Genomic DNA, 60,948 nt, shown 5'->3' with positions numbered 1-60,948 from the left:
ACCGGTGCAGATGTTCTTTTATACAGATGAAACACGGGCTAAGGAATCACACGTCACTTCAAAAGCAATCCAGAAGAGGGACAGGAAAGCAAACCTGTACATTCGCTAGGAATTTGCAGTCATTTCAGATTTCCACTAGGTAAGAAAATACAATTTTGCGTTAGTTTTTCCGTGCTCGGGTGTATGAAAAAAAAACCCAGCCGACATGCAGCAGCGTCTCCTGTGCTTAGGTTTGTAAAAATGGTCTAAGCACAGAAGGACACGTAGAAGAATTCTCTTGTCATTTTGTAAAACAAAGCGTTCTAATATTTTACAGAACAAGATAGGACAGTTTTGTTTTTAATCTTTGAAAGAGGTTGAAGTTTGAGGGTTTGCTTCTTCTCTTTTAATTAGAATTACCAAATCCATTTTACTCCTAACTCAGAAGCCGCTGTTCTCAGCTCTCTGGCTCATCACAAGAGTGACATCAGAGTCTTCTTCGGACAGCGAAGCCCACCACCATCTGTGGAGAGGGAAAGGGGACGGGAGATGGGGAAGATCCCCCGACCAGTGCCAAAATACGCCTTTAGGTTGCTATTTACAAACCAGGGCGCTGGCTGCCTCTAGCAGGCCCAAGAGATGCGGAAATCACGGGAACCAGAACAAGAGGTAAGATGCGGCTGGTGCTCAGCCCCTCCTGGGCTTTGAGAAACCAAACTGAGGCCAGCCATGGCCTTCCAACCAACTCAAGAGACTCGGGAAATACCAGGAAATGTCAGAGATCTCCAAACCGTCCTCTTTGAGGGTAAGGAACAAATGCTCACTTGTGTGTACTCAGCTATCGCAAATTTATCGGGGACAAAACAGACACAAAGAAAAAGTAGGGGAAAAAAATAAAGAGTGGCAGTAAAAATAGTATTTTATTCCACCCCCTCCCCCCTCCCTCCCCCCACAACCCCCAGTACACTTTTCCCCTCTCGTTCCCACAGCAACGTTACAATCAGAAAAAAATAAGTTTCGGGGAGCGGGATTTAGGGGGGTACGGGTAAAAACAGTCAAATCACAATAGGAATTTTTCAAAATAGGTTATTCCACTTAGTCATCGTCTTCTCCCTCATCCTCAGGTTCTCGTTTTCGCTTCTGACCCCTTTCTTCTTCTGGAAGAGTAAGGAAAAGGCATTCAGATTAAACATGGATCTCGCCTCCTACTCAACCCCCCAGCTGGGAAAGCAGGGGACCGTACGTCTAGGACGCTTTGCCAACCCTGGCAAACCGAGGCCAGGTCCTCAGGACCCAGGCCATCTACTGTCAACTGAGGGGGCCAGCCTGCTACCCGCGGAGAGTAAAAACGCTGCCGTACCACCAAGCTCCTCTTCATCTTCCTCATCGTCTACTTCCCCATCGTTATAACCTTCCTCATCCTCCTAGGAGAGAAGATGGACACCGGACATTAGGAATGCCCCGACCGTGGGACACGTGGAGGATGCCACTTTCCCTGACACCGAGCTCAGAAAGGTAAGGGCCGCCCCCAGCCCCTCAGAGCTCCCACGGACCTGCTTCGCACCGGTGAACCTAAAGCAGAGGTTCTTTTGTATCGAGGACCCCCTTTAAGAATCTGTAGAAAGTTTTGAACCCCTTCCCTAGAAAATACCCACATTACACACAATATCTGCAAACAATGTCAGCAGAGGGGGGTGGATTCTATCCCCCGTTAAGAATTCCTGACCTGAAGTCCCTATAACTCAGGCAGCTCCGCAGTGTGCCCTCCTAGGGGAACAAGTTTCCCAGCCGACTCTCCATCGTGTGAAGTAGGCCGAGCTTTCATCTGTCCTCACTCTAGTTTTGGCTTCAAGAGAAGACCCCAGTCCAGACCCCAGTCTGTGGGTGAGTGCAGCCCCTTCACCGTCTTGCAAACTTGGGTCACTTGGAGGGAGGAAAAATACAATTCTCACCCCCTGCCCAGGACATCACTCCCAGCTCCGTGAGATTCAGCAAGGGGTGTGAATTCACCCTCAACACAGGACCACGCTTCATGCTGCTCCGGTAGATCTAGGCTAGTTGAATCTCTGCATGAACACTGTTCCTAAAGTACCAGGCAGCCCATTGTTTAATAAGAACTCGGCAATAGACTTCTTTTTGTCAAGGGAAATATCCTTTCATAATGTCACCAAATAGTTCCTTAATCAGTCTGTTTGCTAAGACTGTGTGTGTGTGTGTGAGCTCTCCTTTACTGGAAGCTGGAAATTTGCAGATAGTCAATGAGATTACCAAAAACAACCACCACAACAAAAAACCAACCCCAAACCAAAAACAACCTCTACATGTTGGCGGCTCCTGACAGGAAGAGCAAGACGAAAAATCCATTAGCCAACATGACTTATTGCCCTGTCCTAGGGGGGCCTATTTTGCTAGGTCTCTATTTTTAAAATACACAATATTCTTCAGAGGTGAGCCTAGCAGCCTACACCTGGGGAGAAGAGACACCCAGCAGCACAACTTGACAGGAACCAAGCCTATCTCACCAGCTTTCTCACTAACCCCGACCTACCTCTCCCTGGCTTGTGAGGGGGTTGGCTGGGAGATCCTGCCTGAGCAGGTCTGTGTGGCAGACAGGTATCTGTGCCCTTGATGGAGAGAGACAGGGAACTGGGGGAGAAGGCAGGTACCTTGTCCATGCTGTCATCATTTTAAACCTCTCTCGGTCTAAGTTTTGCAATTGGCAAGAGCTGATTTAGAAATCTGAAAAGCCAGGGAAAATGACTCTGCTATAGAAAGACTCAGAACATCCAAACACAAAACAGCAGCACACAGAGCCAGGACCTTGGAAAAGGGTGTGAAAGCCTAAAATAGTAAGTGGTCAAACACTCCCTTGTCCTTAAACATTTTACTTACAAATTATTTTATCCTCTTAAGCCAGTGAGTTGATCCCTATTTACAACCCAGCTGTAAAATGACACCTATTGTACAGATGAGGAAATAGGCTCAGAAGGTCAAGGAACTTGTCCAGGGACACACAGCTAGCAAGTGGTAGAAGCTGGGATCCACCCCGTCACAGACACATCCCAGACCTTGTTAAAAAATGATGCCAGCCAGTGTGTTTGGATAATGGCACTATCCGCTGTGTACAGGGGACCCTTGTCACCCTCTGATGTGGAATGCAGCAGTGTCTTATCCTATTACCCACCAGTTCAAGGCAGTCTTTGATTTTCCCTAGCACACTGTAAGTGCTCACTGAATATCTGAATTAACATACTTATGCAAAAAGGTAGAAAAAGGGGATGTGGATTCTACAAGAGCCAGGCTTGCCCCAGCAGATGAATCCCCTCCCTCTTTCTTTTCCAGGGCCAGCTGCAAGGCTTGCCTCTCCCAGACCAACCCCGTAACAGGCCCTGAAGTGGGTTCAATTCCCAGTCAGGGCTCCAGGCTGCCGAGGCGGATCACTGAGGCAGTTAGTGGGACTGACGCAGAGGCAGCAGAGCAAGTAAGGGGGCTCCGAGAGACGGTTCCCTGCCCAGCCCAACCTCTCACCTCTTCCTCTCCACTCACATCCTCCTCTTCACCTTCCTCCTCCTCCTCCTCGTCCTCCTCATCTTCCACTACCTGAGCATCTTCATCGTACTCTTCCTCTGTGCAGTGGGAATGGGGACAAGAACAAACTGGTGGTGAGCTGGCCCTTCCCTCCCGCAGCACAGGCCCAGGGCCTGGCACCAGAGGTGCGCTCCTGTGTGGGGCCCACGACTCTCCCACGCCCGTCCAGGTCCACAGCCTGGATGCTCTAATGTGACTGAACACATCCTAAAGTAACCCAAAAGGTAAGCATCCTAAAATGACCCCAAAGGTAAGCCCTCCTCTCAAGTATTACGAAAACAAAAAAATCTCTCGTGGAGGCTGAGATGGGAGAGAAAATGCCGGATCAGAGAACCAAGTTACAGGCCTGGGACAGCTGAGAAGTCAGTTCATGCACAAAGAGCATCTAGCCAAATGCGCTGCCCTAAAGGTGAGGAAACTGAGTCCCAGAGCGGGAGAAGTGAGTTGTTCAAGGTCACACCTGGAGTTAGCTGCAGATCTGGGCCTAGAAGCCTAGTATCAGGGCTCCAGTCCTGGGACCTTTCTGTCCCATCACAAGATGGAACAAACTAAGGGAAACAGGGTGTCTGAATCCCTTGTAAAATACTCCCACCTAACAAGGGAAAAGCACTCTTACATCTGAATTATTCAGGCAAGGTCTCAACCCTCAACTTTACTCTGGCCACAGAGACCTGCAGGGAAGCCGCGCTGAGCTGGCAGTGTGGGAAGGAAATGCGAAGCTCTCCTTCCTTTTCCTTCTTTCCTTCCTGTGGTCCCTGACTGCTCACCGCACCACCAGGGAGCCCAACGTGCTGCCTGCAGCCTCCTCTGCTTTCTGGGCCCCTGGGGCTTCTGAGTCCTCACCCCCCAGGTCCTACCATGTGGTCCTGTGGGCGGCAGTCAGCTGGGGGCCCCACGACCTCTCCAGCCGTGACCTCATCTCCACTACCGGACCCTAGGTGGAGAGAGGGGACCCTCAGGCCACACCCCACCTTCCTCCATCTGCTCAATCCCTCCCTGGAAGAGTATCTGAGTCCAGCACCACACTACAGAGAGACACTGTAGGATCTCATTTTCAGGGGAACTTTGGAAAAGGGAAAAAAATTGAAGGAAGACTCAGATGGTTTTTAAGGAGTTACTATGCAGTTGGAGAACCTCAGGATGTTTCTCTGGGGCTCAGGCCCTGTTATTTTAGGGGCGTCAATCAATGAGACAGACCAGGGACAACCGTAAACAGAGCAGACAGCCCACTCCCCTCCACAGCTCTAGAAAGAGGTCGATAGCCCTCGGGGGCCGGTGGGGGCCCCCTGACACCCAGCCCGTCCCCCATAAAGCCTGGCCTGGCCTCTCCCTGGCACCACCCACCATCCTCATCCTCCTCGTCATCCTCCAGGCCCTCCACGTAGCCCTCGGCGTCCGAGTCGGGGGCCTCCTTGTCGTCCCGATCGTAGCCATCGAGATACGTGAGCTGAGGAAGGAGCTTGAACACGTTTTCTCGGTAGTCGTTCAGGTTGGTCACCTCGCAATTGAAAAGGTCTAAGCTCTTGAGGTTTTCTAACTTTTTCTGCAAGCAAACGACAAAGTTGACAGTGAGTGGCATGGGAGGCGGGGTGGGGAGACAGATGGGGGTGATGTGAGACGGCGTGCAGAGCTCCAGGATCATAGGTGATGAGCACACTCTGGTTTGGTTCTGCTCGGCCGTGTCAGCTCTGGTTGGGGGGCCTCATGTTCATTCATGTGGAAGATGGGAAGTTGGACTTGAGGATCTTCGAAGCCCCATCCGATACCAACACTTTTATTCTGCAATTATAGCTCTTGCCGTAACAGTGACGCACCTGAAATTAACCTGGGGCTCTCTTGGTGCACGAGCCAGGAACTTCGCTGCCTGCCCCTGTGACTAAGGAGCCAGAGAGGAACTGAAAAGGCCACAGGAACTAACAAACGACCTCCTTCTATGAATAATAATAATAATAATGGCAATTAATATAGCACTTTATGGATTAACTCAATTTATCCTCATGACCCCGATAAGGCAGAAATAATTATTAGTTCATTTTACAGACAAGGAAGTAGAGGGCAAAGAATTGGGATTTGATCAGGCAGCCCAACTTCAGACCTGTGCTCTTTCTCTTTGCCTGTCAAAAAGGACAAGAGAAAAACCAATGAAGCATCCCGATTTTGTCCATAGTACTTAACACAATTTGCTTTATCAAAGCTTTATGTATCGATGGGTTCTAGGCCCAAATTATACCCACTTGGTGGCTGGAATCTGAGGCCCAGGAAGCAAAAGGGTCATACATCTAGCAAGAAACAGCTGCCTCCTGACTTCCTATTTCACACGTCTTTAAGGCGCAGGAACCCCGCCCCAGGCCAAGTCCCTGTTCCAGTGAGGCCAGGCATAACTGGTGATTAAAGCTACTGTCCCTCAGGGTCAATGTCAGGAATGAGGCTGCTCTCTTGAGATTTCGTGACTGAGACCCGGTCATTCTCAGCAGAGGGTCAAGGGCAGGGAAGGAGTCCGAGCTGCAGACTGGGTGGGTGAGGCTAGCATCCCCCAACCAAAGGCATTTTCCCCACCCTCAGAAGTGACATTAATCACACTGAATATCAGGGAAGAAGCTACAAAACCATGTGTGGTCTGGGCAAGGGGGAGAGAGAGAGAGAGAGAGACAGAGAGAGAGAGAGAGACAGAGAGAGAGAGAGAGTGTGTGTGTGTTTTTCTATAATGGTACCCAAATCACAACTAAAACACACATATGCAGAACTTCAAAGATTTTTTCCTTTTATAATGAAATTATGAAATCAAGGCTTCCAGGTAGATCAAAATAGCTTTGCTTTCCCCAAGGAAATTGGTGGAAGACCTGAAAGAAAGTTCTATGGGAAGCATAGTCTAGTAGTTGACCCCATGCCACAGATGAGCAGGTAAAGTCTGAGTTGGGAGGAGAAATGCCAGCTTCCCGTTCTGCCACGCTGGCCCATCAACCTGCCCTTCAAGCATCCACGAAGGGCAAGGAATGCGTTTTGGACAAGAACACAAACTGAGAGATGCCCCAACTGCCACTCTATATACCCAGAAAAGGGAAACGTGGCGCACTTGGCCAAATATCCTCATGGCCTTTCCCTGATTCTAAGGTGCATGGCTTATGAAGTAATTCTTATGTATATATTTACAATAAGTGTTAATTTAATGCGGTAGTTATTTCTACATTTCAAAAAAGCTGTCATGAATCAGTGATACATCTTACAGTTGACTTCCTTGAAGTCAAGGGAATACAGTCATTCAGATCTGGGTAATGTAGAAACTGTTATTCTAACCATGACCTGCCCCTTTCTGGCTAGTGAATCGTGAAGTTTGGGGTGTGCTCAGCTCTATGTGGACCAGCAGAGGAGGAAATGCGGCCCAGATCTCCGAGTCCCTGGTCACCATCACACCCAGGACTGGTGACCAGGGTCCCTCTTCTCTACGCCCCACAGAGGAAGGCCTGCATGGGGCTCCCGTGCCACACAGCTCTCTGTCATCCCAGGGGGCCTGTGTCAGGACCAACCCACCTCCCACGGTTCAGAGGTGCTAGCCTCTGGCCAGTGACCCAAGGAGAAAGCAGGTGACCACCTCCAGGGTCAGCTTAATTCCCAGATGGCTCCTCTCTCCCCAGTGAAGGGCACAAGCCATGCTCTAAGCCTAAAGAAATGACAGCTCAGGTTTCCAAAGCTGAGCAGAAACTGTAAGAGGAAAAGCACTAGACCAGAAATTGAGACCTGGTTCCTACAGCATCCTTCACCCTGATGCCCATTCTAACTGTGCGACCCTGGTCAAGCTCTTTAACTTCTCTAGGCCTCAGTTTCTCTACAGACGAAGCAGAAGTAGGAGCCCTGACTCTATCTCATGGCACGCAATTAGAGTAAAAACAAAAAAGCATGTTATACAAATGCAAAAGTAGTATTCCCTGATATCAATTCCTCCCACCCCAGTGGAGAGGGGAGGACCCCAGTGACTCACCAGTGGCTCTATTGTGCTGAGGTCTTTAATTTTGTTGCCACTTAAATTTAGATGCGTGAGGTTCGGACACTTTTCTGCCAATACTTCCAGGCCCCCTGAGATTCTGTTATCGCTTAGTTCAAGCTAAAGAGGCAGGGAGAGAAAAAGCAGAAACGGCTTTTAAAATGAAGGCTCTGGGCTCAGGCAGCCGGCTCCCTGCAGACAGGCCAGGAAGGGAGTTGGCTCAGGACCTGGCAGGCGTGCTGGGGCTCGCACCTGGCCTCCCCTTCAGTTACGTTCCCTCAATGTGGAACAATGACCCCTTCCTCCTCCCCAGCCCGGCCTCCCAAGCACACACGCTCCTCCTCCGCTCTATTTACCTTCTTAAGTTTGTTTAACTTTGGTAAGTTTGCGACTGAGGTGAGGCCTACGTTGATTGTACTCAAGAACTCCAGTTCTTCAAATTCATCTGTGAGGCCTTCGATTTTGCCTTCATTTGACCGACAGTTGTCCAGGACAAGCTCTTTCACCTGGAAAGGGAAGGAGGGCGTGAACCAACTGGGCGAGGAATCGGGGCTGAGGCCGGGGTAGGGGGAGGGCAGGAGGCAGGCCAGGAAGCATCACAGCACCAGCACCCACCCTGATCTTTCTGCCTTTACCAGTGCTGGGGGGATCGAGGGGAGCGCTGCGGTGAACGGAGCTGCAGAACCAGGGGGCCCCTCCGGACAGGAGCCTTGGCTGGACTGGAGAAGACAAACGCAATAAGCCCCGCTGCTGTCGGCAAGGCTGGGGGCGGTGTCTCGTTCCAACCCTACCGCCACACCTCAGCCCCCAGCTCCCCACTGTACCAGCCATAACACTGTTGGCAACCTCTTGGCCTTGCCATTCCATCAGAACCCCTCTCCCAGCGCCCACCACGGCCCTGCCTGACCGTCTTAACTGAGGTCAGCTACCTACGACTTCGCCTCCTCAGCCCCCACGGGCCTTTCACCTCCATGTGTCCGTGGACGGCTCCCAGGATGTCCCCGTCTGCTTGCACTCATACCTGCCCCTGCCACCACGGTCAGAGCCTGCCCATCCGGCCTGGCATTCACTACTTGGCCCCACTGTAAGGGTCACAGACCAGGGACCCCTCCAACTCTCCATCCTCTAGACCAGTGCTGTCCACCAGAACCAACAGAACTTCCTGTGACGATGGAAACCCATCTAAGAGAAGAGCCACTAGTCACATGTGGCCACCGAGGTGAGACTGAGGAACTAAGTTTTAAATTTTATTTAGTTTTTTTTTTTTTTGGCCACACCGCACAGCATGTGGGATCTTAGTTCCCCAACCAGGGATCAAACCAGTGGAAGCGCAGAGTCTTAACCACTGGACTGCCAGGGAGTCCCAAACTTTATTTAGTTTTAATCCATATAAGTGTAAAGAGACACATGTAAATTACCATATGGCATATCATGGCTCTAGACTTTGCTCTTCAGGGTCCTGGGAGTAGATGTGGAAGGAGAGAATGGATACCCACAAACCTAGGATGGACCCATATAGAAATGCTGAGGTTGGCAAAGTCCAAAAGTTAGTCTTTGGAGGCACCTCTGTGGCCCTGCCTGCCCCCCAACTCCCTGGAGGTGGTTTTACCCTATTAGAGTTCTTCGATTCCCCTCTGTTCTCTTCTTACCCCAAATTTGGGCCCTAAATCCTTATTTCAAATGAGATAGAAAGAACTGATAAAGAGCTACCGTCTCATTGTGTTGTTAAAAGGCACACCTGGCTGCAGGTTCCAGCACAGATGGTAGGGAGACAGGCTGAGGAACAGTCCTCAGGTCTCAGGCCTGAAATGACCGAGGGGAGTCAGCAAGGGACACCAGGCTGCCTGGCCCTCCAGAGAGATGCCCAGAGTTATCCACTCCTGTCCTGAGCTGACAGGGGGCTGCTCCGTGGCCTTCCAGGGCTGGCAGGCACCTTAAAGGTGATCCCTCCTGGCTGCACCTGGTGCTTGACACAGCATCTCCAAGTGCCCCCTCCCTGAAGCCTCCAGGAAACATGTACTGACGTCACCTGGATATGATGCCTCCCTGGGACTTCCACCCACAGGTTCGGATTTCTCACCCATGGGTCACTTGGTACAGGCCCGTCCTTCTCCATAGCAGCCCTGCATTGTCATTCCCTGCTGAGAGGCAGGGAGCAGGCTTTTCTCCTCCTAGATAAGCAGACAGGCCTATTCTAAGCAGTCCCTGTCCAGGGCTGCTCCCTGCCTCTCAGCAGGCCCATTTGCCCAGCTTCTTCCTGCACGGCCCAGGATGACTGTCTGTCTCAGTGGTCCTCCTACTCGGGCATCTCTGGGCCAACATGGGGGAACAGAATCCACAGCAGGCTGCTGTGCCCCTCCTCAGTCCACCCTTGCCAGTGGTCAGACCAGGAGAGCTCGGGGCATGTCTGGGCCACAGCACCCTATAGTTGCCCTGCCTTCTTCTTCCCTGGTGGAGAGAGAGAGCCTGCTCAGTCAAGGACAGCAGCAATTTGCCAGGAGGGGCAAAGCCAGGCAAGGCAGCTCTCAACCAGAGCTAGCAAGCTCTCGGCTCAAGCACCAGCGCCAGGGCCCACCTTTCCCTTGGATCTGGGATGGGGGAAGTTAAGTTCTTTCCCACTCTCTCAGTCCCCAGGGGAGGGGATGTCCAGGTCAAGCCACCTTTCTCAAGGTCACTGCAAGTGTGCCTGGGAATAAATCCCATGAGGCCTTCTGCCCTAGGGCAGGAAGTCAGTGTAGAGCCAGGAAACCAGGCCTGAGGGGAGCAGTGGAGGGAGATCAACTTTCCTGTGGGAGGGAGAGTCACCTCCCCTTCGTTTGCAGTTACTGCTGGGGTCACACAGCCACTGGAGTGGCTTCTCTAGTCACTCCTTTCCTTGGAAGGCCCTGGGAATTCTTTAAGCTCCACCAAAGAAAGACAAATATGAGAAGGGTTTCCAGTCCACCCCAAAGATTTCAGACATGTGGTTTTTCTAGATGGGTCAAGGGCTTCTCCTCTCACGGCCATCAGCCAAGGAGGAGGCCTCAGTAACACGGGGAGGCGGTGCTGTGGAGTCGAGGGAATTCCTCCTGGAAGTCGGCCTCTGTCCTGGAGAGGCACAATGCTGCCTGGGGAGTTCTACAGACAGACCCAAATTTCCAGCCCCAGCTCCCAGCACCAAACCGGTGGCCATTCCTCTTGGGGACAATATGCAAGCCACCACTACTAATGCTTTTATTAACAACAATCATGGGCTCTTTCCAGAGCCCTTAGCAGGCACACTCTTCACAGGCACTGTCTCATTTAATCCTCACAATCGCTCCACGGGGTGTTCCTGGGGTATTCTCCCATTTTACAACCACATCTGAACCACAGATCCTAAAGCCCCAGGAATGGGCATAGGAGGGTATCTAATGGACCCCGATGGTCAGTGTTGCCGCAAGATAAGGGGGGTTTCCCTGCTATTCCCAAGTGCAGGGCGCAGGCTCTTGCAGACCCCCAACTGATCCTACAAGCTACCCTGACGGCACCTACACCCCCTTCGGCCCCTCTTCTAACTGTTCCACTGGCCGGGTCGGGGCCAATCCCAGCAGTCCCACCCTGGTTACACTTCCTCGGTAACCAAAGCACAAAACTTAACCCAGCCCCCGTTCCAATGACACTGCAGTCAGTGGGGGAGGATCTGGAGAGGGGCCCAGGGGCTTGAGACCCTGCTCTTCCCCAAGGAGAAAGAGGCTGCTTCCCATCACTCGGGAGGGAAAGCCTGTGGTGTCTGGAAGGCCAGGTGGCTGCTCCAGGTCTGTGGGGCCTCCGGGATCCCCATGGTTTCTGCATTTCCTTCCTGGCGGGGTTTCAGCACAGTTTGGGGAGAGATCAAAGAGGGGAGGAGTGGGCTGAGGCTTACACCAGAGAGGCCAAACCACATCGGGGGAAACCCACTGCCTCTCTGTGGGGTGATGAGTCACATCGGGGATGGCAAGTAAGCAGCCCGTGAAGTGTCTGTAATGCACCAAACAGGAAAAAACAAAAACTGCAGCCCAAGAGCTGACCTGTGGAAGGTATTCCGTCCACCCGCTGTTCCACCCGCTTCCACACAGGGCCACACTTTCTTACAGCTCCAGGGCAGGCTAACGTGTTTCAAAACGTCAAACCCACCCCAACCTTCCTTAAACTGACTTTGAAACCCTGCTGCAGTTCCAGCCCGCTTCCTCCCATCTCTGCTCGCTGCTGCTGCAAACCCTTCCATGTGAAGAGAACATCCCTTTTACATCCAGGGTGTATTCTGCTTAAAAAAGAAAAAAAAAAAGTGAGGCCCATTCTCCCCGCCAAACCATGGGTGTGAGCTAAGTGCAAAGTTAAAATTAAACTGAAAATTTGTACTTTGGGTTTAGACTCTCTCCCAACTCCACTGGCCGTTTAAAAATATCCGAATGCGGTTACTCTCTCTAGAACCCAAAACTGGAATTACTCTGCTTGTATCGGGAACCTTTCAATCACCCCAAAAACCCTCCACAGGATCCTCTGCTTCATTCCTCCAGCGTTAACACCCAGGAGGTGTCTGCATATTCATACTCAGCGTCCCCCCCCACCGGAGATATTAGTGGGGAGGCACTGAAGGTTCCCAAGAAATCAGACTGCGCGGCTCCGGCATTTCCTGAAAAACTTGTCCCCAAAGCAAGGACGCAGCAGTCATTTCTCACCAAGGGGAGCTGAACTGTCCGTGATAAACACGAACACATTATTACTCTAAGGAACAACCCGTTGCTTGTTTCAAAACTGTGAAATCTTGTCTTTAGAGATCTCTCACATTTGACCATTCCTCTCTACTGCCGGCACTGCAGTCCTGGTCACGGTCATCTAAGTCACTCTAAGTCTGCTCCTGCTTCCAAATGGGGTCCATGTAACAGTGGGAATGCTGGGCTACTGGGAATAGGCCCCCACCCAGAGGCCAAGGCCTGGCTGGCTGAATGACTCTGACTTGATCCCTGAGGTCTCAGGCTCTGCCTCGAAGAAAGGGGAGGATGATATCTGTTTAACCTATAAAGTGCAAACTCTGGCCTAGAAAACATTCCTGGCTTCCCGCCGCCTCTGGGAAAAAATTCAAGGCCCTAAACTGACCCAAGGAGGCCCTCCACTCTCGACCTCTCCCCACTTCCTCCAGTCTCATCGTCCCCGCCCACCTCTCACACTCACCTACAGATCTAGTTAAGCCCGCCTCCCCAGGAAGCCTTCTGCACCCAGCTCTGAGCATCCCGGGGCACCGAGGGCAGCTGCCGCATGAATCATTTAATCGTGTATTAAGCATCCGATCCTCCTAGAGGTCAGGAACTGTCCTTCTCCGTAATCAGCCTAGCAGGGAGCGGACACCAGAGCAACTGCTTAACAAATGCTCCTGTTTATCGTGCCAGCCACAGCACTAGGTGCTGGGGCATACAGAGGGAGACAAAGCATCGTGACACAGTGCAACCAGTCTGATACACGTTGAACAAGCCCTCCCTTATTATAAACAATAACAACAACGTGTTCTCGTGTGTTTTGTGCCCCCCCAGGTACGCATAAGCCCCAAGAGGAGGTAGGTCAATGGTGCACCCTCCTCTTGACCGGACCCAGTGGTCTGCACTCAGGTCTCTTGCCCGTAAGAAACCCCTCTCTCCACCCAGCAAGCTCCTGTGACGCTGTCCATCTGAGCAGCCAAGGGGACACGGAGGTGACAGAGAGCCACAGCTGGGGTCCCTGCCAGCAAGAGGTGTGGTGGCGGGCTAGGAGGAGACAGACCCCTGGTAATCAACTATAGTCCACTGTGCCACGCAGCAGGCCCGAGGCTGGGAACAGGGTGCATGCTTCACATGCCTCCACTCCGAGAGGACAGGCACACTAAGGACAGGCAGGAGGGACCCAGAAAGTCCAAGAAAGGGGATGCACTATAGCAAAGCCAGGGCTGGCCAGAAAATTTGCAGGGCCCAGTGTAAAATGAAAATGGGAGACCCCTTGCTCAAAAATTGTTAAGAATTCCCAGACAGTGACAGGAGCGCATTAAACCCAAGAGCAGGGAGGGACCTTCTAAGCATGGAGCCTGTGTGACCACACAGGTCACATGCCCATGAAGTTGGCCCTGATTTAAATGGACAGCTTGGGCCTAAAGCAGAGCCCTCTGAAGGCCAGAACCAGAGAGAAGGAAGCTCGAGAGGGCACTGCTCTTTATTTTTTCAGCACTTCCTGAGGCAATGTGGAGAGGTGGACAGAAGGCAGGCTCTGGAGTCGGACGCACCTGGCTCAAGTTCAAATTCCCCATTGCAAGCTCATCATCTCACCTCTCCTGAGCTTGTTTCCTCCAATGACAATAGTGCCCACCACTTAGGGTTGGATTAGATGAAATAATGCACTTAGAGCATCCCCAGCTTGGAAAAAGCCACCTGCCTATTCCTCAATCCACGGCCTGTGGATTGAGTCAAGGCACGAGAACGGGAATCAAGGCAGGCCCGCAGCTCTGAGTCACCCCTGCTGCCCGCAAGGCTTCTTCATGGAACAGAAGCCTCTCCACGTTCTGGAGAGCTAAGATGGTGTGCCCAGAAGACATCCCCTGCTGGATTTTATACCTACACCTTGTTTTGTTTAGTTTTTCCCACTAAACTCGAAGCCTGATCTTCTTTTCTTTCACCAAACAAGAATGTAATAAATATTTGTAGCTTTGGTTTCAACCTTGTCAGTCCCTGACCAATTTAGTTTCCAGGTCCCAGCCTTCCAACAGAAGACTTAAATCAGATTGACCCCGTGTTTTTTTGGTGCTCATGGGTTTTAAATAGGTCAGCTTTTAAATGGGCCATCCCCTGTTGCAGATCCCATTTCTAGCTCGAAGACCAACTGTTTGAGACACCGAGGCTGAGGGGAAATGGGCTTCTTCTCAGAGGTGCTCGATAGGAGTGATAGACACTTGTGGTCTGTCCCTAAAAATCTCTACTTCTGCTTAACAGTCAGTGTGGCAAAAGCTGCAAAAATCAGTCGGGTTCCACGGGGGAAAAGTCAGGCTCTGGGGGAAAAGTTGGACATTTCGAAAGCTTAGAAAGGCCTTCAGGATCATCTAGGTCAGTGGCTTTCTGACCACAACCCACAGTAAAAAATACATTAATACCTTGGCTCAGCACACATATGTTTTTGTGTGTGTATAGGCATACACACTGAAACAAAACTTACCCTGTTACAATTACTCTTTTTCCATTACATTAAAAAATAATTTTAAAAAATGTGACCCACAGTTTGCAAAATGCTGGTCTAGTTTAACTCTCTTTTTTCTAGAGGAAGAAGCAAGGTCCAGAGTTGGCCACAAGCCCAGGAACCCCAAGCTGGGTGATTCTCCTGCCACACCACACCACACCACACCGCTGTTCTCATCGGAAATCACAGTCCCCAGTGGAAGACCGGGGAATCAACCACGTAGCTTTCGTGTTTCTGCTAATAGGAGGCTGTTCTGCAGCCTCGGTGGTAGCTAAGACTCAGGTCTCCATACCTCTTAAAGATCTTTTAAAATCTTAACTAAGGGGCAGGGTCCCACCTTACTTTAAAACAAACAAACAAAAACAAACAAAAAATCTCTCTAAGAAAAAAGCATCTGGGTCTCTGGATTTTGTTTGTTTCCTACAATAGAGCTCTGAAGGCACGGGTGGGAGCACATGGCGCGGGAAGTCGGTGACGCCATCCTTATTATTTTAGGGAACGATGGAAGGCAGGCCGAGGCTCGCTGCGGCGGTAATTAAGCTGTCGGCAGGGCCTGGGTAATAGGCTAAGCGCCGGCTGGGGGAGGGCCCACATTAACATAAACCCTGTGACTGGCTCCCTCTCGGGCCTGGAACCGGCTTCCTACCTCCTGCCCCAAGCATGCGGAGGACTTGGTTTCTGCCTCGCCAAAGACAGAGGAGCTGGTGCCACTGCAGATGTTTCTCCGGCCAGAAGATCAGACTCAGGGCAGTAACCCCAGGACTGGCACAATTGGTATAGGAGCTGGGCTTTGGGCTTATCAGATGGACCTGTTTAGCTAGTGAAGCCTGGTAGAGCTGGAAAGCAAATGTTATGCCCTTGCTTTCCTCCCCTTGAACCTCACTCCTCTCTTCCAGCCAGTGTAGATTCTACTCCACGTCAAGGACTTGTCAGTTCCATCTCCTGCAGGAAGCCTTCCCTGATTGCTCAGCCCTGCCCTAGCCCTGCCTGACTTAACAGCAGGTGAACAATTCCCAGAGCCGGAGAAAATAGGCCCGGAAGGCTGTCTGCGGGAAAGGAAGTGGGGAGGAGCCAGGCTGGGTCTGACTTTACCGTGCGTGTGTGTGTGCGTGTGTGTGTGTGCGTGTGTGTGTGTGTGTGTGTGTGTGTTGGGGTGACAGTGCAGTGGGGACAGGGAGAGATGAGGGTTTTGGAACTGGTGAATGACATGATCAAGCGAAAATCTAGCAGGCTGCATCTTCTAACTGGCTGTCCCTTGCTACCTTCAGCAGGTACTGGAAGGTGAGAAGCAGGAGTTGGAAGCAGAGCCCAGTGAAGGTGCAGTCCCAGCAGGCAGTGTTTGAATGGTGACCAGGGGAAGGAAGAGGGACAAGAAGCACGGAGGTTTGGTGCAAAGGATGCTCATCAGGCAGTCTGATGACCTGGACTCTGGGCCCACTTTGCCACTAACTTGCGATGTGCCCCGGGGGAGTCACATCCACACTCTCTGGGCTTCTACAGTCCCCGAATCCGCACACTGGACAGACAGACACGAGATCCCTTCTAGTCTCAAAATTCTGTGGGTCCACCCACTTTTAGTCCTGCCCCACATCCAAACTCAATCATTGTTCCCCAAAAGGAGGTGGGAGACTTTATGGGCCAGAGGAGCCCAGGATTCATCGCATTGAGGGACGCCAAAAAGGAAATCTGGGCCGCCGGGCAATTATCCCGGATAATTACTGAAATGCGAAAGTCAATCATGTAGTCTCTTAAAACACACCGGGATCATAAAAACAGCCTCCAGGGCTCAAGGTTTTGGGTTCCAAATGTTGGAGTCTGGCATCTGATGCCTGCCACCTTACAGGACAGCTTGGAGCAGGTATCTCAACACATGTGGTCCTACTGCCTGCTGTGCAATCCTGTGGTTCATAAAAAACCACACCATCCATGATGATCCAAGAGCCACAGCACTGGCCCCATGCAACAGAAGAGCCCTGAGGAGAGTGAAGAGGAAGGCCCAGAGAGCAGAGGGGGTACATCCTGGGCAACCTTCCCAAAATGCTGTTTTGATCATGCCATGTCATGGCCCATCACTCCTTGTCCAAAAGCCTCTAATGGCCAAGGGAGTCAAGTGCCAAATCCAGGGGAGAATTCCCAGCCCCCCGACCATCAATGTCCCCTAAAACCCTGTGCCTCTTTTCAAGTTTGTCCCTGCCTCACCCCTCTGCCAGCCTCCCTGATTGGCAGCAAACACAGTGACACCACCTGGCATTTCTTCCCCACGTTACAGTTTACAAAGTGCTTCCCCAGGCATCACCTCATTGAATCCACAGACAACTGGATCCCACCCCCTGGAAACTGTCCCTGTCCACCTACCAGGGCCCTCAGAGAACCATGGCTCAGTCACAGGATGCCTGGCAGTCTTTCATCCTGTGGTCTCCCCTCCAAACACAGCCTTGCTATGGTCTGAGGTCTTGGTGTCCCCTGCTGGTGCCCTGCCCAGAGGGGCTGGCTAAGTGGTCAAACTGGACCAGGTCACTCAAGAGGAAAGAATGGAGCAGGGGAGGGCAATGGCTCTGACCCCTTAATCACTTTTGGAAGCAAAGCACTCCACTAATTCCACTCTCGGGCAAATCAACAAAACGATACAAAAATGGCTCCCTGGGCCCCCTGTCCCAGCTGCCCTGATACGGCTGATTTGGGTTCCTGAAATCAATTTCAGGGATTTGAGCCCAGCTGGGCTGGGACCACTTGTGGAAATCCCACCAGAGTCCTCGAGTCAGCAGGGTCTAAAAATAGGACACAGCCCAGGGTCTCTGCCGTGGGTCTGGTGTGGATGGTGACAGCTACCCACTCGCCAGGGACCAAGTGGAAGAATGGTCTGCAAAACAGAAGTTAATTCATTTCCTCAGCTTCACCACACAGAGATCCATAGGCCAGCAGTTCACAGCCCCTACCCAGCCCAGGCGAACAGCACAGCCCATCTAAGACACCATGCCTTCAGACTCGGGCTGAGACACTTCCCACAGCTCTCGTATGGGCCCCTGCCAAATTTCCAGTTGGCTTTAGAAAAGCGCTTCAGAGAACTAAAGGATCCCTCATCGCACCTCTAGGGAACCACTGGATCCAGTCCAGCTCCTCAGGCAACTAACAAAGCCAGGTGGAAACCAACACCGTGACTCACCCAAGGTCACACAGTTAGCCCTTTATGGAACCAAACCTTGGGCCATTTCTTAAGCCTCTTAACTTAGGGCCCACACCCCAAAGACACAGGCCTCTCCATGGTGAACTCCTTGAAGCAAGAGGAAACGGAGTAGGAGAAAGAAAACAGCTGTTAGGAAAAGAGCCCCAGGCCTGAACCCAGCCCTCCTCCCCGACCCCTGCCTGCCTCTCCATGCATCCCGGAGGGCTGGCAGGGCAGAAGAGGCCAGGGAGGGCTAAGTGGTCTCAGAGAAGAAACCCTCGACCTTGGCCTCCTTCCCTGCCACCTCTACCAAAATGACAGCCACACTGGCAATGACAGAAGCCGAGCAAACACCATGGCACTGAAGCCCTCGTGTCCAACCACCAATCGGAAACCGCTGATTTGGGCAGAAAAGGGAACCAATCATGCAAAAGAACCTAAAGCTGGGGACTGAAAGTTTTTTCTATCCAAGACCACAAAACAAATTAGCCAAGGGTCACACATAAGAAGGAATTTAATCTCTTGCTCCCTTAGAGAAATGTGACATGTGCAGCTTGCCTTAGTCTGGAAATTAAGTGCTTATGGTAAAAGTATTGGTGATGGAAGCACAGGAAATGCTAAGGAGTAATGTTAGTTCCATATGCTACTAGCTAGAAGGGGGAAAACAGGAGGCAATGGAATGAGAGCAAGGAAGAAAGGGGAGGCGAGGGGCTGCTGGAAGGAGGGGAGAGGGATGGGACATGGAGGGCGGGGGGGACAGATGGACACTGGGAAAAGGACACAGGCAGTCAAAAAGAGGGCAGAAAGGAGAACGTTAAAGGCTCTGTGGGTTTTTCATTACTTCCATAGTTCCACCCTCTTCACCTAGATCTTGGTGATAGAATTTTACCTATATTTACTGTTTTTTAAAATATAGTACACGTGGGCCTCCCTGGTGGCGCAAGTGGTTGAGAGTCCGCCTGCCGATGCAGGGGATACGGGTTCGTGCCCCGGTCTGGGAGGATCCCATATGCCGCGGAGCGGCTGGGCCCGTGAGCCATGGCCGCTGAGCCTGCGCGTCCGGAGCCTGCGCGTCCGGAGCCTGTGCTCCGCAACGGGGGAGGCCACAACAGTGAGAGGCCCGCATACCGCAAAAAAAAAAAATAATAAATAAAATAAAATAAAATATAGTACACGTTGAATTCATTGCTGTTCACAGATTTACAGCTGCTTTAATCTTAAAATGCTAAAAAAAAAAAGACAAAACAAAAACCTTCATGATTCTTGAAGAGTCAGGGAGGGGCTAGATAAATAGAGACGATGTAAAAAAAAAAAGAGCCTAGAGATTTTAGTCTTCATCAGAAGCTCATAAAGGAGGTCCCCGCCAAGGTGGCCAACACACCTCTGGGACAAGGCCGTCCCAGAACACTCTGCTCTGACGGGACCAAACCAGAAACTCCAACACCTGAAGCAGAACAAACCTGAAGAAGGTGACAAGGGTGGGAAGGCTTCTGAAAACCGTGACACTAGAAGAACAATGGAAGGAACTAGTAATGTTTAGGCCAGAGGCGGCAGTGACTCATGATAGCTCTCTCTCTCCAACTATTTGAAGGAGAGTCGTATGCAAATAAAAGTACATTTATTCTGTGTTCTCCAGCAGCTCAAGGAGCTAAGATCAGTGTGCAGGAATTACAAATAGGTAGTTTTCGGCCCAACGTAAAACATAAGAGGATGCTTAAATCTTTACAGCTGTCCCACGAAAGAATGGGCTGTTCTAAGAAAATCTGTGATCCCCCTGTCCCAGTAAGCATACACATTGGAGACTGCTCAGTGACTGTCTGCAAAGAACCGTACATATAAACAGCACTGAACAATTATTAAATGAATTAATAATATTGTATGATGAAGTCCTGCAGAAGAGATGAGCCTTGGGTCTTTTCACCTCTTAAAACGCTATGATTGATTCTTTCCTCTTTAAAGAAGCATTACGTGTTCAGGCCACAGGCCTGATTTACTCATTCAACAATATCAACAGAGTATCTGTCAGATGCTGGGCACCTGTGCTAGGCAGTGACCAAACAGCAGAGACCAAAACTGGGTGCCTAGCCCCCGGGTTTACAATCTAGTGGAGGAGTGAGATAATAAGCCAATAAGTGTATATGTCTATAAACAACATATATAAATGCTACAAAGGGAAAAAGGGCAAAGAACAGAGATCATGACGAGAGAGGACTTTACAAAGCGTACCACGGAAGGCCGATCCAAGCTGAGCTTTCAGTGGGAACTTGAAGCCATGTGAAGAGGGCAGAGGGAACAGCCAGGGCAAAGACCCTGAGCAGGGAACATGCTTGGTCCTTTTGGGGAACAGCTAGGATGACAGGTGGTGGTAATGGAATTTGTGGAAGGGAAGGAAAGGAAGTGGTGGAGTGAGAAAGGGGTGGGGAGAAGGCTCTGTCACACACACTCGTGCACACCCATGGGACGTTCTGCACCTAACTGGTGGCAGAGTGATGGGTTTCCCAAGCAGTGTAAGTCAGAATTGTTTGGACCACAGCAAAGGGGGTAAGACCCAAGACCTGACCACAAGCCTGAGATTTCTCTTGCCTTTCCTTAGAGGAAAAAAGGAGCTTTACTCAGGACTGTGTTCACCCAATGTTTCCCAGTAGAAACGGGCCTCGGCTACACCCCTGGGGAATATCCTATGGCAGAAGGTTTTGCTTATGAGTGTTTGGGTGCATGAGAAATAGACAGAAAATGTGATTTGGTTCCAGGCTTTACCACTTAGGAACTGTGTGGCTTTGGGCAAGACTTCACTGAGACTTAATTTCCTCATCTGTAAAATGAAGAGAAGAATCCCTACCAATCCCACAAAATCTCTGTGGGACCGGACGAGGTAAACCGTGCTGTCCTGGAGGGTACCAGGAGGAATTTTATGAGCAAGTTTCATACCCAAAACTTGGACCCCAGAGAGCAGAGAGGAGGTGTTATGTAGCTGATTCCCCCATACTGCCTTGCACTTAGCTCACAATAAGTGTTTGCTGAACTGAAAAGCATTAAAAATAACCTGGGAAAACATGCTGCCATTTTTCTTTCTTCCTATTAAATTGGAGCACTTTGCCAGAATGCTCCAGAACAGTCTCTCTTTTCTGTAATCCTTCATTAAGGGGAAGAACCAACTGAGTCACATCAGGGCAGGGTGTTCAGAGGATAAAGTCCCAGGAATGGGGACAGGAACTAGGTCCGACCCCGCTGCAGAAGGCTCCTGGCTCTCTGCCTCACCCCAGTCTTTCTCCAACAGCCTGAGCTGATCCAAGTCCAGGCCACCAATGAAAGAAGGGTCTGCAGATCATCCTAGGACAGGGTCAGCAGCTCCTGGAAAAGCCCATGAAAGCCAGAGATACACAATATACACAATATATACACCATGCCATCCACGTGAAGCCTTGATCTAATCCAATCACCTCACTACAGATGGGGAGACTGAAGCCCAGATACATAGACTAGCTAGTCCAAAGCCACTTCTGTTTTCTTTTTAATTTTTTGAATAAGTAACACAATCATTCTCAACATATACAGTTAATTCTCCTTCTCATCCTCTCCAGTAACTATTCCACCCATTAAAAATCCTTCCAGAGTTTGTTTATACATACACAAACAAATTCAGAATCTTATTTTTCGGGATTCCCTGGTGGCGCAGTGGTTAAGAATCCGCCTGCCAATGCAGGGGACACGGGTTCGAGCCCTGGTCTGGGAAGATCCCACATGCCACAGAGCAACTAAGCCCGTGTGCCACAACTACTGAGCCTGTGCTCTAGAGCCTGCGAGCCACAACTACTGAAGCCCACGCGCCTTAGAGCCCCTGCTCTGCAACAAGAGAAGCCACCGCAATGAGAAGTCTGCGCACTGCAAGGAAGAGTAGCCCCCGCTCACTGCAACCAGAGAAAGCCCGCACACAGCAGCAAAGACCCAACACACAGCAAAAAAAAAAAAAAAAAAAAAAAAGAAGAATCTTGTTTTTCTTTTATACCAAATTAACATATTATATATTGATCTTTGCCTTGCCTTTTTTCATGAAGTTTGTATAATATACAGTATGCAAAAACCGTCCTTGTTTCTTATTTGCATTGTGTTCCGTTGTGTGGATGTGCCATCATTTTTCTTAACCAGTCCCTTATTTGATGAGTATTTGAGTTACTTCCAATCTTTTGCTATAACGTTGCAATATAGATAAGCTGGCACATATGTCATTTTGCATTCACCCAGCTTATTAACCAAAGAGCTGGAATCAGACCCCACTTCTGACCTGCAGGGCAGCAGTCATAGACTGGGAGTTCTAGAATCTAATGGGCTCACCACTGTACCTGTGTGAACAAGTTACCTCGCCTCCATCCGTTCACTACTACTACTTAGAACCTACCAAATGCTAGGCACTGCTCCAGGCTCCAAAGATAAAGGTATCCTTGCCTTCTGCCCCCAGAGTGTTCAGTCTGGGATAGACAAGCAGTAGGGACTGCTACAGCACACGGGCAAGTTCAGTGTGCCTTGAAGGCCACCTGACCTCTGTGGGCTTGTTTCCCTGTCTGGTAACAGGGTGGCCAGACCTGCACTGTAGGGGGCGTTCTAAGGGATCAAAACGTAATGCTTGCTAAGTACCTAACACGAAGCAAGGCTCGGAGCAGGTGCTCAACAAGGGATAAGCCTAACTCCTGTCCCAGAAGGGGTCTTACTGATGGCAAGGGCAGCGAGGTGTTCTAGGCAAAACACATGGCACTCACTGCCATGCCCGTTCACAACACTCTGCTTACAGAAGGTTGGAATGCACTATTCATTTCTGAGGCAGCACCCAAGCCCCTAATTACGTCTTAGCCCACTTGTATTGGAGAATGATTTGGCCTTCTCCCATCTTCCAAACCCTCTTTCGTACTGTGAGGTATCCTGGGTACATTTCTCATTTGTGTGCACAAGCCCTCATGTCTGAAGTACATCTGAGCTGTCAGTGGAAACCCAGACATATTTATTAAGACCCTGGCACAGAAAGGCAAGGATAGGCACATGGAAAGTTGATTTTGTTGGGATTTCCCTGACAGTGTAAAATAATCATTTAAAGGAAAAATAAAAAATCTAAAGGAGAAAAATCACTGAACCTCACATTTGTTTACTTTTAAATGTGTTCTATTTCACAATAATACACTTTTAAAAATCTGAAATTCTGGCATCATCTGTTTTGCTTTCCTGGGGGAACAGAGGCAGCAGAGAAAAGAAAGAAATGGAAGTCAGGAGTGTAGAGTATTTCCATATTAACAGCAGCCCTAAAAGTAGCTGAGAGGAGGCAAGAGGTCAAAGTTAAGATGCAAGGTTCCATGCATTGCTCTGAAGCCAATGACCTGGCTTTGCAGCCAGCACAGCTCCTCAGTACTGTGTGACCTTGAGCTAGTTCACTAGCTTTCTGAGCCTCACTTCCCTCATCTGCTAAAGTGGGAATAATCCCATGCATTTTGTAGTGTTTCTGTATAGAATAAATAAGAACAAATGAGTACGTATGTGCCAGACACCACAACAGTTAAAAACAAACAAAACACATACAGAAGATACTACTTTCTCTCCATACTTAGCAAAAAGATGAAAATCTAGTGCCTTTCCTTTAGAAGCTCAAAGCAGAACAGGAGGCATCAAATTACCCAGCCCCCATAATACTGGGAAGCCAGGCTCCTAGCAGGCTGATTAATGAAGTCTTACTTCACCAGAAGCTCCTTTCATATTCATGCAGGACGCCTGCTTCTAGATGAAAACTATCAGCCAATTAAGGCTCATCCCGGTCCTTGGGAGAGGGTGGGTCATGGCTGGATTTGTGATCTGACTTAACTGTGGGTTTCTCTCCCTAAAATAAGCTCCGGGGCCTCTGAGTTCTGCCTTACTATCCTTCATCAGAGGCTCTGGCAGGGTCCCCCTTGCCCACTCAAAGGCACTTGGCCCCCCAAACCAGGTGGGGAGGGCCTGAAAAATCCAGATGGAATCCGAAGAGTACCAATAGGGGTCCTTCAAGAAATTCTGCTATTTCAGAAGGATTGATAGAAATCCCACCGTGAAAGGAAGCGAGAGCCTGTGGTTACCCAAACCGGGCCTCATCTCTGCCGAGACAGGAGCATAACCAGCTCCCGGTGGTGAGGCCGTGCCTGGGGGGCTGACTGGCAGTTACAGATGTGTTCCTGCTCCCCACCCCCCAACACACCAGCCACAAATGAGAAGATAAATCTACTATTGTTGAAGAACGCAATTTGGAAGTACCAATCTTTTAAAGTGCGAGCCTCAAGAGGATGATAAAAGACGTTATGGGACGAAAAGGCAGAGGGTCAGCTGGTCTGGGGAAAGGCATAAGGTTGAGAGCAGAGAGTACTGGCCATTTATAGTTTGTCACTCTTTTGTATCATGTCATTAGCTCATGAATTCTCATCTTAACCTCGCTGGGCCTCAGCTTGCTCCTCAGCAAGATGATTTGTAGGTGCTTCCAAATCAGACATTCTAAGTTGCTAGCTCGGGGGGCCAGAAGTCCAGTGTAGGTTACTTGAGCCTCTGCTCAAATGCCACTGTGTCGGAGAAGCCTTCCTGGATCACCTATCCCCTTTAACACAGCTTTATCTGTCTTCATGGGACCTATCACACCAGCAGTCGTGCCTTTGCTTAACTTATTGATGGTCTCCCTCGACAGAATGGAAGCCCCACATGGGCAGCCCAGATACTGTCCTTGTCCTGTTCACTGCTGTATCCGGAATGTTCAGGAAAGAACCTGACACAGGGCCGGCATTCAATCCATATGTGGAAATGAACGACCCTCCACAGTATTTTCTATCTTCAGAAATCACCCTCACAACTCTGGCTAACATCAGGCACGAGCTGGCCAGCGCTGCTCATCATCAGGGACGTCTATGGCCATAATAAGCCTCCTGGGGCTGGCAAGCCATGCGCCCAATACAAGTCTGGTTTCCAGCACAGTGGGCACCTCAAACCGGGATTCAGACCTCGCTGGAGTCTAAGGCCACAGGTCAAGTTCGGAGGTGCTTTTTCACTCTCACATCTGACCCTCCTGGGTGACCAGTCCTGACAATGACCACACTGGCCACGGGATATGAGGGAAGATTCCTGAGTGTCTACAGAGGCCAGCTGTCTGCCCTGAACCGAGTCCCCCTCGCTTTTAAGAAGCCAGCATTCCATTTCTCCTCCTAGATTGGCTGCTCTACCTCACCCCACACAGCAGCCCCCGGAGGGCCCTACCCTAGAAGCCTCCCCAGACTCCCAGACCACACCTCAACGTACAGACACACCAGCTCTCTTAACCGAGACTCACAAAGGCATGTCTGCAACGGAATCGCAAACTAGATGGGGGCTCAGAGGAGAACCACTCATTATGGCAACAGGCCAACCTCCGCAGAGGCTTCTTCAGGCCTCCCAGACAGCTGGGGAGCTTTACTCAAGTCCACGCCTGCCCACTCTCCCTGGGCTGCACCGGCATACACCCGAATCTCCATGGGGAAAGGGAGACGTGCAGCAGTGCAAGTAACGCCCCGAGTGACTGCAATGGCCTGTTCCTGGCCCTCCATATGGAACAGGCCCCTGTGCCAGAACAGACAGATCCTTCCCACTGGCAGCCAGGCGGGAGGCTGGAGGCCACATGACATCATCACAGCGCCTTCCTGATGCACCCAGCTACAGGGGAGCTGTGCTGGGCTCTGCAAACCGTCAGCGCTGCCCTCCAGCAGTGGGGAATAAAGGGACACTGACTAATCCAAGGAGAGACGGGCCACCATGCACACCCTAAGGAGGTGATCCAAGAATTAGTGGAAAGAGGAACACTGCTGCATGACCTAGAAATCCTGGGGACTTTACATCTCGACATCACCTGGGATGGACATAATTTGCTCCCCTTCCTCCAGTGAGTCAAGGAAGACTTCCTGGAGGAGACCTCTCAGGAGCTGTTTGGATGAAAGATAAAGGCCTGAGCGGGGCAGACCCAGAATTCTGTAACCAGGAGGGGAGTTGAGAGGCAGGAGGGGCTGCTGGCACAGAGCATGCCAGGTAGAGAGCCTCTAACCCCTACCCCACGATGGGAAGGGAGACCCTGGGGCAGGGGATGTCTGCAGCTTGGCTGATGTAGCTCCAGCCCCACCTCAACAAGAAACTGGGGGCTCTGTCCCTTGCTTGGGACGCCTCCTGCCCTCGCCCACCTGCTTGAGCAGCTCCAAGTGAGGCTTCCTTCTGAGGCAGGCAAAGACAGCTCTCCCAAGAAGTATTCCCACCACACACAAGCTCAGACACCGAGCAAGGGCCTTCTTTAGCCGGGCTGGCTCCCCCTCATTCCAACAGCTCAATCAAGCCCAGGCTGGTTAGAATCTACTAATCTTCAGGGGCTGTCCACAACACACACCTGGCATGAACCTTATTTCTTTCAGTCCTGACAACAGCCCCTGGGAAGCAGGTGTTAGTGTTAGTCACCATTTTACAGATGAGGCAACTGAGGCTTAAAAACATAACCTACTAGATATCCTCCACCCACAGGGCTCAGCAGTCCCTGGCACAGCCCAGTACATCTGACTGCTTGGCCCTTTGGTCCCCTCCTTTTCACAAAATGCCCACTGGCCTCAGTCCCCTGGAGATCAACGATGGGCCAAGTCCAGCCTTGCTCAATAAATCCCACTTAGCACTCAGCAGCCTCATGAGATACAAGTAAATGAAAACTCACAAGTGTGATGAGCAGGAATCTGGGCACGTGTGAAATGTGTGTGGCCATGGTGGGTGGGGCTGGTGGGGGGAAACAGTGAGCAGGCCAAGGACGGGGTCCCAGCACCTCAGCAGCTTAAATCCTGCATCCTTTCCAATCTCCTGTTTTCCATGCTCCATTTTCCTCTCTCTTACATCCGCTTAGCTTACTTCTTCCTACCCACTGTGAAGTTCTGCACCCTGCCTCAATGTGGCAGCTTCCAACTTTGCTTTAGAGAACCCCTTTAGAGCATCCTAAAAATACACAGACTGGGCACCACCCTGGGAGACTGACTCGGGAGTTGGGTAGAGCCTGGGAATTTCTCAAAATGCTCCCCTGGTGGTTCTGATACACAGCTGGGGTTGAAATCTGCCTTACCAACCACACACCTTTCCTCCTGCCTATGTGCTGTGTTTATATATATATATATATATATATATATATATATATATATATATATATATATATATATATATGCCTCCCCAGCTCCACCACAGAAACGGGCAGTAAGTACCAGCTTTCTGTAACCCGCTCCCCCATGTTCATATCCCTTGCCCCCCCAGCCCAGGACATAAGTAACTAGATTCAATGAACTCTACCTGCTACAAGGATACTTACGGAGCGTTCCTAAAGCCCCGTGCATCATCCTGGAGGCTGCGCACGCAGCCCATGTCAGTGAAAGTGGGCTCCCCTCACCCTCCCCTCCACAGCCACATCATCTGGGCCTGTTGGTGAGGCCAACAGCTCAGGGGAAAGCTGGTTACATTATGTGGGATGGGTCTCTCCTCAGGATGCATGCCCCTGAAGAAATCTACAATTAATCCCTTTAAATTTACTATAAGGGCTGTGCTTCCCCCCAGCCTCCACTCACTCAGGACTCTCTCTCACTCACTCACGCCTTCTGCAAGAGGCAGCAGAATCCACCGATCCAGACCTTCTGGGCACTTCTGACTGCAGAGTCCTGGCACAACCTTGCTGATGGTGCCCCACAAAAACACACAGGAACACCGGCAGGCTTCTCTCCTCCAGGTTTCCCTCTGGCCCGCACAGATCCTGCCTTTGACTTACTTCCAGCCTGAGGGATAAGCAGGAGAAAGCCTCCTCCCCCCGCTGCAATGACCAGCTGAAGTCTATGGCTGATGGAATCCTCTCATCTCAGGCGCTTCTGGGCTATTCCAAGCATCTTCAGGAGCAGCCCAGGTGTTGGCTTTACTGGACTCCAAGGGACGACCTGAGGGAACTTGGGAGGGTCTGTGCACACAGCCTGACCAGGCAGCACCCAGCTGACATGGGGCAATTTACTGGGGAGCTCAGGCAGACCACTGGGTCTTCCCTGCTTATCAAAGAAGGGCTAAGAATGCTCTCCACTCCTACCCATCAACACCAGGGCGAGGAGGATCTTAATAAGGAAAGGGCAGTTAATAAGGCACAGGCATTTCTTGTATGCCGTGAACTTTTGCAAACAAATTGAAAATAAAATAAGCAACTGACTGGCTCAATCTTAAAAAAACAAACAACCCAATCAAAAAATGGGCATAAGACCTAAAGAGACATTTCTCCAAAGAAGACACACAGATGGCCAAGAAGCACATGAAAAGCTGCTCAACATCAATAATTATTAGAGAAATGCAAATCAAAACTACAATGAGGTATCACCTCACACCATTTAGAATGGGCATCATCAGAAAATCTACAAACAGCAAATGCTGGAGAGGGTGTAGAGAAAAGGGAACCCTCTTGCACTATTGGTGGGAATGTAAACTGACACAGCCACTATGGAGAACAGTATGGAGGTTCTTAAAAAAACTAAAAATAGAATTACCATATGACCCAGAGAAAACCATAATTCAAAAAGACACATGCACCCCAATGTTCATTGCAGCACTATTCACAATAGCCAGGTCACGGAAGCAACCTAAATGCTCATCGACAGACAAATGGATAAAGAAGATGTGGTGTGTGTGTATACACACACACACACACACACACACACACACAAATGGAATATTACTCAGCCATAAAAAGGAACGAAATTGGGTCATCTGTAGAGACGTGGATGGATCTAGAGACTGTCATACAGAGTGAAGTAAGTCAGAAAGAGAAAAACAAATATCATATATTAACGCATATATGTGGAACCTAGAAAAATGGTACAGACAAACCAGTTTGCAGGGCAGAAACAGACACAGATGTAGAGGACAAACGTATGGACACCAAGGAGGGGAAGTGGTGGCGGGAGTGGTGGTGGTGGGGGACTGGGATTGACATATATGTATAAAATAGATAACTAATAAGGACCTGCTGTATAAAAAATAAGTAAAATAAAATTCAAAAAAAAAAAAAAGCAACTGACTGGAGGAGTGGTCTCCTAAGTGGATCATCCCCAGACAATCCACGGGGCTGAAGGAAGAAAACCCTCGGACTTTTAATATTTTTTAACTTAACCTCTTAAATTTTAATTTTTTGGTGTAGTTTTACAATGTACATATTTATAGGCAGTGTATGTGAATAATTCCTAACTAAAGTGAGACACACCGGGGTCAGGGCTCAGGTTCAAATTTTTTACCAACACGGGATATAAAACCCAGAAAAACGTGAAGACCACTAAGCTGAGAAAGTGTGAATCAGCCACCCAGAGGCAGGAGCTCACAGTGACCCTGGGAAAGCTGAGGACACCAAACCACAGTGGTGTTTCGGATGCTTTGTTTCAGTGGCTTCGTGATTGGCTCACCAGACCGTGGGTGATGAAAATGACAAGAACGTGCAAGGACCATGGCTCCTTCACTCAACCAATACTTCTACAATGCCTGGCACATGCCAAGTGCACTGCTGAGCCCAAACTGGTCCCATCAATCATGCAGCCTACCGGCTACATGGGGACAGAGATGCCATTTCAAACACACGCAGGAATGTCTAATTACAAACTGAAGCTCTTTGAAGGAAATTTCTATAAGAGTTTTAGAACAAAAGAAGACCTAGAGCTGAGGAGGGATATCGGATGAAGGAGATCATAAAGATGATTAGATGCTAGGGAAGTAATGGTGGCAGTTCCAGAGTGGAGTAGATTTGAGAGCGTAAACGGTAGTGAGTGAGGCCAGCGCAGTGGGAAAGGGGGGTGAGGAGAAAGATGAGTAAGAGGCAGACCATGCAGGACCCTTGTTGGTCTTATTAAGGCTTTTGGGCTTTATCCTAAGGACAATGGTGTATTTTAAGTACACGATTACACTTGCATTTTGGTAAGATCATTCTGACAAGTTTGAAGCATGGCTTCAAGGGGGGCTTTGTGCAGGGGAAATCGGCTGGATGATATTTTGAAATGACAGGATTTGTGATGGAAAGATCACATGTGTGCATGTGGGGAGGATGGAGGAGGTTGCAGAGGCCATGGGTTCCCATTGGACATGCTGAACGTGGGGTGCTCTGGGGACACTCGGGGGGAGACACTAGGTGCGTCCTGAGCTCAGTCAAGAGGTCAGGCCGGAGATGTTAACAGTAAACGTCAGACCCCAGGCACCACAAAGCACCTGCAGTTGTCAGTGAGGAAGAACAAGATTTTGTGGGGAGGGAATACAGAACAAGAGAGAGCTCAGGGCCTGGGCTTGACTGAGTCCGATACTTCATGGCTGCAGAGACAAGAGCCAAAGAACCGCAGAAACTGAGGAGTGGTCACAGCCGTAGGAGAAATACCGGAGAAAGGGGGAGGTAATGGGGAATGTATCTCATGAAGGTCAAGGGTGGGGATACAGTACTGCTGCTGAGGAGTCATGTAAAAAGAAGACAGTGAGGGCTGCTGGGATTTGGGGAGCTGCTTAGGAAGCTGAGGAGGCTGAGGTGTGAGAGAAGTGAGGGAAGGGAGAAGGTGGTTAGACAATTCAGGAAGTTTGAATGTAAAAGGGGAGAGATGGCCAGTTGCTAGAGTGAGATAGGAGATCAAGGGACATTTCCTGTCTGCTTTAGGATGGGAGAAACACCCCAAGCTTGAGAAGGATCCAAAGGAGAGTAGCTAGGTGCCCAGGAGGAAAAAGGTAACTGAAAGGCAGGCGCAGGTAAGACCCAAAGGACAGCTGAGCTGGGCACAGGTTTGGTCTAGGAATTTCTTAGGAAACCAGGAAGTTTCCATTTTCTCTGTGAGGGGAAGGTCGTTGGCTGGGAGGGAGGGGGCGGAGGGTTGGTGGGCAGTTTGAGGAGTAGAATCTGAATTACTCGCTTTAGGTAGTGACCAGGTGTTGCCCAGGAAAAGGGAGAGTCATGTTATTACCCTCAGCAGAAACTACCTTAGAATCCAGTGCTGGGGCTGTTCCATGTTTAGATGCTAGAGCTACACTCATTAGATGGAGAAACAACACATTCACTGTTGAATTGCTTGTGGGGAAAAACAACTGGCAAGTTTGAATCTCTAGCTTCTAACCTCTTTCCCCACTGAAACAAATGTTACTTTTTGATATAATGTGTCTGTTGATAATGTAAACTTTTTTTTTTAAGTGAATGCCAACTGTGGTGTTCTAGGAACAGACCATAATAACAATGACATCTAATGTTTATCGAGCCCTTACTTTGTGCCAGACTGTGTGGTAGGCACTATTACATTGTCATTTTACAAAGACAAGGGGGGGGCAGTGAGGGTAGAGAGAAGGGGGTGGAGGAACATGCTTGGCGGAGGGCTGCTGGCACAACCAGGAGACTTGGAAGGCATCCATCCGGGCAGGAATTTAGGATAATGATTCCATAATGCTGTGAGAAGGTCTGGGTTGGGAAAGGGCTAGGAGAGCAGCTTGAGAACATAGGACCCTCCTGCTTCAATGCAGGAGGAATCACTACTGACCCTCGGTGGAGAGTTTTTACAAAGCTGCAAATGGCATTCCCGCATTCCTCCAAATCAAACCACAAAACATTTGAGTGTGAGGGAAGGAACATTTATATTCATCTTTTAATGTCTTTCAAACATTAACAAGTAATGAAATCAATTTATGGGTCAAAGCCAGCATTTTTTAATGAATATAAAAGTGTTTTATTCACAGTAAGGGAGTGTACTGTCAGTTTTTCAGATAACCTGTGTATGTATCAATATATACATACTGTGTAGTGGTGTAAAACATATTTCTTAGTATAGGAACAAAAAGTTTGAAAGTCACTGATCTCACTCAACACTCCCATTTTAGAGTGGAGAAAACAGAGGCCCAAAGAGGCCAAACAACTCTCCAAGTTAGTTAATAGCAAGGCTGAGAAGAGCACCCAAGTCTCTAATAGTTCTCTGGTAATTTCCTCACCAAACCGGAATCTCCAAACGCAAATCCCTCTGGGAAAGATAGCCCAGACTTTAATCCACATTAGAGTAAGTGATAGTGGGGTTAAGTAAACTCATTTTTTAGATCTGCCACCTGGAGCAAGTTTTGGTAAAAGAAGGCAACAGATGTGTGCACCAGGGTATCTGTGAAGCTGAAACAAAATAAATTTGAGTGAAAACACAGGGGTTTCAGGGTGTGGCCCAGGAGGCACTCGATGGGGCCCAGTGCCAGTGAACAAAGACATCTTATCTTGTTTTACAGGCTTCGTGTTAACAAATGTCATCAGGACAACTGGTTCGATGCAGGGAGGCTGCTTCCATGTCTGGGAAGGGGGCCCAGACCAACGGTGGCTTTGTTCATCTAGCTTCAACCCAGTTTATTAAATGAGAAGTTCGGAATAACAGATGCCTTCACAAGTCTCCATCCCTGCCAGACTCCATCTCTTTAATGAAAACATCATTGTTGAGTATTTATCATTTGTCATATAATTATATTTCAATGTAATATAAGATTCAGACTCAGGTCACTATTTCTCTACTTTGCTTGTGGGAGGAAGGCAGTGGTGATAGGGGACCGGGGGAGGGTACTTCCTAGGAGACTAGAGCACTAGCTAGAATAGGGGGTGGACAGGTCAAAATGTGTGTGTTGCAGGGGAGTGCATAGTAGCGAACATCTGTAAGGGAGTCCCCCCTCTGGACACCAGAGTAATGAGTCTCCTCTTCACCAAGTCATAATCAGGCTCAACAACTGGGCTAAGCTCATTCGACCAGGGCTCATGACCACTCAGCAACAGGCTCTCTGCTCCTTTCCTAAGGGATACACCAGAGTAGAGGGCAGGCACCGTGGTAACGAGACATCTGAGCATCCTACACAATCTCCATAAAAGGTCCCCAACAGCCCTGAGGTTTTTTATTTCAATGTGGTAAAATTAATATAAAATGAAGCTCTAGACGACCAGCCCCCAAAGCTCAATCAAGGTGCCTGTATTACCTTGAGAGGCTGGTGGTGCAGCAGCGGCCCAGAGAGGGAACTGGGTCTGCAGTTTGCTGTCCTTAAAGTACAGGCCACAGTTATGGGGACTGGGATTCACCCTCTTGGATTTATCGCCTCCTCCCGTGGCCTGGCCAATTTTCTATCCATTCCTTCCGCTTATTAGCTCAGGCACAAGAGGCTAGAGAGGTAGAAAGAAGGGCTCTGGAACTCAAAGCCACTTTGCTGCTAGTACATTCCCCAGGCAACATGCACAGTGGAAGAGCAGCAGGCCCAAACTAGAGATTCTAGGATTATCTGTGCTTTTCAGTGATCTGTGCTCTGAAGTTCTGATGTCAGCCACCAGGTACACAGCTGCTGCACCTTCCAGACCTCAAAGCTCAAACCGTTGCAGTTCAAAGCTCCTTTTCTCTAGCTCTGAGAAGACATCTAAAACTTAAGGGTAACCATTTAACTACAAGGTATGCAAAAACCTTTTGAAATATCCTGAATATGCAAGATGAAGAATTTCGGTTGGTAACACAGAATAACTTCTGGATAGAAGGGATGCTCAATTTTACACCAGCAACAAGTACGATTTTTCTTCTTATGGATGTTCGTGGATTGAGGCTGATTTCCACCAGACATCAACTAGATAAAAGGCACATGTAAAAGGACTTGGAAAGACCCCTAAGGCACCACCCAGAAAAAAGGCTTCTTACACGCTTAATAAAAAATTTAATAATTAAAAAAATTTAAAAACTGAGATCCCAAAGTCCTTCCTCACAATCTATTAAACTAGGGATTACCGAACTTTTTCTGTAAGGGGCAAGATAGTAAACTTTACCTAAAGGCAAAACTGACAATACTACATAGGCACTTTTATAATGAAAGAAAACAAATTTCCACAATTCTTTTATTGATAAAATTCAAAACATATAATGAGCACAATTTTTTTCCTAATAAACATCCAAGGAAACAAGTATAATTCTTTGCAGGGGGGAAAGGGAGACAACATTTCACTTAACTGGTATTCAGTGTTCCACATCATCAAACTGATTGCAGTGTTTACATGTACAAATCATTCTTAGCTCGTGATACAAAAACAGGCAGTTCACCCAAAATTTGGCAATGCCTGTGCTAAACCAATGTCCAGGGGTGGAGCCAGGAATCTGCATTCTACATGCACCCGGATGATTCTGGTGATGGGCCACATTTGGGACCCAACAGACTATACAATTTTCAAAGTCCTTACTGTCTAACTAAGGACCTCCGGTTTTACAGTGGGAGGAGAACCCAACTCTGCTGCTTACCAGCTGTTTGACCTACTCTCCCAGCCTGGATGATTCACCCTCACAACAAAGGATGTCACCCTGCTTGGCCTATCCTTAAGGAGTTGTTGGAGGATTAAGTGAGATGATCCATGAAGTGTTATTAGTAAACTAGGTCCTGGAAACCAAGGACATGCCAATTCTGTTCAGCTTTCTGTCTGAAAATAAAAGTGGGAAATGCATTACACGCATGATCCCACACACACCACTGCCTGAGGGGCTCCTGCTTATCTTCTCATTCCTCAAAATGTGTCCTCCAGCACCTAAAAGGCCAGATTCTAACCAGATGTGATGTGCTAACCCAAACTAGGGAAGTGTATGTATGGCCTCCCCCTTAAAACTGACAAGCCAGAGAGCCTCTGATCCTGACCACCCACCTCAGTATCTTCAACCAGGAGGCTGTCCAGTCTTCTAACTCTCTCATAAGGTGGCAATATTTCAAAGCCAAGGAAGAAAAAGCTCTTCCCCACAGTCTCTTACAAGTAAGGGTATTTCAGAGGAGGGAGTATAGAGGTTGAGTATGCAGATTGGCTGTGATAACATCTTTATGCCTCGATTTCCTGTGTTAATATAAGGATTATAATAGTACCTGCCTCCTAGTGCTGCTGTGGGGACTAAATTAACTGATATGTGTAATCCACTTAAAACTGTACCAGGCATAGCATGGGTGCTATACAAGCATCAGCTATTATTACTGTTGTTCTCTAAACCCTAGAAATGCCCAAAGTTGTGCTGCATCACACCCCCCTATCTCTCTGAGAATAACACTATCACATACTGAGCACCTGAGGGCCAGATCAAGCCAGTTTTGTCACTGATTCATTAAATAGGATTATTCCCATTTTACAGGTGAGGAAACCAAGGATCAAAGAGGTAGGTTAAGTTAACTGGCCTGAGATCACAGGGGCAGGTTAACTTATCTTACCTCTGTGACACGAGGAATTTACATTTAGGCCTGTGTGGTTCTACTACCCAGCTCCCCCGTGAAGCCCTCAGGCTCAAAACTACCATAAGCAGCAGCAATCCAGTACCAAACCATGTCCATACAGAACTCATGCTCAATTTTCTGCCTCTGGATCCCTGGTAGGCTTGCATAAACTGGAGTTAATATCAGCCTATTTGAACCCAATTAGGCAGTAAGTCAGTCTGGAAAACATGATGTGACGTATTCCAAAGGTCAAAGTTAAACCTGGCTTCCTGGGCAGCCTTGGCCGGGCACTGCCATGAAAGCTGGTCTCCATGCAGACGTCTACCAAAGTTTAACCAGTGAGGTGCTTAACCAGCATGGATATCAGCTTTTAAAAAGTCTCAGAGAGATGCCGGCGACGCGATGCCTTGCCTGGCTCACAGTCAACAGCCAGAGAAAGGCAGTTAGAAAAAAAAAAAAAAAAAAGACATCATTTACTTTTTAAAAAGCAACGCCTTATTCCCTAATCTTTTCAGTTTAGGGTTACATTTACTACTGTGGCTGCCTTCCCCTGGGCAAAAATAAAAGGGGGAGGGGCAGAGGAAGAGCAAGGGGGCCTCCCCTAGCAGCCAGCAGGGCGCTGCAACACCCACCTGAAACACCGAGCGCGACCTACCTTCCCGGAGAGCCCAGCCCCGGAGGGCGTTTCCCCAACGCATCAACTCGTCCCTCCCGGCTAAGCGGCCGCTGTCCTCGGCTTCAGTCAGGGCCGCTAGAGTCGCGTGCGCCACCCCCAAAAGAAACCTCATGTTTAATTTCTCCTCCCACCCTCCTATCAGTTCCGTAGAAAGAGCAAACACCAGGGCGATCCGTTCGTCTTTAGGGCCACACTGAACTACGTCTAAAACGCCTGCAGGAGGAAGGACGAAATACTGGCGAGAAGAGGGGCGGGGGAGGCAGGGAGCGCGCTGGGGGGTGGGGGGAGCACTCGCCGGGAGGATCGTCGCCCTCCCAGAGCAACGGACGCCGCAACGCTCCAGCAGAGCCTCAGGCCGTTGGCAAGGGGCGGGGACCCCCATCGGGGCCCAGAGCACAACTGGGGGTCCCTGGAGCCCGCTCCCCCTGCTGCCTCCACGTCCGGGGCCGTCGGGGCGATGGCGCAAGTCTGCGCCCCCCCCCCCCCCCAGGGACAACAGCCACGGTGACAAAATGGCAGCCTGGCGCCCGGCAGTCGTGCCACAGGCGAGCAGGGCCCCGGCGGCCGCCCCTGCCCCCCAGTAACGCCTCGGCGCCCTTCGGGCTCGGCCTCCGGCAGGCCTGGCCGTTACAAAAACAATAATAATAAATAAAACACCTCGAGCTCCAAAACAGCTCGGGTAGCCAAAAGGCCCGCCCGGGGCCAGCCCGGCGCGCCCGCGCCCCGACCCGCGCGCGCGAGGCCCGGCCGCCGGGTCGCCCGGCCGCCGGCCCGCGCCCTGCGCCGCATGGAGCCCGGCGCCCGCATTAGGAGCCCCGCGCTCGGCGCCGGCCGCGCCATGGGGGAGGGGAGGGGCGGGCCGCGCGAGACCCGGGAAACATGGCTGCTTGTCCTATTTCGGCGTCGCGGCGTGGCCACCAGCCCCCGGATCAGAGTTGGGAGAGGCTCCGAAGGTGGGTGTGTGGGGGCCCTGGGGGGAGCACGGCAGGGAGGGGTGCAGGGGGCGCTCTCTGGGAGCTGTTTATCTTAAGAACGTTTAAAAAACCGAGTTTCTCCTCCCTCACCCCTTTTGTCCCTCATTAGCTAGCTTTCTCCCTCTCCTCCGCAAACGGACAGAAAGTGCCCCCTCCACCCCCACCCGCGCCCCACCCCGCCTCAAGGTAGGGGGCAGGCGTGTGGGCCGGGAGACTCGAAGGCGAGGGGGCGTAAGCGTGAGAAATCGCTCCCAGTTCGGCGCGGCGCGCTCCCCTCCCCCAGCACACACTCGGGAAGTTTAAAGAGCCGGTTCGACCCGCTTTCGATCTCGCTCCCAGTTGGCCAGCAGCGGTGATAGGGTTGGCCGGGCGAACCGCGCCTCCACACCCTGCCGCCGCGACCCCGGCCCCCTACTTGGCGCCCTTCCCCCTCCGCACGGGGGGCTTCCGGAAAGTACGCGGGAAGCCCGCGGCTCCGGCCCCCTCCCCCATCACCACACCCAGCCCCCCAATCCTCTGGCTCGGGGTCCAAGCTGGGATGAAACCGGCCAGAGAAAGGCAAACCGCCGGCAAATTGTTCGCGGAAACTCCACCGTCCTCCGGCGGGCAACCCCTCCCCTCCCTCCGCCACCCCCTCCCCGCCCTGCGCGCCATAAGGCATTGCACGTCTACAGTCCACAGCTGCGTTATGATGGGGGGGCACAAAAAGGATCTTGTTTTCAAAAGTCTCACTCAGGTTTGGGGGAGGAAGTAGAGAAAAGAGGAAGCAAGGCCTGCCTGCGCCAGGAATTCGGGTTTTAACGGGCTGGAGGGGCGACAGGTCAGCGCACAGTGCTACCCCAAACTCCCAACTCTGTGGAACCCTGGCCACCGGGTCTGGGGTGAGGGGTCCTCCCGCCCGCGCTCCGCTGGTCCCCGGAGGGGCCACGAGAGGAGTCAGCCAGCGTCTCCGCCCCAGACCCGGGGTCTCCTCCGCTGAGCCTCCAACTCACATAAAACAGTGTTTGAAAGCGAGAGGGAGACAAATAAAAACGGGCGTTCGAGTAACCCACCCTCACCTTTCCCCTCCTCAGGGGTAAGCTTTTGCCCGAGCCTCCCAGTTCCCATCGGTGTAAGTTTCCTCCGGCCGTACTCCCGCTACTGCCCAATCAATAAAGGCGACGGGAAGGCAAACTCCCATCCCGGAGCTGCGTGTCTGCTAAGCCCGCATAAATCTGGACCCAGCCAATACCCACCACAGGCACCAGCTCTGGGCAGCTCGCGTCCTGACAAAGTTTCCCGGGCCCATTTATTAACTGGGCGCCGAATGGCTGCCAAGGAGCCCACCCTAGAGAAAGACGGGCCGGGGGTCGGGGCCGGGGGGCGCCAGGGCTCAAAGGCTAGCATCTTAGGGAGGCCGGGAGGAGCAGGGGCGAGGGGGGACCGGGACGTAGCCTTTGGGTAACTTGCAGTAGCGATCGCGCGAGGTGGGGAGGCGCGGGGATTATCTGTGCCTTTGCACGTTCGAAAATCCCTCCCCCCGTCTTCCAATTTATCCTCCCTTCGGAAGGAAAGGAAGAAACATCAGCATCTGGCCCGAAGGTGGGGTGGAAAGAGTGAGGGAGAAAGAGGAGGAGAGGAAGGGAGGCAGAGAAAGGGAGGGAGGGAGAGAAAGGGCGCGTTCACGAACACTACAAAGTTACAAATATGGCTCCCCCGTCTCTCGCCTCATCACTGCAAAGAAATGAAGACGCACTTTAAACTCGAGCCATTCCCAACTCCACTGCAGCCCCCTCCCCACGCGCTCTCCCCAGGGGCCTCGGCCCACATTTATCAGAAACTAAACCGGACTCGCGAAGCCCAAAACTTATTGTGTGTGTGCGAGCGAGCGAGCGAGCGAGAGAGAAAGGGAGGGGGAAGGCGCGGGAGGGGGGCGGAAGGGGGGATTCATTTATAAAATATAAAACCCCCTTTTTCTGTTGTTAAATCTAGGAGGCAGCCCCTCTCCTCCTCCTCTCTTGTTAATCTTTCCCTCAGACGGAGTCACGGGAGCAGCGAGCTCAAAGGGTTATTTTGCCTCATTCTCTCCGACCCAAACGCGTGCGCCCGCTGGCCCCCGATGGGTGCACACTCTCGCACCCACACTCGCACACGCGGGAGCACACGCACAGGTAGTCACACACCAAGGGCAGCGGCGGCGGCAGCCGGAACATGCTCGGATGGCACTGCAACCCCCCAACCTTGCAATTCATTTGCAGTCCGACCCCCAAACCCACATCTCCCGGGCGCCCCCCTCAAAAAAAAGTGCCTCCCCCCAACGCACACACACACACACACACACACACAAAGTAGGAGAATGGACCGACAGAGATATTTTTGGCAAATGCTCACATCAGAGGGCGTCCTGTTCCGCAGCTCTAAATGAATCCGTTTGTCCATGTCCATCTCTCGCGCTCTCTCTCTGCAGAGGCTCCCGCGCCGGCGGAATTCAATCAATAAACCCCGAACCCACGGCCGCGCGTTTTAGGACTTTGAAGGCTCAACCAGCTCCGCTCGGTTCTCGAGCCCCCAGCACCCGCGGCGCACACTAACCTGATCACCGTGGAGGCGGGATTGGCAGCCGGGAAGAGTGGCAACAGGCATAGCCAATCGCCGCCGAGGGTCTCCGGGCAACAGCGAATGGTGGCGGAGGCGGGGGGGAAGGGACCAATGGGCGGGCTGCGCAGCCGGCCAGGGAGGCTCAGCCATTTGGTTGTGGTGCCGGAGACGGACCCCTTTAGATTTCGGGGCGGCTGAGGAGCGCGGCGGCAGCTCGGCGGCTGAGCAAGGGGGGTGGGCGGAATGTAGGGGGAAGGGAAGGTGACTGTGCCTGGAGGGCCGAGCCGCCCGGCCTCGCCAGCCCGCCGCCGCCTCAGCGTTTGGCCGGGGGCGGGGCTGCAGGTGCGTTATACGAAAGGGAGGGGCGCGGCCGGAGGGGCAGGGGGTCGGGGTCCTCGCCGGGCCATGGGCTTCGTGGGGTTGCCCCGGGCCTGACCGCGCCGCACGACCGGGTTGTGGAAAGAGGCAGACGGCGAGAGGTCTGGGGGCCGCGGACTGCCCGGCGGGCGGGCGGATGAAAGGCCTGGAAAGAGGGGAGGGGTCAAGGGAGCGGTGGGGGGAGGGGCTGGTCATTTTCTGGGTCCAGCGGGCAGAGCTAGTGGAGCGTGGCTGCTGCTCCCCATCTCCTCTGCGGGTTCCCACCCCCGGGCTGCGGCTCACAGCCCGCGCGCCCCTTCGCCTCCCGCCTCGTCGTAGTCCAGCCGTGGCCATCGCAGCCCCTTGAATACATAAGTAAATAAATAGCAAGATGTGTCCACTTCTGGATGACTTGCCTTGCGGTCTCGACCCTCTCCATGGTGAGGCATTTCAGTTTGCATGTCAGCTTGGAAGGAGTGATCACCAAGAGGCACCCGGGGTTTTGTTTAATCAATAAATGAGTGAAGACCATGGACTAAGAATTGATGCTGGATATATTGAATATTTTAAAAAATGGAAAGGGAAGGTGCTAGTAACTCCTGGTTTTCTGGACCGAACATAATTTATGGGCTTTATAGACCTAGTGAAAGAAAACGGCGCACAGTTTATTTTAGTTGTCCACCTGAGTCATTTGGTTCAATCTGGGCTGCCAAAGAGGCTCTATTTGGAGCACTTTCTCCAAGTTTTACGGTTTGCTTGCTTTCGGTTTTTTGAATCACATGAGTTGTAAGAGACCTTAAAGCCTTAATTCCCACTTGGTTAACAACGTCTTATGTCCAGTTCTAGGACAGTGTTGTGTACTACGTTGGCTTCCTATGTCTGTTAACAAATCATGGGGATTGTTGTCAACAGGACAGATACACCTCCACACAACTGTTTTTCGATTCTTTTATTTCTACACGTCTACACTCTTCCTCATGCACTCCAAGGTAGTTCTTTTGCATACATTGTGTTTATTTTTCAGGGACATGGGTTCAAGGGAGAGATAAACCAATATGTATGTTGTAAGTTTGAAATATTGTTACATAACACCAATACAGTTTCATTCTTGAGCATACAAAATTTAGGAGGAAATAAAAAGTGACAGAATGTAAATAAAAGGCACATACAGAATGCTTACACTGGGGAAGAAACTGTAGTAACTTTAATATTGTAACCCGATGGATTGCAAATGTGAAATCCTGCAACTAAGCATTTTACTCAGTAAATTCTTTCAGACAAAATATTAAGTGGAATTGGAAAAGTGATCATGTATACTCTTTGAGTAGCTGTGAAGTGAAAAATAAAAATAGAAAGCCATTGTTTTATTTCATCTGTGTATAAATAGTATGGGGTAATTTATTTGACTTGTTGCCTTAGCTGACATCAGTCTTCCTCAGTTTTGTTAATCTTATTGAGGTCAATTTGTGTAGCTGGAATTTATTCTTTTTAAAATTGGCTTCGTTATAAAACATACAGGGACCCCAAATTTCCTCTCTACCAGAGTCAGCTGTTATTTCTGGATATGGTATTTAAGGTTGTTTCAAAACAGAGCTCTTCATCAAACATTTAGCCAATATGATGGCTAGAATCTATATAGCACAGGAGTCCTGAAGTTTATGTTCTCTCTGGTGGTAAATGCTCATCTTCAATTTAAAATTTTAACCACAACTAAGTCCACGCCGCTAGCAATGTGATATGGCACGGTACCTTTCCAGAGAAGTAATCCTTTAAAAGCCAACCAATCAAATGCAGAGATAGCCCCCATCCAGCTCTGCTAAAGGGAAGCAAATAGCTCATTTTATCGTACAAAGACTGGAGAGGATGACTTGGAAGCCCAACCCCCCCCCCCCGTTAGAAAATGTACAGGAACAAATTAGAATGGAAAAAGTCATGACTTGATTACTACTCAAAATATTAAACTTAACGGTTGTTTTTAGATAACAGCTTTTGTACTGGTTTTAGAAAATTGAAAGAAGGCTTCACTGGATGTCAATCATTACAGAAGCTGAAATATCCAAAAAGTGTATTTAGCCAATTGAATACTTAACTTCCCATCTTTCCAACATACTTTGAAAGAAGAGATTTTTCTCTCACTCTCACAAATAGATTTCTTTGTAGTTTATTTCTCAGAAAATTTTAGTGATTTTGATTTTTGTTATTATCAAAAGGAAATAGGAATATAGCTCAGCCAAAGCTGAGCCATTTGCCCCAGGCTACTTAACCAAACATCCAAACAAACAACAAACACTGCCCTTACAGTCCCTATTTTACAGAGTTGTTTCTTAAATTGCACTTAATTGCATATTATAGGAAATAAATGCCCTTGAATGTCTCTGAAAATCAGACATATAGTAAGAAAAGAAGCCCCATATCAAGGAATATGGGCTGAATTTTGAGGTGGAGTGGGAAGAGGATGAGTTCCTAACTCCTGAGAGAGTCTACAATGGGAGTTAGGTTATGAAAGATGTAGAGTCTGTAACTTGCAGAACTGGATTTGGTTCACACTGAGAAGAATAAATGAGATACAGTTCAAAGGTTTGAGCCCCTAGGGAGAAAGATGGCCTTCAAGTAAGGAGAGATATCTTCCTGCCTTACAGAATATTTTCCTTCAAGAACCATTCCAAACAAACGAGCAGCCCATCTTATTCTTTAAAGGTATGAGCAATGGGTGTCCTTAGCCTCTTGATACATTTTGGAAAACACTGTTTTATAAATAACCCACATTGATGTTGCTGCCATTTTAAATTATTTGCCCTTGTTTGGTCTCTAAAGATGGAGACCCTCTGGTTAGCATCCTTTTATGAGTCAAGTTAATGTATTCACAAGTTCAGCTTTTTGTTCTTCAGCTTGAATCACATACACTGGAACCTGGCCATGGTACTTTTTCACCTACATCATGGTTCTGCTGCCTGGACCCCAAAAGACAATGATATGGAAAGACTCCAGCTTAATTATGTTCTCTTTTGTCTTTCTATATAAATAGCTTTTAGAAATGTAGATTATTCTTTTTTTTCCTCTTGTTTTTTAAAAATGTAGATTGTTCTTTTGAAATTCGTAGTAACGAATGTGAAGACTACTGCATTTTGGTTTGAATAGCAAAGGCATGTTGAGGTCCAGGATTTAAAAAGTTAACCATTCTTAATTCTTTTGCTTAATAAAGCATTGGATGACTTTATCTTTCAAATTATTGAATAGTTACCTTATCAATGCATTGATCATGGAGAAAAAGCAATGTCATTATGAAATATATAGTGAAAATAGTCATTATATGTGATTTTTAAAATTAATAGTAAAAATCATAAAAGCAGCTTAAAGATAGCTTATAGATAGAAAAATACCTATCATCTACACACTTGTTAGAAACTCACTAGAAATTTTGTGAGTCTGTCTCTTAAATATATTTATTAAGGGTAATTTGGGGGTAGCAATAAGAGGAAAGTTTGTATACCACTCACCAGGAAGAAAACCATAGCTATAATCTCTTATTTTTAGTAGTAATTATGGCTATAAAGGAAAAAAAATAGATGCCTTAAAGACAAATAGTGGGATGAGGAGCCATAGAATAAGACTGACTGAGGACAACCTAGGTTGAAAAAATAGAAATGCAATTAATTTAGAATCTACTAATTCATTTTAATCTATCTGGGGTTGAAGTTTACCTCTATGAAGAAAAGAGTACTAAAGTCTATTAAGATGGAAGAGGTAGAGAACAGATTTTCTAAGAGCTTTTAATATATTTACTATCTGCAACTAGTGTTTATAAAGTTTAAGCATGCCTGGTAAAACTGTCCTCTCAGATTACCTACTTTGTCGTGGCAGTTATTTGTACATATAATTAGTTATATGTAATTCTTCTTAGAGATGAATACTACAATTCTCAGAGATGAATTTAATGCATTCTGAGAAATTAGTAATTTAAAAATTATTTCTAGTGGAAATATTAAGTCCTCAGGAGAGTATACCTATAACCTGAACTTCCTCTGAAAATTCTGAATTCTAGCGACTTGAATATAAAAATTACACCCAATGCACTTGACCAAGTGAGTCATATGAGGACTCTTACCCAGCAAAGGAACACTGTCCTCTGAAATCATTTTGTATGCCTTATTGTATAAGAGAATTATATCACTTCTACGTATGTTTATTCAAAGGCAACTTGAGTAAGGGTGACAAATACTTTTCACTAGGCTGGACCAACTCATGTCTATATTCACGTTCATGAGCAGAAGCAAAGCTATAGATGAGGCAGAATAGCAGGTAAATAGCGAGCACGTTGATCACAATGTGGTAGCACTTTTTATAATAGCTAAAGAAAGAAACAAAGAATATATATATATATATACCCAGGAAAAAAGTCTAGGAGAGTATGCACCAGAAAATGTTAAAAATTTTTTTTACAAAGTTTCTCTGTGGGTGATGAGGTTACACTGTTTTTTGTTTTTGTCTATATTTTCTAAGTTTTTCAGTTGATAAATAATTTTTGCAATAAGAAAAAGTTATTTTAATGGAAAACACAGGTATAACAGATTTGGGGGATGTTTGTGCTAGTAGGATTTCTTAGTTGCAGACAATGGAAACTTTCCCTGACTGATACAAACAGTAGGCAATTTCTTATAAGGCTGTCACAAACCAAAGAGCAAGGTACAGGAAAAGAACAGGAAGTGGGAAGCTGGGCAGCCTGGAGCAGCCAAGATGGTACTCCAGGTATAGTCTACAGAAGACCCCCATACCTTGGAAGTCATCTCTAGGCTGTGGACTCTGCACCCCTCCATTGCCGCGAATGATCTTTCAGGAGCCTTCATTTTTGTGTCACTCTCTCAAGCTTCAGAGCCCTTCCTTGGCAGGAATATTTGCAGATGCTCCAGCTGTCAGGGGAAAAGATTATCTGACCCCTTTAGCTCCTACAGTGGGGTGTGTGACCCTGCCTCCCATCTATTTTAGGATTCTGCCCAAAGAGTATTCTGATGTTAGGTGATCAAAAGCAAAATCCACTAAAGTGTTCTGATTAAACCATACTCTGAAGATTTCCTAATGATCCAAATTAGCCTTGTCTGAGCTCCTCCCCTGCTCACTGCTGTTTACGAGGAAGAGACTTGCTATAGTCTGAATGTTTGTGTACCTCCCCCTACAGTTCATATGTTGAAATCCTAATCCCCAAAGTGTTGGGTTTAGGAAGTGGGGCCTTCTCCTTCAGGAGGTGACTAAATCTTTATCCCTCATGATTGAGATTTGTGCCCTTATTAAAGAGGCCCCACAGAGCTCCCTAGCCTTTCTGCCATGTGAGGACACAGTGAGAAATCTACAACCTGGAAGACAGCCTTCACCCAACCGTGCTGGCACCTGACCTCGGACTCCCAGCCTCCAGAACTGTGAGAAATAAATGTTTCTTTTAATTTGTAAACCACCCAACCTGTGGTATTTTGTTGTAGGAACCCAAACATACTAAGACAAGACTGCATCACCTGTCTAGGATCAACCTAAAACAGAGCTAATATCTAAACTCTTTGATTTCCTTTCAAATGCTTCCCTCTCCAGACCCTAGGCCAGAAGAAACAATGTACTATTGTTGATGTCAATGAAATACTTAACAAATCCGAGCTGGTAGTAACTTTAAGACTTTGAGAAGAAGGATGCCCAATAGAGATAATTGATTTTACATTACAAGGAATTTAGTCCTAAGGGTTATGCTAAAGATGAGAATGACCTACAAGTCATTTGTCATGAATAAATGCAAAGATCTCTGGATATCTTGTGGTATAAGATCTTGAGTAGTGATATATTACCACTGATGGGTTTCTATCTGCTGCTGTGAGCGTATTTTCAGGCTCAGGTGCAGAACTAAGCTGAGGGGTATGAGATTTGTAGTAAAAATTTATTGGAAGTAGGCAAATGGTCATAGACTAAGGGTTCAGAATAGGATGCAGGCACTTTAAGGACAATTTTGAAGAAAAAAATGCTGATGGTGAAAGAAATGCAAAAACCACAAACACATCAAAGAGGTTCATATTCCTGGGAACAAAAAGGAAGGTCGGAAAGGATCTGCTTATAGAAAACATATTAATCTTGGGATGCTGTCCTTTTTGCCTCTTGCCCCCCATCATTTCAGGTCACTTAGCTTAGACTGCTTTTCAGCTGGAAAAAGCAAATGATACCCTTGCAAGGACTCTGCACAACATTATAGGAATTCAGCTGTTAAATTTTTACAACTATTAAAGCATGGTTTAACTGTTACATGAATAGAAGTTCCTTATAAATGGCAGTAACTTCTCTTCAGAGGTGCAGTGCTCAAGATTCTGTTCATTGACATACAAAATGCTCTTCGTGATCAAGTGTTTTACTTATTAGAATTTAACTCTTTCTCAGACGATTTAATACAAACCGTGGCAGACAGCTGATTATTCGACAAAATCCGTTTCCTCTTCTTCCCAGACACAGAGCTTGACTATACTTTCCAGCTGCCCTTGTCATTAAATTGGGCCATATGACTGAGTTCTAGCCAGGGGAGTGTGAGTAGAAGTAATGTTTGCCACTTGGAGGGCTGAAATCTTGAATGCATGCTGACTGAGATGGAAGTGACAGAGTGACCTTAGAGGCCATGTGTTGTTCATGAAGGTGGAATCCCCATCTGCCTGGGCCTCTATGGAGAGCTGTTCTACCAACGTATTCACTTGCTCATCACGAGACAGAGTGTGACCAAGATAGAAACTTTTAGATACTGTACCGTTACATGTTTGTTTATTTGTTACTGCAGCCTAGGCTAACCAATACACTAATAAAACTTTTTTCAGTCTTAGTTTTTGATTCATTTATGATTTTGTAGATCAGTTGTAAATTTTAAATATTTATCATTGTATTTGCAATATATCTTTGAATTAGAGGTTCTAAAGCACCATTAAACAGAAATAAAAGAGTTATACTGTTGACTCTTGAACAACGTGGATTTGAACTCTGCGGGTCCTCTAATATGTGGATTCAAAGAAATATATACAGTAGAATACAATACCACGTTGGTTGAATCAATGGATGCAGACTGAAAGTTACAGAGGGCTGATTATGGGCCTTGAGCATCCACAGATTTTGGTATCCACAGTGGGTCTTGGAACCAATCCCCCACTGATACCGAGGGATGACTGTATTAAGTAACAAGTACTTAATGAAAAGATCATTGTAAGGGAGTCTATATAAATGACATGCAAATATATCCTTTCCTCCCAAATTTAGTGCTTGTCATAGTAGGTATAAAATAAATATCTTTTCTCAACAATAAATGAATCTCCCTCCCAAACTCCAGACTGATTTCAGTTGCCCAAGGGACATTTTTCAACAGTTTCCTACAGGAACATCCGCAGAACATTTCCACAACTAAAATGATCTTCCCTGTCAACCTCTGCCTACTCTACCTCTACCAAAATACCATCATGCTCCCCACTCTCCTGTTTTTATCAAGGGCACCCTTCGGATTGTCCTCTGTTGACTCACATAGCCAAATGCTTGCTTCATCTTCTAAGTTTTATTTCCCAAATATCTTTCCTCCTTCAGCACACTTTCTTCACTCTATCCAAGAGTACTCAACCAGCTCTAATTGACCCTATGTAACAGTAGCTCCCAGGCTTCTAGTTTTCTGGCCAATAACATTGCAAAAAAAAAAAAAAAGTGTTTTAGGGACCAATATATGATTGCAAACTTTTAATTTGACCAAATAAGAACATTATTTAAAAAAATGTTTTTATGGCTGAATAACATTCATATAAAAATATATATCACATTTATATATACCCTATATATATCACGTTTTATTTATCCATTCATCCATTGACAATTAGTTTGTTTCTATGTCTTGTCTATTGTAAATAATGCTGCAATGAACATGGGCATTTATCATATATTTTCTATAGACTATTTTTAAAATAGTAAGGTAGAGAGGGCTCATTTCAGAATATAGGAAAGCCTTTTACCTTAAATAAATTAAATTTTATGCAAATCATGACATTCTCCAAGATTTTCTACTCAGGTAGTTAGAAACTCTTCGGTGGACCAGCATTGGTCCTGAGGTCCTGATATCCTCTCATAACTAGATGAATATTTCTGAGCTCCAGTCACGGTGCTCCTTTGATCAACAGTAGCCTCTTTGGTTCCAGGTGGCCTACCCCTCAACAAACTGGCATTTAATCTCCCAAATAGAAGACCCCACACTACCTTTCCATTATTATCTCTAATTTCCAGACAAATCAGGCCATCTGCTATTCCCTTCTTTTCTATCTTTGATGTGATTCTCCCAGCTTATATACCCTTTCCTTTTTATCCTCATCAGTCAAAATTCTACCCAAAATTTAAGATCAATTTTGATGGCACTGCATCATGAAACCTTTTATGATCCACCTAAACAAATAAGATCTTTCCTCTCCTTGAACTTTCATAATGCTGTAAAGGGTATCAAGGGACCACTTACTTCCATGTACTATGTTTATTTACCCCTCCCACAATAAATTCTCAAAGGTAAGAATAATGTTTGACACATTTTTGTTACCCCCACATTATATATATATATATATATATATATATATATATATATATAATGTATACACATGTGTGTGTGTGTGTATATATATATATATATATTTATACTAAATAAATGCTATGAGCATAGTGGGCACTCTACTTTTAAAAGTTCCTTTGTCCAGCAGTCCCACTCCTGGGCATATATCCACAGAAAACCATAATTTGGAAAGATACATATGCACTCCAATGTTCATTGCGGCACTATTTACAATAGCCAAGCCATGGAAGCAGCCTAAATGTCCACCAACAGATGAATGGATAAAGAAGATGTGGTACATATATACAATGGAATACTACTCAGCCATAAAAAAGAATGAAATAATGCCATTTGCAGCAACATGGATGGACCTAGAGATTATCATACTAAGTGAAGTAAGACAGAGAAAGACAAATATCATATATCACTTATATGTGGAATCTTAAAAAAATGATACAAGTGAACTTATTTACAAAACAGAAACAGGCTCACAGACACAGAAAACATGCTTATAGTTACCAGTGGGGAAATGGGGGGGAAATAGTTCCTTTGAAACATTTAAATAACTTTGATCTTCAATGTCACATAAATAGCAATAGGGTATTGGGGAAACAGGGATTGCTAAGTAACTTCTTTATTCTTTCCAACATGAGGGAAACAAAAATAAGTTCATGTTTCTATGACCATAACACAGAAGCTTGTCTACTATAAAAATTTTATTTTAGACTCCTACTCAGGAATTGTCTTTTATTTTAGGCTCCTACCAGGGATTGAATCGTCTTAAAAGACAACTTGTTGGAGAGATGGGAATTACAGGGCTCCTTAACTCTAATTTTGTGTCTATGGCAGTTTTAGTGAAGGTACACAATATTTATTCCTTTGGGTTTTATATTCATCAAAAAGCAAGACAACAAAGCTCAAAGATCTGAAACCATAAAATTTCTAGAAGAAAACATAGGGGGTAAACTCCTTGACATTGGTCTTGGCAGTGATTTTTGAATATGATATAAAAAGTGAAGGCAACAAAATTAAAAGTAAACAGTTGAGACTACATCAAATTAAAAAGCTGCACAGCAAAGGAAACTATCAACAAAGGAAAAAGCAACCTATAGAATGGGAGAAAATTGCAAATCGTGTATCTGATAAGAGGTTAATATTCAAAATATATAAACAACTCCACAACAACAACAACAACAACAAAAAGAACCCAATTAAAAAATGGATAGAGGAACTGAACAGACATTTTTCCCAAAGAAGACATACAAATGGCCAACAGGTACCTGAAAAGGTGCTCAACATCACTAATTATCAGGGAAATGCAAATCAAAACCTCAATGACCTATCACTTCACACCTGTTAGAATGTCTTTTATCAGAAATACAAGAGATAACAGGTGTTGTCAAGGATTTGGAGAAGAGGGATCCCTTGTGCACTGCTGGTGGGGATGTACATTGGTGTACCCACTATGGAAAACAGTATGGAGTTTCCTTAAAAGATTAAAAATAGAACTATCATATGATCCAGCAATTCCACTTCTGGGTATACAGCTGAAGGAAAAAAAATCACTATCTGGAGAAGATATCTGCACCTTCATGTTCACTGCAGCATTATTTACAGTAGCCAAGATATGGAAACAACCTAAGTATGCATTGATGGACGAATGAATAAAGAAAATGTGAGATATAAAAAAAGAAGGAAATTCTGCCATTTGCAACAACATGGATCGACCTTGAGGACATTATCCTAAATGAGAAGTCAGAGAAATACAAATACTTTATGATCTCACTTATATGTGGAATCTTAAAAAACTGAACTCATAGGTACAGAGAACAGATTGATGTTGCCATAGGTGGGGGATGGGGGGAGGGGAAAATGGGTAAAGGTAGTTAAAAGGTACAAACTTCCAGTTATAAGATAAATAAGTTCTGGGGATGTAATGTACAGCATGGTGACTAAAGTTGATAATACTGTATTGTACATTTGAAAGTTGCTAAGCGAGTAGGTCTTAAAAGTTCTCATAACAGGAAAAAAAAACCTATTTGTGGTGATGGATGTTAGCTAACCTTATTGTGGTAATCATTTTGCAATATATACATATATCAAAGCATCATGTTCTATACCTAAAACTAAGGAAATCTGAGCACTTATACTACTGTGTCTCATCTTTGAGCTAAGAAATCTAACTTTTTGTCTGTAATGCTCTATAAATATGAAAATCAATATGCAAATGCTTTAGTTTCACTCCAATTATATGAATAGAAAATTTAGCAAAGATTAGAATGAGTATATTTTATTAAGCTCTTAATTGTTTTAAGGGAGGCATGAAAATAAAGGACAGAACTCTGTAAAAACATAGGACTTTCGATTTGGAATTTAAATTTGAGTGGGAGCATTTGGTAAGAGGATCTTTATGCTTAGCCTTTCTCTACAGCTAGAGATAAGAAAAACATAATGGGTCCTTAAATTCATTCCTTTTAAAAAATGAATCTCTTAATTTCCAGCTCTGGTTGTGATTGAGTACCTGACATTGGACTCACCTTCCTGCTGTAAACAATAATAAAAGCTAGATAAATTGTGTAAAACAATGATCGAAGGCACTGGACAGCAACCAAGGCAGAAAAGGGAAGCACATGAGGTCAGCTTCATGTTCATCCCAGTATAGGGATATACAGCCCAAGCAGAGAATAGGAGTGTCTCTGGGCAGAGGAAACAGAGATCAAAGTTCAGACCTGCTAACCCAGCTGGGTCTGAAGAGGAAGGTGCCTTAGAGAAGGGAGCTGCAGAGAAGAAGGCCTCCAAAACTGCATAAAAATTTCCCTCAGGTGCTTGTCCCATTGTTGAGATGTGAATGAGCAGGGCAAGACTCCAGGAGACCTAGCAGAGGACAATTTCTGGGAGGCTGAGTGCTGAACAGAGATTTCAGAGGTTTCACAATATTGGGAAACATGAGAGGTTAGGTCCAGTGTAATGTAGAATGTATAAACCTTCACAAATACTTAACACATTAATGGAGACCCCAGAAAGACCACATCCTAGGGTTAAGGACCATGAACTAGCAGTGTTACCAATAGGAGTAAGGACTAGATTTAAATAGACACTTGTTGCCAGAACAAGATTCAAACTCAGAGCCTCTTCACTGTATTAACCACTGTACCAGTGGATACACACACACACACACACACACAAACACACAACCAACCACTGGACATGCAGAGGAAAAAGAAAAAAACAACCAAATCATCATGAGATAAAGTAGTAAAAGAAGCAGACCCAGAGATGATTCATATATTAAAGTTGTCACTTAAAAACTTCAAAATAACTATACTTAGCATGTTAAAGAAATTGGAGGGCTTCCCTGGTGGCGCAGTGGTTGAGAGTCCGCCTGCCAATGCAGGGGACATGGGTTCGTGCCTCGGTCTGGGAAGATCCCACATGCCGCGGAGTGGCTGGGCCTGTGAGCCATGGCTGCTGAGCCTGCGCATCCGGAGCCTGTGCTCCGCAACGGGAGAGGCCACAGCAGTGGGAGGCCCACGTACCAAAAAAAAAAAAAAAAAAGAAAGAAATTGGAGTCAAAGTGGATAAAAAGAGTACTTCAGTAGAGAATTTAAATCTAGAATAGGAATCAAATGGGCATTCTAGAAATGCAAGTTGAAGTATCTTCAATTAAGAACTAGTTGAATGGTTACAGTATGAGTCTAGATTCAGATATAGTCATATAAAATATTTAAACTGACCACAGAAGGAAAAAATACTGAAAAAGAACAAAGTATGAGACAGATTTGGGTCACAGGCAAAAGGTTTAACATACATGTAATTGGAGTCCCAAAAGGAGAGGAGAGAGAGACAGGACATATGTGATATTTGAAGATTGATGACTGAGAATTTTCCTAATCTAAGGAATGATAAATCACACACATTCAAAAAGCTTCACAAACACTGAGCAGGATAATAAAAGAAAACCACACTTAAGGACACCATAGTCAAACTTCTGAAAAGTTAAGTTAAAAAGAAAATCTTTAAAGTGGCCAGAAAAAAAGCCACAGTATCTCCTGGGGAAACTATTATAAAAATAGTAGTTGATATCTTAACAAAAATCTATGGATGCTGAAAGACAATGAATTAACATCTTTAAACTGCTAAAAGGTAAAACAAACAACAAAAAACACACAAAAAACCCTGTCAAACTATAATTCCAAACCAAAAAGAAAAGAAAAAAAATCTTCAAATATGAGAGTTAAAAAAAAATGTTGTCAGATAAATAAGAGCTGCAAAATTGTATCCCTAGCAGGCTTACATGACTAAATAAATAAATAAACCTTAAAGATATTTATTCAGGTTAAAGGGAAATGATCCTACATCAGCATAGTCAGTAAATATAAAAGACTATTGACTATTAACAATAATAATTAATAAAATACATAAAATCAATAAAAATATGTGTGTGGGGATAAATGGAGATAAACTGTAGTAAGATTCTTGCATTATTTGTGACAATGATAGGTACATTGTAATGAGAATACACTTTTTAAATTCTAGGATTAAGTGCTGAAAGATTGACAGTAAAAGGGAAACAAAAAAGATAAAATGGAATATTAAAGTACCTGATTAATAAAAAGAAGGCATGAAGGGAGGAAGAAAAGAACAGATGGGAAAAAATAGAAAACAAATAGCAAGATAGTAGACTTAACCCCAACTTAATTATGTCATAATAGAGCAAGTGTAAGTGTAAAGAACAAAACGCCCAATAAAAACATAGCTTGGTAGAAGATTTTTTTTAAAAGACCCAATTATATGATGCTTACACAAGACATGCCAAAATACACCAAAGTATGAAAACACAAATAAGTTTTGTGTGAAAAGGCAAATCAAATATGTCATTTAAACAACTAACCAAAGAAAGTATGACTACATTAATATAATCATATATAATCAAATAATCAGAGAAAGCAAACTTTAAGCCAAGAAGCTATTACTTGAAATAAAGAAATTCCATACTGATAAGAGTTAATTCAACAAGAAGCAACAACAGTGCACCTAAGAATATAGCTATAAAATGCATAAAGCAGCAATTGACAAAGTAAAAGGATAGACAAATCCACGATCATATTTGGAGAATTCAACACAGAACAATCAGAAAAGTTAAAAATGGAATATCTAAGCAATACTATCAGCCAATTTTACCTAATTAGTATTTATAGAATACTATACCCCAAAAGTACAGAATACACATTCTTTTCAGGTACAAGTAACACTTATCAAATAAAACATACTTCAGTCCGTAAAGCAAGTTTCAACAAATTTCAAAGGCTTAAAATCATACAGTGTATTATTTCTGACCACAATAGAATTAAATTAGTACACACTAACAGAACTGTAACTTAAAAAATCTCCAAGTATTTAGAAATTAAGGGAAAAACTTCAAAAATAAACTTTGGATCAAAGCAGTCATTATAATAGAAATTATAAAGTAATCTGAGCATTAGCTTAGATTATAATGGAAATGCAACCTATCAAAATTAGTGAGATGCAGTTAAAGCAATATGTTAAAATAAATTTATAGATCAAAATATATATATTAGAAAAGAAGAATAGTTGTAAATCAATGACCTAAGCTCCCAATGCAAGATGTTAGAAAGAGAACTTTAAAAAAAATCCAAAGCAGGCAGAAAGAAGGAAATAACAAAAATAAGGGCAGAAATCAAAATAGAATATACACCTATATAGAGTATATCCATATAGCCAAAATTTGTTTTTTAGGGGGGAAAAAAAAACCCTAGCAAGACTGAATAAGAAAATAGAGAGCACACACATACACACAACAGTATCAAGAAAGAGATGATATTATGAATAACTTTATGCCAACAGATATGAATATTTAGATGAATGGACAAATTCCTTGAAAACCACAATTTACCAAAATATAATCAAGAAGAAATAGAAAATCTGAATAGTCCTATATCTATTAAATAAATTGATAGCAGGACTTCCCTGGTGGTCCAGTGGCTAAGACTCCATGCTCCTAATGCAGGGGACCTGGGTTCAATCCTTGGTCAGGGAGCTAGATCCCACACACTACAACTAAGAGTTCTCATGCTGCAACTAAAGATCATATGCTGCAGCTAAGACCCAATGCAGGCAAATAAATAAATAAATAATTTAAAAAATAAATGGATAGCAAACCTTTCCATGAAGTAAACTCCAAGCATAGATGGCTTCACTGGTGAAATCTATCACATGTTTAGTGAAGAAAAGATGCTAACTTACATAAATTCTTTCAGTAAATAGAGGATGAGAATATTTCATAATGCATTTATGAGTTCAGCATAACCTGGATATAAAACTTTATAAGGCTATTACAAAAAAGGCAATCACAGCAAAACAATATCTTTCATGAACATAGGTACATATTCCTAAATAAAATTTAGCAAATGAGAACTATTCCAGGGTAGCAAGGGCAATTTAACGTGAGAACACCAGTCAATGAAATTTGTCACAATAATAAGGTGTAGGTAAAAACCCATGTCATACTCTCAGTAGATTCAGAAAAAGCATTCAGTAAAAGGGAGCATCAGTTCACAACTAAAATATCTTAAACTGGCATGGCAGGGAGCTTCTTCAACCTGATAAAGGGCACCTAAGAATCCTAGAGCTAACACAGTACGATTATGGTGAAATGTTGAAAAGTATTGCCTTAAGGTCAGAAAAAGGCAAGCATTTTCACTGTTACCACTTCTGTTTGACATTGTATTGGAAGTCCTAGCCAATGTGACAAAACAAGAGAAAGACATAGGTATACAGATTGTAAAAGGTTGAAGTAAAACTGTCTTTACTACAGACAATATGATAGTTTATGTTAAAAACTCTTTTTAAATCTATGAAAAAAATACTAAAACTGAAGTGTGAATTTATGAACTTTATATGATTATTCTTGGTTGTATGTTTTTCTCTTTTATCACTTTAAGTATATCATGCCACTCCCTTCTGGCCTGCAGAGTTTCTGCTGAAAAATCAGCTGATAGCCTTATGGGAGTTCTCTTGTACGTTATTTGTTGCTTTTCCCTTGTTGCTTTTAATATTCTCTCTTTATCTTTAATTTTTGTCATTCGATTACAATGTGTCATGGTGTATTCTGTGGGTTAACCGTGAATGGGACTCTGTGCTTCCTGGACTAGATCGACTGTTTCCTTTCCCAGATTAGGGAAGTTTTCAGCTATTATCTCTTAAAATATTTTCTCAGGCCCTTTCTCTCTCTTTTCTCCTTCTGGAACCCCTATAATGCAAATATTAGTGTGCTTGATGTTGTCCCAAAGGTCTCTTAAACTGTCCTCATTTCATTTCTTTTTCTTTTATCTGTTTGGTGGCAGTGATTTCCACTACTCTGTCTTCCGGCTCACTGATCCATTCTTCTGTCTCATTTAGTCTATTATCGATTCCTTCTACTATATTTTTCATTTCAGTTATTGTATTCTTTAATTATATTTGCTTGTTCTTAATATTTTCTATTTTTTTGTTAAAAACTTCTAATTTCTTGTTCTGTGCATCCATTCTTCTCCTGAATTCTTTGATCATGTTTATGATCATTACTCTGAACTCTTTCTCAGGTAGATTGCCTATCACCACATCACTTAGTTCTTCTTCTGGGGTTTTATCTTGTCCCTTCAACTAAAACATATTCTTCTGTTGCATCATTTTGTCTGAATTGCTATTGATAGTTTTATGTATATGGCAGGTAATGTTTTTTCACCTTGGAGAAGTGGCCCTCTGTAGGAGATGTCCTATGTATCCCAGCAGTGCACTCCTCTCTTGTCACCCAAGGGCCAGGGGCAAGCTGATCCCAGGGTAATGAATGGCCTATGTTAGCAGATTTGGTCTGCAGGCTGTAGGACTGTAGTTTTCTTGCTTCTGGTGTCTGCCATCTGGTGGGTGAAGCTGGTCTAGAGGCTTGTGCAGACTTCCTGGTGGGAGGGGCTGGTGCCTGCCCCCTGGTGAGTAGAGCTGGATCTTGGTGCTCTGGTGGGCAAGGCCCTGACTAGAGGTGTGTCTAGAGGTGCTGTTGGCTCAGGAAGTCTTTAGGCAGCCTGTCTACTGATGGATGGGGCTGTGTCCCTACCCAGTTTGTTGTTTGGCCTGAGGAATTCCAGCACTGAAGCCTACAGGCTGTTGGGTGGGGCCAGGGCTTGCTGCCAAACTGTCAGCCTCCAGAGGAGCTCACACAGATGAATACTCCCTGATATGTCTGTCACCAGTGTCTATGTTCCCAGGTGGGCCACACCTATCCCCTGCCTCCCTAGGAGGCCCTCCAAGACCAACAGGAGGGTCTGGCCCAGGCTCCTATCAAATGACTGCTTTTTCCCTGGGTCCCAGGACACGTGAGATTTTGTGTGTGCCCTTTAAGAGTGAAGTCTCTAAACAAACGTATGGACACCAAGGGGGAAAAGCGGGGGCAGGGGTGGTGGTGGGATGAATTGGGAGATTGGGATTGACATATATACACTAATATGTATAAAATAGATAACAAATAAGAACCTGCTATATAAAAAAATTTTTTAAAAAGAGTGAAGTCTCTATTTCTCCCTATCTTCTGGAGCTCCTGCAGTCAAGCCCCACTAGCCTTCACAGCCAAGTGGTCTGGGGGCTCCTCTAATCACTTCCAGACCCCTGGGCTGGAGGATATGACATGGGGCTCAGAACTCTTACTCCCGTGGGAGAACCTCTGTAATATAATTACTCTCCAGTTTGTGTGTTGCCTACCCAGGGGGTATGGGATTTGATTACATTGCAAGTCCGCCCCTCCTACCCATCTCCTTGTGGTTCCATCTTTATGACATTAGTTGTAGAGGATCTTTTCTGGTAGGTTTCAGTCTTTTGCAGTGATGGTTGTTCTGCAAACTGTTTTGATTTTGGTGTGCTTGTGAGAGGAGGTGAGCTTAGGTTCCTTCTACTCCATGACTTTGGATGCTTCTCCCCTCCAGGTTTTTCTTAATGCAATTCCTTCACCTTGTATTGTGTAGGTCAGGGGTCCTGGGCAGGCTAAGCTGGGCTCTACTCAGGGTAAATGAAGTTATGGACCAGCTGGACTCTTATCTGGAGGTACTGGAGGAGAATCCACTTTCAAGCTTATTCAGGTGGTGGCAGAATTCAGTTCCTTGCAGGTGTAGGATGGAGGTACTCATTTCCTTGCAGGCCATCAGCCAGGGACTGTTGTTTGCTCTTAGAAGCTGCCCACATTCCTTCTCATGTGACTCCTGCCGTCTTCAAACAAGCAAAAGCACGTCCATGCCTTCTCATGCTTGGAATCCTCTGACTTCCTCTTCTGCCTACAACCAAGAATACTCTACCCAGCAAGGCTCTCATTCAGATTTGATGGAGAAAGGAAAAGCTTTACAGTCAAGCAAAAGCTAAAAGAATTCAGCACCACCAAACCAGCTTTACAACAAATGCTTTTTTGTATTTACAGGAAATGCTCTAGGAAAACGAAAAGGCCACAACTAGAAACAATAAAATTACAAAATGAAAAAGCTCACCAGTAAAGGTAAACATACAATAAAGGTAGAAAATCATCCATGCGCAAAGCTAGCAGGGAGGTTAAAAGACAAAAGTAGTAAAATCATTTGTATCCACAATAAGCAATTAAGGGATGCACAAAACAATTAGATGTAAACTATAACAGCAAAAACAGTAATTGTGAGGGGAGGAGACTACAAATGCAGGGTATCTAAAATGCATTTGAAATTAAGAGATCAGCAACTTAAGCACATAAAAATTTAAACTCCTGAACAAATACCTCATGGTAACTGCAAAACAAAAATCTATGATAGATATATGCACAAAAAAGAAAAGGAATCTAAACATAACACTAAAGATAGTCATCAAATCACAAGAGAACAAAAGGAGAGGGAAAAAAGAACTACAAAAACATTTAAAAATTAACAAAATGGCAATAAGAACATATATATTTATTATTACCTTAAATGTAAATGGATTAAATTTTCCAACCAAAAGACACAGACTGGCTGAATGGACATAAAAACAAGATGGAAATATTTGCTGCCTACAAGAGACTCACTTCAGATCTAGAGACACATATAGACTGAAAGCAAGACAATGGAAAAACGTATTCCATGCAGATGGAAATCAAAAGAAAGCCATTGTAGCAATACTCATCAGACAATATGACTTTAAAATAAAGACTGTTACAAGGGACAAAGAAGGACACTACATAATGATCAAAAGATCAATCCAAAAAGAAGATATAACAATTGTAAATATATATGCACCCAACATAGGAGCACCTCAATGTATAAGGCAAATGTTAACAGACTTGTAAGGTGAAATTAACAGTAACACAATAATAGTGGGGGACATTAACACCCCGCTTACATCAATGGACACATCATCCAGACAGAAAATCAATATGGAAACCCAGGCCTTAAGTGACACATTAGACCAGATGGACTTAATTGACATGTATAGAGCATTCCATCCAAAAGCAGCAGGATATACATTTTTTTCAAGTGCACATGGAACATTCTCCTAGATATCACATGCTGGGTCACAAAGCAAGCCTCAGTAAATTTAAGAAAACTGATATCACATTAAGCATCCTTTCTGACCACAACACTCTGTGGCTTGAAATCAACTACAATGATAAAACTGCAAAAACTACAAAAACGTGGAGGCTAAACAATATGCTACTAAACAACCAATGGATCACTGAAGAATCAAAGATGAAATAAAAAAAAATACCTAGAGGCAAATGAAAATAAAAACACAATGATCCAAAACCTTTGGGATGCAGCAGAAGCAATTCTAAGAGGGAAGTTTATAGCGATACAAGCTTACCTTAAGAAATTAGAAAAATCTCAAATAAACAACCTAACCTTACAACTAAAGCAAATAGATAAAGAAGAAACAAAACCCAAAGTTAGTAGAAGAAAAAGAATCATAAAGATTAGAGCAGAAATAAATGAAATAGATGCTAAAAAAATAGAAAAAAGAAAAGATCAATGAAACTGAAAGCTAGTTCTTTGAAAAAATAAGCAAAGTTGATAAACCTTTAGCCAGATTCATCAAGAAAAAAAGGGATAGGGCCAAAAACAATAAAATCGGAAATGAAAAAGGAGAAGGTACAATCAACACCACAGAAATACAAAGTATCATAACAGTCTACTACAAACAACTATATGCCAACAAAATGGATATTCTAGAAGAAATGGACAAATTCTTAGAGAGGTACAATCTCCCAAGAATGAAGCAAGAAGAAATAGAAAACACGAACAGACCAATTACCAGTACTGAAATTATATCAGTAATTTAAAAACTTCCAACAAGCAAAAGTCCAGGACCAGATGGCTTCACAGGTGAATTCTACCATACATTTACAGAAGAGTTAAAACCTATCCTTCTGAAACTATTCCAAAAAATTGCAGAGTAAGGAACAATTTCAAACTCATTCTATGAGGTCACCGTTACCCTGATACCAAAACCAGACAAAGATATCACAAAAGGAAGAAAATTACAGACCAATATCACTGATGAACATAGATGCAAAAATCCTCAACCAAATACTAGCAAACTGACTCCCACAATACATTAAAATGATCATACACTGTGATCAAATGAGATTTATCCCAGGGATGCAAGGAGTTTTCAATATCCACAAATCAATCAATATGATACACCACATTAACAGATTGAAGAATAAAAACCATATGATCATTTCAATAGATGCAGAAAAAGCTTTGATAAAATTGAACATCCATCCGTGATGAAAACTCTTCAGAAAGTGGGCAGAGAGGGAACATACCTGAACATAATAAAGGCCATATATGACAAACCCACAGCTAACATCATACTTAGTGGTGAAAAGCTGAAAGCATTTGCTCTAAGATCAGGAACAAGAGAAGGATGCCCACTCTCACCACTTTTATTCAACATAGTTTTGGAAGCCCTAGCCACAGCAGTCAGAGAAGAAAAAGAAATAAAAGCAATCTGCATTGGAAAAGAAGAAGTAAAACTGTCACTGTTTGCAGATGACATGATGCTATATGTAGAAAATCCTAAACATGCTATCAGAAAACTACTAGAGCTCATCAATGAATTCTGTAAAGTTGCTTGATGTAAAATTAATATACAGAAATCTGTTGCATTTCTATACACTAACAACAAATATCAGAAAGAGAAATTAAGGAAACAATCCCATTTACAATCACATCAAAAAGAATAAAATACCTAGGAACAAACTTACCTAAGGGGCAAAGACCTGTACTCCAAATACTATAAGACACTGATGAAAGAAACTGAAGACAATACATACAGATGGAAAGATATACCATGTTCTTGGATTGGAAGAATCAACATGGTGAAAATGACTATACTACACCAAACATTCTACAGATTCAATGCAATCACTATCAAACCACCAATGATATTTTTCACAGAACTAGAACAAAAAAGTTTTAAATTTGTATGGATACACAAAGGACCTCAAATAGCCAAAACAATCTTGAGAAAGGAGAACAGAGCTGGAGGAGTCACATTCCCTGACTTCAGGCTATACCACAAAGCTACAGTAATCAAAACAGTATGCTACTGGCACAAAAACAGAAATATAGATCAATGGAACAAGATAGAGAGTGCAGA

The 60,948-nt window shown here is 46.0% G+C and overlaps 1 protein-coding gene across 1 annotated transcript; it reads right to left on the bottom strand.

Moving 5' to 3' along the window:
- Positions 1–932: 932 nt before the first annotated feature.
- Positions 933–39,376, bottom strand: ANP32A (acidic nuclear phosphoprotein 32 family member A). The gene is made up of 7 exons (XM_060097099.1): positions 39,165–39,376; positions 7,903–8,052; positions 7,544–7,666; positions 4,912–5,110; positions 3,508–3,605; positions 1,340–1,403; positions 933–1,136 (listed from the first exon to the last, which is right to left on the bottom strand). The coding sequence occupies exons 1-7, from the start codon at positions 39,216–39,218 to the stop codon at positions 1,075–1,077; spliced, it is 750 nt and encodes a 249-aa protein (XP_059953082.1). The 5' UTR covers positions 39,219–39,376; the 3' UTR covers positions 933–1,074.
- Positions 39,377–60,948: the final 21,572 nt, after the last annotated feature.

This window comes from Mesoplodon densirostris, chromosome 4 (assembly GCF_025265405.1).
Source record: "Mesoplodon densirostris isolate mMesDen1 chromosome 4, mMesDen1 primary haplotype, whole genome shotgun sequence".
Lineage (NCBI taxonomy): Eukaryota > Metazoa > Chordata > Mammalia > Artiodactyla > Ziphiidae > Mesoplodon > Mesoplodon densirostris.
Note: the sequence above shows the minus strand (reverse complement) of the source record. Positions and strands in the feature narration are given on the sequence as shown.

Excerpts from the sequence above, each read along its gene's own strand:
- ANP32A (XM_060097099.1), bottom strand. The coding sequence starts at position 39,218 with ATGGACATGGACAAACGGATTCATTTAGAGCTGCGGAACAGGACGCCC. Across the intron at positions 8,053-39,164 it reads GGAACAGGACGCCCTCTGAT|GTGAAAGAGCTTGTCCTGGA; the intron begins GTGAGCATTTGC and ends TTCCCTTTCCAG. Across the intron at positions 1,137-1,339 it reads AGATGAAGAGGAGCTTGGTG|AAGAAGAAAGGGGTCAGAAG; the intron begins GTACGGCAGCGT and ends TTACTCTTCCAG.